Source organism: Podarcis melisellensis (genome assembly GCF_964234715.1).
Source record: "Podarcis melisellensis genome assembly, chromosome: 1".
Taxonomy (NCBI): Eukaryota; Metazoa; Chordata; class Lepidosauria; order Squamata; family Lacertidae; genus Podarcis; species Podarcis melisellensis.
Window position 1 is genome coordinate 81,626,391 of NC_138528.1, and position 71,894 is coordinate 81,698,284.

Here is a 71,894-nt window from a genome sequence, read left to right on the forward strand (position 1 = left end):
TGCTTTTAGGAAGTCCATCATAATTAACAGCAGGAACTGGGGCCTCTGATTTTCTTGTGACTATAGCATGTAGGGAGGTTTAACCATTTCCTTCCCATTGTGTGTCTAACAAAAATCCCTTATATGCCCCAGAAGAATGTCCCTATGGGAGCTGTTGGGGTGTTCCTTGGGCTAATAGCAACGCGGTCGGGAAAGTGAATTGCATTTTAAGCAGCAGTTAGAGACTACAGCTATACATATGTTTTTAAAAGAATCTTACATTTAGATTTTTTACCACCTTTCCTATGGAAATGGAAATGGAAAGAAGAAGAAGTCTCAGCAAAAGAAGAATGGGTACAAAAATTTATGGAATATGCAGAAATGGCAAAACTTGCCGGAAAAAGAAGAAATCAAGATAACAAACTTTTTATTAAAAAAATGGAAATGGATTTTGAATATTTACAAATAAACTGTAAACAGATAAGAACACTGGCAGGATTATTGTAATAACCTGCAGTTTTATAAGAGTATATATTTAAAGTAGCAAATGAGCGAATTAAGTCAATTTGGATATCCAGAAAATATTAAAAATAAATTTGACAAACTGCAGAAAGAGGTGGAAGGAAGTCAAATTTTGAAATGTTAAAATGACTGTAAAATTATTGAAATGTACAAAACTGAAAATCATAAATAAAATATATAAATAAATAAATTTAGATTTTAAAAAAATATTCCTTGTACTTGATGCATTTCTATTCTTACTATCCATACCAATATTCAACCTTAAAACATATCAATAAAATGTACACACAAAAACACATCTTGTTAATTAAGGTTGCAGTCCTACTCTTGCATGTATACTTTACTGAAATCTGTGATGATGTGAAATTTAAAAATGCAAAATTGAAAGATACATCAGTGCCCGGGAGTAAAGTTCATCTGAAATATTCTGTAACTTAAGCACATTAGATATAGAATCATAGGAACAAAGGCAGCTGCCTTATATCATCTCAGATTATCACTCTGTCTTGTTCACAGTAGCTCTCTGGGTTTCCAGAACGGACACCCCCAGGCTTACCTAGAAATGCCAGGGATTGAAATGGGACCATGCTCTACCACTGAGCTGTGATCATAATCTTTATCCAAATAAATTAAGGAACAAAAAGCAAGTACAGTGGTACCTAGGGTTACATACGCTTCAGGTTACATGCGCTTCAGGTTACAGACTCTGCTAACCCAGAAATAGTGCTTCAGGTTAAGAACGTTGCTTCAGGATAAGAACAGAAATTGTGCTCCGGCGGTGTGGCGGCAGCAGGAGGCCTCATTAGCTAAAGTGGTGTTTCAGGTTAAGAACTGTTTCAGGTTAAGAACGGACCTCCGGAACGAATTAAGTACTTAACCCGAGGTACCACTGTATTCCTGAAGATGCTAGACTTTAGCATCTTCTCTTCTAAAAGATCGCCCAGATAACAAAACACAGTGCTGTAATGAGTCTCTTTAAGATAAAATCTTAAAACATTGTGCTGTGTGGAAACAATATTCTCTGTGAAATCCAGAAAGGACCCATTCTTTTAGTTACTTGAGATTTATTATCCATCAAGGAAAGAAAGCCAACACAATGCATGCCTTTTTATTGCATAGGAAGGTTTTTCCCTCTGGCCAGTTGCCTCACTGCATCTTTCACTTCTTTGTTTCTGAAGCTGTAGATCAGAGGGTTCAGCATGGGGATCATAACTGTGTAGAACATAGAGACCATCTTATCCTCATCAGCTGAAGACATAGAGCTGGGACGCACATATATAAAGAAGAGTGTCCCATAAAAGATAGACACTACCGTGAGATGGGTTGAGCAGGTGGAGAAAGCTTTGCGCCTGCCCTTGTTGGTGCGTATTCTCAGGATGGCCGTGAGGATGTAGATATAGGAGACAATGATAATTGACGTACTCACAATGCCAAAGGTACACGATAGACTGAAAAGCACCCCCTTGTTGAGTCTGGTATCTGAACAGGAGAGGGATATGACTGCAGGGATGTCACAGAAGAAATGGTTGATCGTATTGGTGTGACAGAAGGTGAGTTGAAAAGTTAAGGTTGTGTGTGTTGTGGCATTCAGTACTCCTAAAAGGTAGGGGGCGATGATCAGCTGGGTGCAAACTCTGCGTGACATGATTACTGTATAAAGAAGTGGATTGGAAATGGCCATATATCGGTCGTATGCCATTGCTGCCAAGAGGAAACACTCGGTGGCTAAAAAGAGTCCAAAAAACCACATCTGTAGAGCACAGCCAGTCAATGAGATTGCTTTTCTTTTCATGACCAAATCCATCAGCATCTTGGGAGTGACGACAGTCGAGTAGCAGAGGTCTACAAAGGATAAGTTGCTAAGGAAGAAGTACATGGGGGTGTGGAGTTGCAAGCTAATCCTGATTAAAATGATCATTCCAAGGTTGCCAAGCAGGGTGATAAGGTATACTGCTAGGAAAAAAGTGAAAAGAGGGAACTGAAGTTTTGAAGAGTCTGTGAATCCCGAAAAAATGAATTCATGTATTGTGGTATGATTTTCCACAGCCACTTCCTCCTGCACTGTGGTGGAAAACAACAACACTGTATTATGTGGATCTCTCACCTCTTCCCATTGTATTATCAGGACTCCCCTTTTCATTTATTAATTACTACTACTACTACTACTACTACTATTAGAAACTGGAGGAGGAAAACCTATTGCTCCTTGGACTTCTATCAGCCCCAGCCAGTGTGCCAAGTGGTGAGGTGATTATGGTGACTGGAGATTTGGAGGGCCACAAGTTGTGCACATCCCTGTTGCAAACAATGCAAGCTGCATGATTTTAGAGCTGCATTTGCGGGGTGGTTTTAATACTAGTGTGTAAGAGAAGTATTTGTGCTTGTGTAAAAAGAAAGAAAGTGGCACCAGCAGCAGTTTTGGGGAAAACGTTGAAATGTTAAAGCTGAGGGGTTAGTTTCACCTCAAAGTACCTTTCTAGTACATGCAACAGACTCATTCTGCTTTCCATGCTAGGACAGCTATGTGCATTTGAACTGCTTAATAGGTATATGCAGTGTGATGTCCTCCCTGGTATTTGAACAACAGCACAGTCTTTTGTTTAAGGGCCCAACTAGATGTGATACTAAAGGTATCACTATGTTTCAGGCATTATTTTTAAAGGCAAAATTGCAGCTGCAGAGCTAAGAGAGGAGGAGAGGAAGGTGAAGACCACAGTGTGTGGAGTTACCCCTTTCTTCCAACAATGTAGTCTTTGACAAGCTTCCCACCCCTCCCAATGAAACTGCTATTAGCCCTGCTGGAGGATGACTAATATGTTGGAGAAAATTCCATTGCCCTTCTTCAAAGGATCTCTTTCTTATGCCTGTTTATGAAGAAAACATTTTCACTCATAAACCATTTGCTTGGTTAACTCAAAATTAGCCCTGGGCTACTTCTTTTTTTGGAGTTAGTTTTAGACAAGGGTTCAGCATCATGAATCATGCTTTCAGTATCAGTGGCTGCTACTAAACAAATATTTAAAAAATGGTTTGTTTCAATGACTCTTTGGGGAGAGTGTAAAAATGATCTGATAGATAGCTGCTGGATTCCTAGAGAGGGAAGCCATGACAGAGAAAGAAGTTTGCATTTGTATCCTCATGGAGAATTACCCTCCTGTGTTTATAATCTGGTTGACCTGGCACATCTTAGCCCAGGGGTCTGCAACCTTTAAGACAAAAAGAGCCACTTGGACCCGTTTCCGAAGAAAAAAAAACCTGGGAGCCGCAAAACTCGTCATTATAAAAATAATTTTTTTGTCACTGTTTTATTATTTCTTTGTTTGACCCCTCAGAATTACCCCTCCTCATAGAAATAAATGTTAAATTAACAAGTTACCTTTTTTGTGTGTGTGTGTTCTTCACTCCCCTTCAAAACAGTGACCAGAGTACATGCCCCCTTTCAATGCAGTGACCAGCGTACATGCCCCTTACAATGTAGCGGGCGGGCGGGAAGGTGACGTTGGGATGGTGCGTGACTAACGCACGCACCGCCCCCATGCGATGTCACAGCCAGTACAGCGCCCACCACAGTAGGGAGTGTCGGGGCGCACAATGCGCCTCCCCCCCTCGCTAGTATCCACCCCGGAGCCGTGGCAAAGGTGTAAAAGAGCCACATGCGGCTCCGGAGCCGTGGGTTGCAGACCCCTGTCTTAGCCGAATGGGAAGAGCAGAGAGGAAGGAGAGGCCAGAAGGGTGAAAAGATCTTTCCCTTTTCTTCTCATCTGACTTGGCAGGTCAGGGCGAAGAATGAAAGGATCCCTGGAACAGGCAATGGATGTATGTGGACACATTGCAAGCCTGTAGTTTAGGAAGTGCAATCTGGCCAAAGCCTAATTTGAAAACTAAAATCTAGAAATACTTTTTAACCTACCCATCCTCTTATGACCTTCAAACACTTTTTCTTCTTGCAATTCTTGCCTCTGGTTTGTCCTGTGCATCAAGTTGAACCTCCACTATTTACTCCACTCACTACCACAGGAGCAGCTTTCAGTGATGAGATGAAAAGATGGCTGAATATCATTATGATGCCTACAAATTCTTATGTATCGCAGAACTGCTTGTTGTGTGCAACTTAGTATTTCTGAAACTGCTGTTCAGAAGGAACTTCCTATTCTGAGAGTTTGAAACTGGGGATTTTGTCCTCCGGAAGGATCAGATATCAGGTGGGAATTGCAATTATCTTAATGGCTCTCTGTAGGAGAAGTCAATTCCACTGCAAATGTCCCTACAAAGCAAAAACAATACATTCTAAGCACACAGTGCCAGCACAAATAGTGTAAAAAGCAGATCTAGACTACAATCCAGTAGAGAGTATAGTACACTTAAGCCCACTGATATAATAAGAATGTAAGACATCTGTGCTGGATCAGACCAAAGGTCTACTCAGTCCAGCATCCTGTTCTCACAGTGGCCAACCAGAGGGCTATGGAAAGCCCACAAGCAAGACATGAGTCTATAGCCATTTCTCTACTTGTGTAAGGGTGACTTCTATTGCTGGATTATGGTGCTGCAACCTAGGCTTCCAGATACAGGTCCATTTCACTGTATGGGACAGAGTCATCCAGTGGCTGTAGCATCTGCCACTCTCCATAGCTGTTATCCCCTGAAGATGTTCTATACCCTGCAGGAGCAAAAACCCAGATTCCCTTTACCTCCTTGGAAAAATAGTTGGGGTAAATTTTTATCAGAAAAACTGTCAGAGGTGAAAGGGTTAGGCAAGTCCCACCCCCCAAAGTTGCCTTCCACTGCCCTCTGAATCCTCTGCATCTGTATTTGATTATCAAAGAAAATATGGGAAGAAACTTAAGTTAGATTAAAATTTAATGTATATGCCAACTTTTCCACAATAAAGGCACAAAACAGAAACCACAATACGTTACACATAATGTAAACATCAATGAGCATTTCGTCATAACATATCAGCAATTTCATTTCCCATATATAATGAGTTAAAGAAAATGTTTAAAAACACTTTTGTTAAAAGACCAGAAGGCTTTACTGGGTATAGTAGGCGAAGAGATACCAGAAAAAGATTAAAGACTGTTCATGTATGCAACAACAGCAGCAAGAATCCTTTTAGCCCCCAAATGTAAACAACAAGTACCAACGAAAGAAGAGTGGCAGATGAAAATGATGGACTTTGCGGAACTGATGAAGCTGATGGGAAAAATCCGAAACCAGCATGATCAAGTATTCCAAAAAGACTGGAGTAAATTTATAGAATATTTGAAAGCAATTAACAACACTAGTAGGGTTGCCTGAAGACTTGTACTGATTTTTTTTTTTTACCTTTCTGCATTTATTTAAACTTTGAGGTATTTTGTAATGAATTATGTTAGAATTGGAAAATATATAAAGTGCTGTGATATAAAGGTTACTTTTGAAAGCCAAGAGGTGGGAGGGAAGGAAGTCAACAGGCTCTAAAGAGCCAAAGAAGGAAAATGGATTGCAATGATGTGATTACATATGTTTAAATGGAAAATTAATTAAAAATATATTTTTAAAAAAACACATACCAGCAATTTCAATAGCAATTACTTTCAAAACATGGTGCATTTCAACAGCAATGTGTAGATAAAGCAATCAATCCCCAAACTCAGCAAACATTAAAATGTTCACATTCAAAAGTGCCCTCAACAAAATCAGCCCAATCATGGAAATTTCTTGGCCAATTGGTTTGTTAACCCCTCTCACAATTACATTGACTCTCCCCATCTCTCACCTGCATGAGACCCTGGAGAGACCCTTTCTGCTAAAGCAGATAGTCTTGGACCATTTGGAGAAATATTCTGGTCAGCTGCCTACATTCCTGTTGTGTAGAATATGGATGCTATCTTGAGTTCTACTGATGAGGTGGTATGAAAGAACAGGAACATGAAATTTAAAGTTGTTCACAAGCAGTTCCTTGAAACTACTAGACCAAGTTAGTCACAAGGAGCTCAAAACCCATTGCGATGGGACCAAGTTGTGACAAACTTTAGCAGAACTGGGGGTTTCATATAAACCATGGATGGGGAACTAGATCGAGTCAGCAGGTTGGATCCCTCACCCCCTTTACCCTGTGGACCCAGATGGCTGGATTGTTAGGTGACTGGCATCTGTTAATGTTCAAAGGAGGTTACTGTAACTGCCAATCTGCTCTAAACATTAGTGAAGTTTCCTCCTAGACCTCATTGTGCTATACATTTAAAGCAGTACCATACCACTTTTACAAGTCATGGCTTCCGCAAAAAAATCCTGGAAACTGCAGTTTGTTAAGGATGCTTAGAGTTCTTAGGAGACCCCCTATTCCTCTCTCAGAGCTATGATCAAAGTTCCATGGGAAGAAGGATAGATTGTTAAACTACTCTGCTATGGTTTGGGGCAGCAGACTGGGGCCTTTAGCCCAGAAACCAAAGGTAGACCTCTAATTCTTTCAGTCTGGCTCCTGAGACTCTTTCCAGGATGCACCTTTTCTCCCCTGGGCTTTACCCTGTTCTACATGTGCTCTTCTCAAATGCTTTTGTCTTGGTGGAATGCATCCTTGAAGTATGATAATGCCTCTTGCTTGCCTGGATAATGTCTAGAGAGATATGCACGGTGGTGTAGAAATCTCTGACTTTTGCATGGCTGGATATATGTTGTTGTTGTTGTTGTTTAGTCATTTAGTCGTGTCCGACTCTTCGTGACCCCATGGACCAGAGAACGCCAGGCACCTCTGTCCTCCACTGCCTCCCGCAGTTTGGTCAAACTCATGCTGGTAACCTCGAAAACACTATCCAACCATCTCGTCCTCTGTCGCCCCCTTCTCCTTGTGCCCTCCATCTTTCCCAACATCAGGGTCTTCTCCAGGGAGAAGAGGTGGCCAAAGTACTGGAGCCTCAGCTTCACAATCTGTCCTTCCAGTGAGCACTCAGGGTTGATTTCCTTCAGTATGGAGAGGTTTGATCTTCTTGCAGTCCATGGGACTCTCAAGAGTCTCCTCCAGCACCATAATTCAAAAGCATCAATTCTTCGGCGATCAGCCTTCTTTATGGTCCAGCTCTCACTTCCATACATCACTACTGGGAAAACCATAGCTTTAACTATACGAACCTTTGTTGGCAAGGTGATGTCTCTACTTCTCAAGATGCTGTCTAGGCCTGTCATTGCCCTTCTCCCAAGAAGCAGGCGTCTTTTAATTTCGTGGCTGCTGTCACCATCTGCAGTGATCATTGAGCCCAAGAAAGTAAAATCTCTCACTACCTCCATTTCTTCCCCTTCTATTTGCCAGGAGGTGATGGGACCAGTGGCCATGATCTTCGTTTTTTTGATGTTGAGCTTCAGACCATATTTTGCGCTCTCCTCTTTCACCCTCATTAAAAGGTTCTTTAATTCCTCCTCACTTTCTGCCATCAAGGTTGTGTCATCTGCATATCTGAGGTTGTTGATATTTCTTCCGGCAATCTTAATTCCGGCTAGGGATTCATCCAGCCCAGCCTTTCGCATGATAAATTCTGCATATAAGTTAAATAAGCAGGGAGACAAAATACAGCCTTGTCGTACTCCTTTCCCAATTTTGAACCAATCAGTTGTTCCATATCCAGTTCTAACTGTAGCTTCTTGTCCCACATAGAGATTTCTTAGGAGACAGATGAGGTGATCTGGCACTCCCATTTCTTTAAGAACTTGCCATAGTTTGCCGTGGTCGACACAGTCAAAGGCTTTTGCATAATCAATGAAGCAGAAGTAGATGTCTTTCTGGAACTCTCTAGCTTTCTCCATAATCCAGCGCATGTTTGCAATTTGGTCTCTGGTTCCTCTGCCTCTTCTAAATCCAGCTTGCACTTCTGGGAGTTCTCGGTCCACATACTGCTTGAGCCTTCCTTGTAGAATTTTAAGCATAACCTTGCTAGCGTGTGAAATGAGTGCAATTGTGCGGTAGTTGGAGCATTCTTTGGCACTGCCCTTCTTTGGGATTGGGATGTAGACTGATCTTCTCCAATCTTCTGGCCACTGCTGAGTTTTCCAAACTTGCTGGCATATTGAGTGTAGCACCTTAACAGCATCATCTTTTAAACTTTTAAATAGTTCAGCTGGAATACCATCACTTCCACTGGCCTTGTTATTTGCAGTGCTTTCTAAGGCCCATTTGACTTCACTTTCCAGGATGTCTGGCTCAAGGTCAGCAACCACACTACCTGGGGTATACGAGACATCCATTTCTTTCTGGTATAATTCCTCTGTGTATTCTTGCCACCTCTTCTTGATGTCTTCTGCTTCTGTTAGGTCCTTTCCACTTTTGTCCTTTATTATGGAAATCTTTGTACGAAATGTTCCTTTCATATCTCCAATTTTCTTGAACAGATCTCTGGTTCTTCCCATTCTATTGCTTTCCTCTATTTCTTTGCATTGCTCGTTTAAGAAGGTCTTCTTGTCTCTCCTTGCTATTCTTTGGAAATCTGCATTCAATTTCCTGTATCTTTCACCATCTCCCTCGCATTTTGCTTGCCTCATCTCCCCCGCTATTTGTAAGGCCTCATTGGACAGCCACTTGGCTTTCTTGCATTTCCTTTTCATTGGGATGGTTTTCGTTGCTGCCTCCTGTATAATGTTACGAGCCTCCATCCATAGTTCTTCAGGCATTCTGTCCACCAAATCTAAATCCTTAAACCTGTTCCTCACTTCCACTGTGTATTCATAAGGGATTTGACTTAGATTGTATCTTACCGGCCCAGTGGTTTTTCCTACTTTCTTCAGTTTAAGCTTGAATTTTGCTATAAGAAGCTGATGATCTGAGCCACAGTCAGCTCCAGGTCTTGTTTTTGCTGACTGTATAGAGCTTCTCCATCTTTGGCTGCAGAGAATATAATCAATCTGATTTCGATGCTGCCCATCTGGTGATGTCCATGTGTAGAGTCGTCTCTTGTGTTGTTGGAAAAGCGTGTTTGTGATGACCAACTTGTTCTCTTGGCAGAACTCTATTAGCCTTTGCCCTGCTTCGTTTTGATCTCCAAGGCCAAACTTGCCAGTTGTTCCTTTTATCTCTTGACTCCCTACTTTAGCATTCCAATCCCCTATAATGAGAAGAACATCCTTTTTTGGTGTCACTTCTATAAGGTCTTGTAAGTCTTCATAGAATTGGTCAATTTCAGTTTCTTCAGCACAAGTAGTTGGTGCATAAACTTGGATTACTGTGATGTTAAAAGGTCTGCCTTGGATTCGTATCGAGATCATTCTATCATTTTTGAGATTGCATCCCAGTATAGCTTTCGCCACTCTTTTGTTGACTATGAGGGCCACTCCATTTCTTTTACGGGTTTCTTGCCCACAGTAGTAGATATGATGGTCATCCGAACTGAATTCACCCATTCCCGTCCATTTTAGTTCACTGATGCCCAGGATGTCAATATTTATTCTTGCCATCTCATTTTTGACCACCTCCAACTTACCCAGGTTCATGGTTCTTACATTCCAGGTTCCTATGCAATATTTTTCTTTACAGCATTGGACTTTCCTTTCGCTTCCAGGCATATCCGCAACTGAGCGTCCTTTCGGCTTTGGCCCAGCCGCTTCATCAGCTCTGGATCTACTTGTACTTGCCCTCCGCTCTTCCCCAGTAGCATGTTGGACGCCTTCCGACCTGAGGGGCTCATCTTCCAGCGTCATATCTTTTATATGCCTGTTGTCTTTGTCCATGGAGTTTTCTTGGCAGGGATACTGGAGTGGCTTGCCGGTTCCTCCTCCAGGTGGATCACGTTTGGTCAAAACTCTCCACTATGACCTGTTCATCTTGGGTGCCCTGCTCGGCATAGTTCATAGCTTCTCTGAGTTCTTCAAGCCCCTTCGCCACGGCAAGGCAGTGATCCATGAAGGGGGGCTGGATATATACAGCTCACTATATAAAGGTCATCCTGTCGACTTTTCCTTTAAGCCCTGCCCACCATTGGCAGATGGACCCCAGAATGTTGCCCACAGGGAAATGTAGCTGTTGAGCTGAAAAATGTTCCCCACCCCTGATTTAGGAACACAAGCCAGCTTCCTAAACTGCCTTTTTCCTGAGGCGTCCTGGTTTCTAGCCAACAGTTTTTCATGAAGCTCTCAATGCCTTTCAAATTCTTTCAGTGCTACGTAAATCAATCGCCCCAAAGCTTGTTCTAATCTTAAATCACCACTTCTTGAATGTTTAAACCAGAGTTTAGCCCCATAACATTATAACAGACTCATTTCCTCACCCTGATCTAACTATTAAGCACATGTAACATGCTACCTTCCTGCTATAAATTCTGGTTTATCTCTTATCTAATTGCAAGCCCTAGATGAGGAACCTTGAAAATCATTGTTTTAGCACCTCAAAACCTCCTGGGCTTTGTTTATATTCCTAAAAACCTTCCACTCTTCCTTTTACCTTATAAATTTAATTGAAGAGAGTAACAGAATACATGTCATCAATTGAGTTATCTTAGCTCCAACTCTTGCCATATTCTGCCAGGCTGGCCTGGCCAATGGTCAGGGGTAATGGGAGCTGCAAACCAGCAACAATAGGAGGTCACAACGTTGGCTACCTCTGATTCATTCTTTCTTTTACATAACTGAATCTATGCTCCCCCCCCATTCTGTAGAAAGCCCTTCCCCTTGATCAGCCGCCTCACAGCATCTTTCACCTCTTTGTTCCTCAAGCTGTAGATCAAAGGGTTCAGCATGGGGATCACCATAGTGTAGAACACAAAGATCATCTTGTCCACATCAACTGATGAGCTGGAACCAGAACTGGGATGCACATATATGAAGAAGCATTTCCCATAAAAGATTGACACAACCGTGAGGTGTGTTGAGCAAGGAGAGAAAGCTTTGCGCCTGCCCTGTTTGAAGCCATGGTGACTCCCTAAGGGAACTGATAACCTGACCTTCCTGGCTGTTTTTGAGCTGATTCTTCTTGCAAACCAGGGTGCTGCATGTGACAGGTAGAAACTGTACTGATAGTCAGGGGTAGTATTACAAGGGACTGACTGGAAACCATGCAAGCAGGAAATGATCCCACACAGATGAACCAGGTGAAAAGTCTAGGCAAGTACATCTCATACTGGAAAGCTACAAGTGGCAGGATTGGGTAAGAATCTCTTCATAATCTGATGCCACAGGGTGCTAACCACTGTATCTTGTACTTTTCTTCCCACAAGAGGACGGCTAACCTAGCCTAGCATCTCTATAACACCCCATAGGCCCTTCTGCAGATTCCTCAAGAACATATCACAGAGTTCAAGGGAAGCAGGCACTTCATCATGTATGAAGAGGTGAGGCAGTGAGTTTATTTATTTAATTCATGAATTTATAGGCCACACATTCATAAAACAACATAACAAGGTGGAATACAACATGTAAAAGCAAGGTTAACAAAGATATCCATTTAAAAGCATTATTTAAAACATCAATAAATACTGATTGGATTATAAAGGAAATTAATGTTGCAAAGGGCAGGCCCAACAAGGAAGACTTCAAGAGACATCTGAATGAAGGGAGGGAGGATCTCCGTTGAATCTCTGCAGGCAAGTAATACCATGGGTCAGGGCCTTCCACACTAAAATCTCTATCCCTAGTGGTGACCAACCAGACCTCAGGGATATGGGGAACCAACAGAAGTTCTCAACTGGAGGATCTTAGCACGTGCTGTTTTGATGACAATGATGTCATGCTAGCCCTGCCAAAGACTTGCATGTAAGAGGAGCACCGATCTCACAATTATCACCCACCTGGAAGCACCCAAAGTGCATAATTTATGCCTCAACAGAAATACCTTTCTTCCTCACAATCCTTTTCAGAGCCGCCTTCACCTCCTTGTTCCTCAGGCTGTAGATCAAAGGGTTCACCATGGGGATCACCACTGTATAAAAGACAGCAGCAACTTGGTCTTGGGCATCAGCATCACTTGAGGTGGGCTTCAGGTAGATGAAAAGGATGGTGGTATAGAACAAGGTGACAGCCATCATATGGGAGCCACAGGTAGATAAGGTTTTCTTGCGTCCCTCAGATGAGCTGATCCGACGGATGGTGATGAGGATGTAGATGTAAGAGATGAGGATGGTGAGGAATGAACAGAGACCTATCAGGGAAGAGATCACGAATAGCAGGATGTGGTTGAGCATTGTGTTGGAGCAAGCAAGCTTCAGTATTAAGGGTACATCACAAAAGAAGTGGTTAATGACATTAGAGCCACAGAAAGGAAGACGGAAGGTGGTGTTTGTGTGTATCATGCCGTTGGCACACCCCGCCAGGTATGAAGCCAGTACAAGCCAAATGCAGACCTTCCTAGACATGACAACTGGGTAAAGCAACGGGTTGCAGATTGCTACATAGCGGTCATAGGCCATGGCTGCTAGCAAGAGACACTCTACAGTGGCAAAGACAGCATAGAAATAAAACTGGGCAGCACAGCCAGTGAACGAAATGGCTTTCTTCTCAGCCAAGAAATCTGCCAGCGTTTTGGGGACGATGACAGTGGAGTAACAGAGATCTGAGAAGGACAGGTTGCTGAGGAAGAAGTACATGGGTGTTTGAAGGTGGCGGTCAAGGTGAATCAGTGCTATCATCCCGAGATTTCCCAGAAGAGTGATCGCGTAGATGGTCAGAAACACTGCAAAGAGGGAAATACGGAGTACTGGGTTGTTTGTGAATCCCGCAAGAATGAATTCTGAAACTGTGGTTTGATTCCATTGGGCCATCATAACAGAACACAAAACCTGTAAAACAGTGGAGAGAAACAATGGTGATGTCTTAAACTTGGTTGAAAACTAACACTAACTTAACTATTGCTGCAACAGACCGTATCTGTCATCCTCCTAATCATCCCGTATGATGGAAAATGTGGGAAATGGATATGCAAATTTCGGGATTTTAAAAATGTATATATTCTTTATTGAAAAATAAAAAGTAATGTGTATATAATGTATTTCTTGAGCATTTTACATCAGTTTAGATGAACATTGGATAAGTGATGCATAAATGTTGGCAGGTGCCTGTCATTTCCCTAGGCAGGAAACAACATGCTAAGCTTGTGTGTGCATTCATTTATTTATTTTACATCATTTGCATACCAGCCACTTAGCAATGTCCTCTGGATGGTTAACAATAAAAGTTAACAATGACCAACAAGAAACTCTAAAAGAAAACAGAATAAAACTACAGTACAAAAAATAACACAACTAACTAGAACTAGCAAGAGCAAAATATACCTTAACACAAAATAACACAACTAACTAGAACTAGCAAGAGCAAAATATACCTTAACACAAAATAACACAACTAACTAGAACTAGCAAGAGCAAAATATACCTTAACACACACAATCATAAAGCACTAAGAAGTTTCAGGATCATAAAGATACACTTCCTAAGTGTAAAAGACCAAAGGACTCAATTCTAGCTTGATCAGGCATTTAAATCTTCAGCTAAGCTACTGGGGCCATAGATTTCCATAGGTCATCTGCTCTCTGATTAAAGTTGGATGCTACCTTTAATTTTTTAAAACATTGTTACAGCAATAATATTCAGTATCAGTATGCAAATTTAACGTGTTTACACCATTTGGTTTGCAAGGTAATTTTTGCCAACCCATGCTCACCTGCTCTTTATCTGATGTCATATGTGAAACTGAGTGTGGAGCTAGCAAAGAAGTGGCTGGACAAAAAATGGGGTTTGCAGGCATCTGCACAAAGCTCAGCCCTTGCCTAGAGCTGAGTGCGGTGCTTTGAAATCCCAACAACCACCTGGTCGTCGGGGCTTCAAAGCACCACACAGGGCTCTGTGTTGAGTTTTGGAGTCCTGGTTATCATCTGATCATGGGGTCTTCATGTTTGCACCTGAAAGGCTTACTTTCAAAGCATGTGGGTTGAATGTGGCTCATGCGGGTGGGGGAGATTCAGTTCTGGCTTTTTATTTATTTATTTTTCTAAAAAATTATATGCTGCTATATTATTTAATTCAAAGCAGTTTGCAATGATATCTATATATGATAAAAACACTGACACTAAAATTTGTTGGCCAGATCCAGTTCCACAACCCTGTTTTACAACTTATTTCCTCCCCTTCAGTTCTTACATTCCCTCTGTAAGAATCTGTTACTCAGAACCTAGGAAACAAACTTCTACTCTTAAGGGAACATTTGGGAACTCAATTCTCCCTGTTATACCATACAGTTTCTAGTCTGAACAAATGCATGCATATGACTTTGCAGTGGGCCAGTGAGGAAAGTCAACCATGGAGTCCATTTTAACTGCTGAATGAGATACAGTGGTACTTCGGGTTAAGAACTTAATTCATTCTGGAGGTCCGTTCTTAACCTGAAACTGTTCTTAACCTGAGATACCACTTTGGCTAATGGGGCTTCCTGCTGCCTCTGTGCCACTGTCACATGATTTCTGTTCTCATCCTGAAGCAAAGTTCTTAACCAAAGGTACTATTTCTGGGTTAGCGGAGTCTGTAACCTGAAGCATCTGTAACCCGGGGTAGCGCTGTAATAGGCTGAGGTGCTAACAGAAGCTATTCCCCCTATCCTTCCCACATGGGTGTCCTCTAATTTGCCTTGCAGGGTTGAGAGAACACTTAGAACAGTGTATGGGGGGAAAGGGGGAGAACATTCCTTTGGACAAGCAGAAGGGCTTGCACTGATCAGAAAATCATGTTAGTGCAATGTTCTACCCAAAATCTACAACTTTGCTTTCTAAGGAAGATACTTAGATATAACAAAACAGAGTCACTCACTAATCTGACTAGAATTGGTGCTCTAACTTTCCTCAGATTTCTGCCTCCATCACCTGGCCGATTGTGCAAGGGCAAATTGCTGTTTTCTTTGGTCTTGCTAAAGAAATATTTTCAAACTACATTACCGCTTTAGGTTGTTATTCTAGAGCCAGTATCAGAGATATTTAAACTTACCAGGTTGTGTTCTTGTCTGGTTCTGAGATCTTCACTTATGAGCTGAGTGTTTTAGTTATTCCCGCACTGATTTTGGGTTCTGGTTCTGGGCGTAGCATCTTTGCCTCTTCTATGGAAAGAAGTTCTCCCTTTGCTCCATGCCTTTCTACCTCTACCCAGTCATAAATTTCTGAAATCTCTGCATGCAAAGCAAGCTGCTTCCTACATATGGCATTGCATCCCACAGACAGGAATCTTTATATTGAGAATTTGCAGCGTGGGGACCTGTTCCCTGGGGATTTTCTGGTCTTAGAAGCACACAGGGGCAAAACTGTCGGAGTGCAAGTCAATGATTAGTCTGCTTATGTGGAGATGAAAACAAAACAAATTAAATGTCCAGGTTTGATTTTGGAAACTTCAGCTAGTTCAGACTGCAGCTGCCAGAACTCCAAGGGGACTGAGGTCCTTAGATTCTGTTAACACCATGACTGTACTGGTTGATGCTTTAATTCCAAGCCCAATTCAAAGTGCTGGTTCTTATCTTCACATTTTAAAATGGTTTGTGCCCAAGCTATTTCATGGTCTTCCTGCACCCATATCAGCCTGCTTGCATGCTGAGATCTACAACAGAGACCTTCCTTGTGTGCCCACTACCTAGATCAGTGAGGCTGATCTACAAAGAAAAGGGCCTTTTCTGTGGTGGCCTCATGACTTTCAAACTCCCTGTGGTTGGACAGGCTCCCATGCTTCAAGTCTTTCAGAAGACCATGACATGACATATTTATGATTGATGTTTAATGCTCTGGATTGTGGCTTGTTATTGTTCTACAAGGTGTTTTAATCGACTGACTGAAAATTTTTATTGGCTGTTCTCTTGTGGGCAGGGGTGGTTGATGGCTTTTTATTGTTGGTATTTTGAAAAAATTATTGTTCTAACCTATCTTGGATGGGCATTTATTATTTAAATCTGTATGCCGCTGCTTCATATAAATCTGCCCGGCGGGGGGGGGGGGTTCACAACAGAACAACAAAAATGCAAATCATTACATCACTACAATGCAAAGCAAATACAAAATCATTTCAAAGCATAACAGCAAGCTAACAAATAGCTCAGTTTAAGTACTAGGAACACTTTATTTTTTAAGTCATCATAAAAAACTATCAGTTAATAACAAATATGATAAACATTCCAGCATGCCAACAATAATATAACCAGCAACCACTGTGTGGCAGTACTATACCAAATGATACACCAAAACCTAACCAAGTGTATAAAAAGTTTCATTGACTGTTTTTAAAGAAGTGAACACATTTCCTAGCAATTTATAAGATACATAGCAATTAAAATTAATAAATACAAAGCAGTGAATAAAGGATGTTTAACAGCAAGTAGCCAATTCAAGAACCTAATTTAGAAAAGAGGTAGTGAACCTTTCGTCCTTTGGTTGTTGTTGGACCACAACTCTCATCAGCCCCAGCCAGCATTGCCATGGTTAGGGATGATGGGAGATGTAGTCCTGTTCTATCTGGAGGGTCACAGGTTTGCCTGCCTGTTTTAGAGGTACTGCTACTGTATTGGTGATATTATATTGAACTGCTGCCCTCAATGTGCTGTTAGGTACTAAAAACTATTTAGATAAGTGATCACTTGCAAAACCAGTGTGTGTGTTCCTAATGCATTGTGATGCTACTTATACATAGGAATTTGAGAACATTCCACCATTAAGAGAGAATGTACCACATAAATATAGACTTGGGATGGATCAATCAGTCTACTTTCAATCTCTTTCTGTTTTCCATCTAATTTCTACATTTTTTAAAAAAAAGCATAGGTAAAGGTAAAGGTACCCCTGCCCGTACGGGCCAGTCTTGCCAGACTCTAGGGTTGTCCGCTCATCTCACTCTATAGGCCAGGAGCCAGCGCTGTCCGCAGACACTTCTGGGTCACGTGGCCAGCGTGACAAGATGCATCTGGCGAGCCAGCGCAGCACACGGAAACGCCGTTTACCTTCCCGCTGGTAAGCGGTCCCTATTTATCTACTTGCACCCGGGGGTGCATTTGAACTGCTAGGTTGGCAGGCGCTGGGACCAAAAGACGGGAGCGCATCCCGCTGCGGGGATTCGAACTGCCGACCATGCGATCGGCAAGTCCTAGGCGCACAGCGCTACCCGCGTCCCACTAAAAAAGCATAAGTAAAGGTAAAGGACCCCTGGACGGTTAAGCCCAGTCAAAGGCGACTATAGGGTTGCGGCTCTCATCTTGCTTTCAGGCTGAGGGAGCCAGCATTTGCCCACAGACAGCTTTCCAGGTCATATGGCCAGCATGACTAAACCACTTCTGGCACAATGGGACACTGTGATGGAAGCCAGAGTGCACAGAAACACTGTTTACCTTCCTGCTGCAGTGGTACCTATTTATCTACTTGCACTGGCATGCTTTCGAACTGCTAGGTTTGCAGGAGCTGGGACAGAGCAATGGGTGCTCACCCCATTGCGCGGATTCAAACCGCCGACTGATGGGAGGGCATTCCACAGGGCAAGTGCCACTACTGAGAAGGCCCTCTGCCTGGTTCCCTGTAACCTCACTTCTCGCAGTGAGGGAACTGCCAGAAGGCCCTTGGAGGTGGACCTCAGTGTCTAGGCTGAACGATGGGGGTGGAAATTCTCCTTCAGGGATACTGGGCCCATTCCTGCTCATTATTTGTTGAACAATAAACAATGATGCAGCACCAAACTATATGATAAAAATCATGTCTCATTCAGTCCTAGGGCAGATTGGAAACTGTCCAGGATAATGCTTACACAAAGACGATTTCCAAGTGTTGGGACAGATGAGGGTAATTGCTGGCTTTAGATAAATCTCTGCTATCATTTCTACAAGCTGTGCTTCAGCAAACAACTTCCCCTTCCACACCAGTCACACTTCATGTATGGTACCCCGCTTTTATCCACCGAGCTGCAACAGCAGCAGCCTGGTGCTGGACCAACACATGCCCCTCCCATCTTCCATAGTTTAAAATGTGAACTAGGCCCCTGCCAAGAATCCTTGGCTTTGTGCAGTGCTATTTTTCTATATAAAAAAAGCTTGTTCTCTTATAATGGCAATGGTGCCCCCCTGAGAGGTGCCAGAACTGAGTTCCAGTGATTAATGGCTGAAAAAAAAGCCCTGTGTAGAATGCAATATTATCTTACCATACATTGTTTTTATTACATTTTCATTAGCTGCCCTGACAGTGTCAAACAGGTGGGAAGCATGATTGTGTTGAAGGTATAGGATCAACGTAACGGGTGGAACACTCTATTAGTGCAAGGATTTCTGATTGTGCAAGGAAACTTTATCCCCCCCTTCTCCCCCCGTGCTGTCCCAAATTGTTTTTGGGGTTCCCCCAACCCTCTAGAGCATGTTGGGGGAGGGCAAATGGCATATAAGAGACAGGAAGAAGAGCAAGGGAAGTCCAGCTGCATGAGCAGAAATCGTTGCACTGATGGGACAGGTTAGTTGTATACAGCCCAAAATAAATAAATAAAGATTTGGGGAGTGTCACAAAATCATCCCAGTTGTGCTTCACATTTCCCAGCGAAAAATCTTTCAGATAGTTGTAATTTGGCTTGCATTTGTCTTCACCATGTAATTGGTAGGAATCAATGTTCATATGGGTCTGAAGTCCTTTAGGGATAAGGTCCCAAAGCCAAGACTTTCCTCGATGGGATCATCTTCTCCTTTTTAGTTCCAAAGAGAGCAAAAGAAACAACATCATTTTTCTGTGATTATAGGAAGCTTCTATGTTATTTTGAGGGGTTTTTTTGGGGGGGATTTTAATTCCTTACTTTGGCAGAAGCATTTTGCTGTGTGCCCCACACAGAGAAACCCATCAAGCGATCAGCATTAAACTGGAAAGAAACAGAATGACGAAATGCTTGCATCGCTTAGACAGTGTGGTTACTAGCAGTCTAATTTTTAAGCGGCTCTGTGTTTTTGCTTGGTGGAATATGCTTTTGTTATCAATATCCCTCCAGAAGCAGCTGTGAGAGAAGCATTTTTTTAAAAAAATGAACTGAAATGAACTGATTGGATATTTAGAGAAGTACTGAACAAAAGTCTGCAGAAATAGCACGAATGATACTTCACAAGACCAGTTTAAATAAATAGCTGTTAAGGGGAAGATATAGGACCTACACAGTAGTTTTGAAATTTCCTGCACTGCTTATCTGATGATGAATCGTCATCCTATAGAGAGCTCATTTCCAGAGTGTGGATCGTTTGGTATCCAAAACAGAACCACATGAAACATGAGGGAGGTACTGGCAGACTTGAGGAAACCCCAAAGTTTTTTGAAGGACAAATAATATTTAGCAAACGTCCCTAACTAAGGGGGACAGAGCCCTTCCAAACAACCCAATGATATAGGCATGCATGGTGGACATGGAATGCTGACTGACTGTTGGGAGGGGGAGACAAAAAACCAGGTGGGTGAGGTGGGGAAGGAAATTGGGTGATGGAATGCTGATCAGGAATACTGCAGACTGCAACACTTTGTTGCTGACCCCATGTGTGCATTTGTAGCAAGGAAACATTGCAGAACAATCCACACAAAATTCATTCAGGGACCAGGTGAGTTGGGCTGTACTGCTTTTCCACATAAACTGAAAATGCAGCTTTGAAATGTACCCAAGGATACTTGGCTAGAGCTCACTGGGAAGGTGTGTAATGGTGGAAAAGCCGCCTTGGAAAGAAGCTTGTATGTCATTGCTTGTTGTTAACTGAGAAATGCCAGGATTCTATGGAATATAACTGAAAAACCACTCATTTACATGAAGATGCAGCTAGAACATTGAGATGAAAGGAAACAAATTATCTACTTAGGCAATTGTAATGGTTCTAGGGGTTGCTCGTGCGTAAACCGGTGCAACACCTGGCTGGGTTGCCTGAGTGAACCTTTTCTGTCCGGACAGCCACTCACCTGTGGCTGTCTCAATTGCTGGCAGAATCCGCTGCCTCTCCTCATCCCGGGACGCTCTCTGGGACCCCTCCGGAGCCCGCTCTTTCCCTCCGGCCCTGATGGCAGTTCCCTGACAGCAGTGTTAGGTAAGATGGCAAACTGATATGAAAATGCAAAAGATCACCAGGTAGAAAATAAACCATGTTTACTTGGAAGTAAGTCTTATTTACATCAGTGGAACCTCAGAAGAAATGGTCTCAAGATTTCAGTTTTAGGAATTAAACAATTTTTTTGGGGGGGGGTTTCTTTGCTGAAGAGGTATTTTAATTAGATACAAAAGAGTAAGGTATACAGCATTATTAAAATTAGTGAAATGAGAGTAAATGTGAGGTGTCCAACTCAGGATGAGTTTAAGTGGCTGAAGTATTGAGGAACTTAATTCTGTTCAGACCAGGATTTTTTTTTAATGTAGAACTTTTCAAACCCCAGGCTATTTTGACTTCCATATTATAGAATTGAAGGGACCCCAAGGGTCATCTATTTCAACCTCCTGCAATGCAGGAATCACAGCTAAAACAATCCCATCCAACCTCTGTTTAAAAACCTCAAATGAAGCAGAATCCACCACTTTCTGAGATAGTCCATTCCATTGTAAAACAGCTCTTACCGTCAGAAAGATATATACTAACACAGGCTGAGTCCTAGTGATGAGCACAGCTGGGCTTGAATTCTAGCAAAGAACAACACTTGCTCATCTGTTAAAAGTCTGTCTCTTGCTTTTGGTTGGCATGCACACATTATGTTCTGTAGCACAAACTGCCTTAAAAACCATAATGGTCATGAGTTTAAGCAGGACTACTGCTGGAGCCTCTGTCCATCAGAATTGCAAGGGTAAGCAATCATATTTTAAATGTAATTACTATATCCCTTGACAAAGAATGAATCATGAAATATTTCTGGACTAAAGGATATTGCTAAAAAAGAAGTCCTGAAACTGTCCTGGGAAAAGACAATTCTACAACACAGCTAATTTTGCCCTTATTAGATGTGTATTCAGGTTCAGAGCAAATCACCTGTCTATTCTGAGGCTTCGTGACCTACATGGTAGTGATCATAGTTCTCTCACCTCTGTTCAAGACTCTTAAGCAGTAAATTAGAGAAGCTTATTCATGAGCCAGTGTGAGCTGAGATCTGATGCCCAATGTGTCCTAGACAATGGATTGCCTTGGCATGACTCCATGGTTAGACCTTTGTCTAGAACCCCAGTCAAGTCTACAATTCATAACTCTGGGTTATTCACTGTAAACTATGTGATTCTCATACTTTACCAAAATATTTTTATCTAGGTATCATAGTGTTATAAGTGATGCTGAAGCAGCCTGAAAGTTTCTTACTGCAGACAGAGCATTATGCTACCACTTCAGCTAAATCTGAAGAAATCTGCTTCTTTAATTTCCTTTGACAGAAAGTTAGAAGGAGCCCCTAGCATTATCTGGATAAAAATATTTCAGTTTTGGAAAAGAGAAGTAAAACTGGTTGCTAATGTTTATCCAATATGCCTATCTTGAAATGTTAAAAAGAGAAATATTGACTTCTGTGTTCTTCCCACCTCCACAGCGTCATCATGATGCAAACGGTAAACATCACATTGGTGGACAGCTTCATACTCACAGGGCTAACAGACCTTCCTCAGGTGGAAATCGCCCTCTTTGTGATCTTCTGTGCTGTCTATGCCACCACTCTGGTGGGGAATTTGGGCATGATTCTTTTAATCAGGTCCAGCCCACAACTTCACACCCCAATGTACTTCTTACTTGGCAACCTGTCTATCTTGGACATCTGTTACTCCTCATCTGTCACCCCAAAGTTCCTAAGCAATCTCTTAAAGGAGAAGAAAGTAATTTCTTTTGCTGATTGTTTTACTCAGCTTTTCTTTTATGGTGTATTTGCCACCACTGAGTGTTACCTGCTGGCAGTGATGGCCTATGACCGCTACGTGGCTATCTGCAACCCATTGCTCTACTTAATCACCATGTCCCAAAGAAAGTGCATTGAGCTAGTTGCTCTTTCCTATGTGGCGGGGACAGTAAATGCTTTGGTGCACACTGTTGCTGCATCAAGGCTATCATTTTGTGGACCAAACATCATTAATAATTTTTACTGTGAAATTCCTCCCCTACTGGAGCTGGCCTGCTCAGACATCAGTCTCAATGAAATCTTGCTCTTTATCTTTGTTGGGTTCAATATAACAATAACCATAACAATTGTTCTCACCTCTTACACCTACATCCTGGTCACTATTTTAAAGATAAAGTCCACTAAGAGCCAACGGAAAGCCTTTTCCACCTGCACTTCTCACCTCATGGTCATCACCATCTTTTTTGGCAGTGCTAGCTTCATGTATGCACGGCCCAGTTCTAGGCAAAATCACCACCTTGACAAAATGGCTTCTGTCTTCTATATAGTGGTGACTCCCATGCTGAACCCCTTGATCTACAGCCTGAGGAACCAGGAAGTCAGGAGTGCCTTCCGCAAAATCCTGGGAAGAAAAGCTACTTCTCAGTCTAGGTTGATACCTTCCATACAAGTTAGACCTCCAGATTGCAGGAGATAGCACTACACGTAAAAGGATGGTCCACAACATTTTGTCTCATAACATGCATATAAAACTGCTCTGCTGTTCGTTTACTCCAACACTTATAGTTAAGTACATGTAGCTGCTGCTCCACCAGCATGCCAGCAAATCCTCCTCTTCTTCGACAATGCCTTTGGAATATTGCTACATCATGGTATAGCAACATTCAAAGCTGCAATATTTTCTTGGGGCAAGTGTCTCAATACACACTTGTAGATTACTTCCCCATGTTCCAGGAATAAGCTCATCCAGAACATGAACGACTATGAGAACTTTAATTATGCCAAGGTCAGGGTTTCCCATGGTTACCATTGCTCTATCCTTCCAGAGGACAGACTGCTGTCTGCCTGGGAGAGCTAGCCCCAAACTAGCATGCTGTTCACAATACTCAGGGACACAGCAATACTAACATCTGTTCATTTGGTCTCGCTAGCAGAGTGTCCTCGTAAGGTACACAGAGAGCAATGGAAATGAGACAGCACTTTGCCAGAAATGGAGCTTTAGTCATAAGCATAGCAAGTGGTATTTTAACATTAAACTGTGAAGGCAACCCCAGAGATGGGGTCTAGAGAGAGTGTAAATATTTTGGATGGCAGAGGGTGGGCGATTTCAGTGAGTGGCAACTGAAATGCTTGTGTGTGAGTGAGAGAGAGGATATATTTCCATCTTTATAGTCCTCACACATTTTCCTCCAAGTAATATACATTACACATATGTACTTTTTGAACAATTATCCACACATACCTACATGCCACCACTAGAGTGATCCTGTTCTGGGCAAAAGGAAGGAAACAGCCATACCTTCCTTACTCAGACTCTGCCTGCCTGCACTATGAAAGTTAGGTGCATTGAATAAAGATCCTGATGCTTCATTAAATGTAACTTGATATACAAAAAGTTATGTTTCTCAAATGTTCTTTCTGAGTATGGGGGCAACTGCAATTTGGCCTCCATTGACTTCACTGGGTAAATATTAGACAAATGTTTCATATTGTCTTGTAAGCATGTGTTTGGGATCTGAGGTACTTCAGGGAGCATCAAGATTTCCCCACTAGTCATAATGAAAGCCAAGTTAACATAATTGTTTGTCATTATGGTAAAAAAAAAAAAAGCCCTAGAGCCACGAAGCGTTGGAGTATATCTGGCTTCCTTCAAACCACTAGATGGATTTTGCTATTGGTTTCACAAGGATTCAGGTTCACTTGCATTCAGGTGAGAAATCGCCTTGAAAGAAACAGAATGCTTTGAACTATTGAAGGCACAATGAAGTTTCAAGAAAGAGAGTAAGTTCAGGAGCATTTTCTCAGTTTATGTGAAAAAAGAATTGTGGTTATTAGTGCAACTATCTGACTGCTGCTTTATGCTGCTATTGCCTGAATATGCTTTAGACACAAACACACACACATCATTCCAACCGCAGATCTTAACAAGTTTTCTCTCTCTTCATTTTGGCAAATAAGGAAAAAGGAGAACGGTAGGGAACTTGAAAGACGCATTCACTGGTGAAATCTCTGCAGATACAGCATAGCATCAGCAATTAATTCTCAAAACAGGAAAGATTTAGGGCAGCCTAACTCAAGGTGGTGCCCATCAGAATTTTAGATTGCAACTCTCACCATCCCTGATCATTGAACATGTAGGCTGGAAATGACGATAGTTCAAGAATATCTGGAGGGCCTCAGGTTTGGAAAGGCTGCTCTAAGCAATAATATTCAGTCTTCTTACTGGTCAAAACCCCTTTTCATTTTGATGGTCTGTGAGGAACTATGTACATCTGCATTGAAATGGAAGGCACACTTTGGTTATGAGGGCTCTATGTACATGGTCGAAGTCTGCATTCAACTGGCTTCTTGGCTGTTTCTTCCTCTTTGAGACTTTGCATATACAGTGCTTGTATTTTGGTTGTATAATAACACATGACTCTGCAATGTCTAACATTCCTACTAAAAGCATTCCTACAAAAACCTAGTAGACAACAATCTGTTATTATATTTCATTGCAGCTTATCTTGCTTATAAGCAAAGCCCATTCAAACACTGATCACCATCAATGTATGTCCAGTATATTTAGGAAATGATATTGATGTGTTAATGCTGTAAAATCATACAGGATGTTTTTCACCGTGTGGGCACATCTATCAGAACAAAAGCTATTTCTGAGGAATAGTCCCATCTCTCCGCTTTCTCCAACACTTTGATACAACATCAGAGAGGAATTTGGGCTTTTTCCAGTGTTTTAGTTCCTGGGAGTCTAAAAGAACAAGCAATGCTGACTTGTGTGTTCTTCCCTTTTCCACAGCGTCACCGTGATGCAAACAGGAAACATCACATTGGTGGACATCTTCATACTCACAGGTCTAACAGACCTTCCTCAGGTGGAAATTGCCCTCTTTGTGATCTTCTGTGCGGTCTATGCCACCACCCTGGTGGGGAATCTGGGCATGATTCTCTTAATCAGGTCCACCTCACAACTTCACACCCCAATGTACTTCTTACTCGGCAACCTGTCTTTCTTGGACATCTGTTACTCCTCATCTGTCACCCCAAAGTTCCTAAGCAATCTCTTAAAAGTTAAAAAAGAAATTTCTTTTGCTGGTTGTTTTACTCAGCTTTTCTTTTATGCTGCATTTGGCACCACTGAGGGTTACCTGCTGGCAGTGATGGCCTATGACCGCTATGTGGCTATCTGCAACCCATTGCTCTACTTAATCACCATGTCCCAAAGAAAGTGTATACAGCTAGTAGGTCTTTCCTATGCAGCTGGGACAGTAAATGCTTTGGTGCACACAGTTGCTACATCAAGGCTATCGTTTTGTGGACCAAACATCATTAATAATTTTTACTGTGAAATTCCTCCCATACTGGAGCTGGCGTGCTCAGACATCAGTATCAATGAAATTTTGCTCTTTGTCTTTGTTGGGTTCAATATAATAATAACCATTACAATTGTTCTCACCTCTTACACCTACATCCTGGTCACTATTTTAAAAGTCGATTCCACTAAGAGCCGAAGAAAAGCCTTTTCCACCTGCACATCTCACCTCATGGTTGTCACCATTTTCTATGGCTCTGTTAGCTTCATGTATACACGTCCCAGTTCTAGGCAGAATCACCACCTTGATAAAATAGCCTCTGTGTTCTATATAGTGGTGACTCCCATGCTGAACCCTTTAATCTACAGTCTGAGGAACCAGGAAGTCAGGAGTGCCTTCCGAAAAATCCTGGGAAGAAAAGCTGCTTTTCAGTCTAGGATGATACCTTCCATATAAGTTAGACCTTCTCCAGATCACAGGAGATAACACTTCAGGTAAAAGCAGCTCTGATAGAATATGGTCCATAATTTTTAGTCTCATAATATGCAAATAAAACTATTCTGCTGTGCAAAAATATCATTAGAAATCAAATCCAACTTTAAATCCTCAGATGAAATAGTTTCTCTGGCTAAAATCTGATATAGAATTTTATATGATATTCTAGCCACACTTGAGGGAGAAATCTAAGAATGAATAAGCATTACACCAAGACTTTCCAACACTATGTTGTCAGCAGTTGAAACATCTCCAGAAGCTGGAAAGATAAATGAATCAAAGGCTTCTGAGTGTGGAGAACAGGAAAAGGGGACTTTGTTGAACTGAGATTAGCAGAGCAATTGCAAACTGAAACCAAGAGTGTACTTGAATCCAGTTGCACCATGGGACAGCTAACATTTTCTGACTCTCCTTCTCTGAATGTTGATTCTTATATAAGCAAGACAGCAACATCCATGCACAAGAATGAGTCATCGAAAATCAACAAGGCACTGCAGCATCTGACCAAGTGTTGCGGGGGACGTGCCATTTCCCATGCTGATATAAAATGTGATAAGTTGGACTCTAACAGACCCAACAGCATCCACCTAACTCCTGCAGGGAATGAGTGCTGGATAGCAGATGTGTTTTAGGACATCTCCCATTGCTTGCAGTTGTAGGTGGTTTGGTGGTGAGGCATCTTAACCATCTGGTGGTTAATAAGAGAGTCTGTGTACTGGTCCAGTAAACGCTTCCGCTGCGCAACCAGCAACAGTTCCCTTTGCAGAGCATTAATTAAGTCCAGTGCAGAGATTCTTGTTGCAGTACAAGCTTCAAAGTCTCAGCAGCAAAGAAATAACGACACAGGGAAGCCTGTCTTTCCAAAGACAGGTTTATTGCAGAAAGATAACAGAAACACCTCCGGAGCTTTCAGACATTTTTGCTTCACGCCCCACAGGCAGAGAAAACAAACACTCTTTATATACTGAGCAACTTAACAACTTAACGAGCTTGACTACTTAAAGTCACACGACATTGCTAACTTGCCAGCGTCTTAGGTTTCACACCCTAACAGTTAAGGCATTGAGTTGAATCCTAGCCTTCAAGCGTGGGGTGATGTGGCGCATCACCCACTACGAACCAGTGGTGTTTTCAGGGTACCCTGTTGAAGATGTCTCGGTGGATGTCCCTGTCCTGAAGCCAAGTGTGTGGCAGATGGGCCATAGGGCTTACAGTGGCGGCCTTAGGATGGCTGACTCAGTAGATCGACATCTTCTGGAAGCTACAATCCTGGCACGACCCTGCAGCTGTTCCAGTCCTCCAGCAGGAGGTTGGAATGGATACACCCAATGCCTGAGTCAAAATTCCTCCTACATTCTGTAATCAATAAAGTTGTGGCCCTTATTAATCCAGATTGTTGTCTGCCTGAGTTATTGATCATATATTATAAATAGACACTGACACGGTGTGGGCGGCACTGTGCCTGGGGCCACAACTAAATATGCACACCACATGTTTTTGTGGACAGAATCTCTGTGCCTTTTAAAAGCTGCATAACAGGCCCAGAACAAGAGATGAGCCCCTTTCCATTATTGCATCTTTAAGTGGAGGCTCATATGGTCCGATTCACATGAGGAAATACCAGGTGAGAGAATTACAGGGATATATGGACAATCTATGGACATTTCTGGACAAGTTATGGACAATTCTATTTCTATGCAACTTTTGCCACAAAAGAGTGTTACCTCCTGGCTGCAATGGCATATACATGGTCATCTGCAATCCACTCATCTACACAGTCACCGGGTCTCAGAAGGTTTGTGTTTTTCTGGTGGCTGGTTCATACATTGCCGGCTCTGTCTGTTCCCTGATACACAAAGGTTGTTTGACTCATTTATCGTTCTGTGGTCCTAATGTCACTGATCATTTTTACTGTGAAAGTTCTCCACTCTTTCAACTTTCCTGTTCTGATACAAGTGTCAATGACTTTGTGATGTTTGCATATGTTAGCTTTAACCTGAAAAGCACCCATGTGACAGTCCTTTGACAGTGACACCCTTCTATCATTGTCACTATTTTGAGAATCCGCTCAGCTGAGGGCAGGCACAAAGCCTTCTCCACCTGCTCCTCTCACCTGCTGGCTGTCACTATCCTTTTACCCCCTTTGAGAATTAGATTGATCGGCTGTGGTACTTAGTACTATATGAGTTATTATTACCTTATATACCAAATGTACCACTTCTCAAGCGGTCTTTCAGAATGTATGAGGGATTTTAATTTGGCTGCAATAAGCTTCACTATATGACTATGAGGTCAATTTTAGATATTTTCTTGTATGTTCTTGGGATGTGAGGTACTTCAGGGAGCATTAAGATTTCCCCAGTGATCCCAAAGAAAGTGAAGGCAACATCATTGTTTGCTGAGACAATAAAAAGCCCTAGAGTCATGTAGAACAGAAATAGATCTGGAAGCATTTTGCTATTGGTTTCACAAGTCAATGGTTCACCTGCACCGAAGACTCAGCTTGAAAGAGTCAGAAAGCTTCAAGCTATTAAAGACACAACTGAACTTTGAGGAAGACAGTAAGTTCAGATATATTTTTTCAGTCATGTGAGAGGCCATTGTGATACTAGCACAACTGTTTTGCTGCCACTGCATATTAGTATTGCTGGAATATGCTTTAGCCATGTGTAATATTTCACTAGCAACAAGTTTTGTGTTTTGGGAAATAAGAAAAGGTGAACCATTTGGATCCTCAGAGAAGCATTAATTGATGTACCCTCTGCAGATACATCATGCATGATGGTGTACAAAAGCACCTGGAATTAATTCTCAGCAAAAGACAGTTATAGAGCAGTTTCCCCCAAGTTGCTACCCACACGCTGTCTTAGACTACAGCTCCCATCATCTCTGGTAATCAAAAACAATATTTGAAACTAATTGTAGCTGTAGCCCAACAATATATGGAGCGTCCCTGGTTGGGGAAGGTTGATTGAGGCAATAGTTCTCTCTCTTTCTACCTGTCAAGAACCCTTTTCATTTCGACAGTGTTTGGGGAACTATGTGTCTCACATGGAAATGGATTATGCTTGGGTATATGTCACCTTCAGGCATGTTGGCTGTTCTGGTATGCCTACATTCTGGCAGCCACTGATATGCTCTGAGACGCCTATGATATAGACATTGGGTCCTTCATTCTATATCACTGTGCATTGTTTAACATTCCTAAAGGTAAAGCTAAAGGTACCCCTGACCGTTAGGTCCAGTCGTGGATGACTCTGGGGTTGCGTGCTCATCTCACTCTATAGGCCGAGGGAGCCGGCGTTTGTCCGCAGACAGCTTCCAGCATAACTAAGCCGCTTCTGGCAAACCAGAGCAGTGCACAGAAACGCCGTTTACCTATCTACTTGCACTTTGACATGCTTTTGAACTGCTAGGTGGGCAGGAGCTGGGACCGAAAAATGGGAACTCACATCGTCACAGGGATTCAAACTGCCTACCTTCTGATCGGCAAGCCCTAGACTCTGTGGTTTAGACCACCCGCGTCCATGTATTCCTATTTGCCTATAAAAACCTTGCTGAAAATAGTCTTCAGTTATCTTTCATTTCAGTTTACTGTGCTGAAAACCATAACTCATTCAAAACATGGTTCAATATCAATGACATATTTAGGAAATGACCGAGGTTTGATGAAGCTGTAGCAGCACACTGAACATTTTTTATTGTGTGGAGAGCATCTACCAGAACGTAATGTTCTTCTGAGGGATCCTCTCATTTCATTTGCTTTTACAATACAGTGGTACCTCGGGTTAAGGAATTAATTGGTTCCGGAGGTCCGTTCTTAACCTGAAACTATTCTTAACCTGAGGTACCACTTTAGCTAATGGGGCCTCCCGCTGCTGCTGCGCCGCCGGAGCACGATTTCTGTTCTCATCTTGAAGCAAAGTTCTTAACCCAAGGTACTATTTCTGGGTTAGCGGAGTCTGTAACCTGAAGGTATGTAACCTAAAGCGTATGTAACACGAGCTACGACTGTAAAGCATTAACATAGGCAACTTCCCCACTATACTTGTGTCAGTCTTTTAGTTGCTAGGAGTCTAAAAGAACAAGCAATGCTGACTTCTGTGTTCTTCCCTTCTCCACAGCGTCACCGTGATGCAAACAGGAAACAACACGTTGGTAAACAGTTTCCTACTCACAGGTCTAACAGACCTTCCTCAGGTGGAAATTGCCCTCTTTGTGATCTTCTGTGCTGTCTATGCCACCACCCTGGTGGGGAATCTGGGCATGATTCTCTTAATCAGGTCCAGCCCACAACTGCAAACCCCCATGTACTTCTTACTCGGCAACCTGTCTTTCTTGGACATCTGTTACTCCTCATCTGTCACCCCAAAGTTCCTACGCAATCTCTTAAAGGAGAAGAAAGTAATTTCTTTTGCTGATTGTTTTACTCAGCTTTTCTTTTATGGTGTATTTGCCACCACTGAGTGTTACCTACTGGCAGTGATGGCCTACGATCGCTATGTGGCTATCTGCAACCCATTGCTCTACTTAATCACCATGTCCCAAAGAAAGTGCATTGAGTTGGTTGCTCTTTCCTATGCAGCTGGAACAATAAATGCTTTGGTGCACACTGTTGCTGCATCAAGACTATCCTTTTGTGGTCCAAACATCATTCAGAATTTTTACTGTGAAGTTCCTCCCATTCTGCAGCTGTCCTGCTCAGACATTAGTCCCAATGAAATTCTGATGTTCGTCTTTGTTGGGTTCAATATTATAGCAACCACTTCGACTATTCTCTCCTCTTACACTTATGTTCTGGTCACCATTTTAAAGACTCACTGTACTAGGAGCCGAAGAAAAGCCTTTTCCACCTGCACATCTCACCTCATGGTTGTCACCATTTTCTATGGATTTGGTGGCCTCATGTATGCAAGACCCAGTTCTAGGCAGAATCACCACCTGGACAAAATAGCCTCAGTGTTCTATGTAGTGGTGACCCCCATGCTGAACCCCTTGATCTACAGCCTGAGGAACCAGGAGGTCAGAAGTGCCTTCCGAAAAACCCTGGGAAGAAAAATTGTGTTTTACCAAAGGTTTTTTATAAAATAGATAGTGGCTCCTACTTCCAGGACATTTGCTTTCCTTACAACATCTCTACATGTTGTAATTTAAGAAAGGGATGGGCAAGAACTTTGGGCCAGGTTGTTTGACTCATTTATCTTTCTGTGGCCCTAATATTATTGGTAATTTTCACTTGGAAGGTACCTCACTCTTACAACTTTCCTGTTCTGATAAAAGTGTCAATAAGTGTGTTGGGTTTGCATTTGTTAGTTTTAACCTGATAAGCACCCATTTGACAGCCCTTACCTCTTATTCTTCTATCATTATCACTATTTTGAGAATCCGCTCAGCTGAGAAGAAAGGCAGAAAGTCTTCTCCACCTGCTCCTCTCACCTGCTGGCTGTCATCATCCTTTATGGCAGCTTGATCTTTATGTATCTCCAACCTAATAGATCAACAAAGGGAAACAGCTGTATGCTGTGGTAATCCCCATGCTAAACCCGCTCATCTACAGCCTGAGGAATAAGGAAGTGAAGATTGCTTTGAGACGTATATTTCCTAAAGATGTTAATGATTTGTATTTAGATAAAACTTTGTTTATGGGCTGCTGGGTGATTGCAACTGTGTAGCTGTCTGATGGTTGACTGGAACACTAACATGTGGGGGGAGCTCATGGTGGAAGCAGATCGCAGTAAGTCAGAAGCAAGGCCATGAACAGATATTTCCAGGACTACATTCCAATATAACATATTCCATAACCACCTCATCTGAAAGAACCAAGAGCAGACTTTAGCCTCTGCTCAGTGAAACCTACAAGGCTCAAGGGCCATCTTTGAGGAACAGAACAGCCAAGAAACTGTAGGGCTCGCTAAACCTCCTGCTGTGTAAATCTAAGTGGTGTGCAGATACTACTTTTTTGTGTTTTCATAATAGCCCCCAAAGATCTGATTTTCCCCCATGTGAGCTCAGTCCCTCTGTCGTGCTCCCAACCACAGGGTTTTAAGCAGCAGTTAAACATGCAGTCAAGGTAGAAGGAGACACATATAGGCAACTTGTGATAGCTCCCCTTTCTTCTCCTCTTCACCATCTTACACCCCCGGATTGTTTTGAGGTAGGCCTGTGCTGCCTCAGGATGATCTTACAATGCTGCAGCTATGGGATGATGATGATGATGATGATTGATTGTTATATATGCCCTGTTTGGTGTTTCATATTGTACATTGCAAGACTGAGGTGCCATTTGTGAAATCTAAGGTGGAATATGAACTTTAAAATGAAATAAATGTATATCACACTTTATTTATTAGAACCATATATATGAATTCCAATACATTTCAACTTCTATGATATAAATACAATTTCAGTGAATCCTGTGATTTAGAAATCTCACCCAAATGGCCTTCTGTGCATTATAATCAGATAATGGTGTTCCCACCCCTAGGATGTAAATGAATTTCCCATGTCACAGAGGGTAGAAGTGAGGTTTCTGGTGCTATCAACTGGTCCTTGGAGACTTTCTTTCTTTCTTTCTTTCTTTCTTTCTTTCTTTCTTTCTTTCTTTCTTTCTTTCTTTCTTTCTTTCTTTTGCCTACCCAACCATGCCTTGATTTGAAATTGACTCTAGCTGGATTTCTCAGGCTATTTAGTTTGGCACCTACCACGGGCAGTCAGGTGGATTTTAGCAATCGCAACGGAAAACACCCTGAGGTATCCTTGGGTGAAGGGCTGTTTCCAACCAAGTTCCCTTGCTGACTAGCTTGGTGGGTTCTTTTGTTACTCCTTGGTTCTGGGCTGTGCATTCTGCTGTAGTGGTTGGAGTGCAAAGGATGGGTATTCCTACCTCCTCTTCCTCTAGCAGGTGATGGATAATTTTGTCTCTCATCCCCTGTTTTGGAACATGGAGGCCAGCTGGAGTGACCTTGCCTAGGATGAAAGGAAGGAGCCATTCAGACCATTCTTACACAGATTTCCCCCCGCCTTTGAGAATTAGATTGGGTGAGGGACCTAATGCTATATGAGTTATTATAACCTTATATATCAAAATGTACAATTTCTCAAGCAGTCTTTAAAATGTGTGAGAGATTTTATATTGGCTCTCATTAGTTTCACTACATGACTATGAGGTCAATTTTAGATATTTTCTTGTATGTTCTTGGGATGTGAGGTACTTCAGGGAGCATTAAGATTTCCCCAATGATCCCAAAGAAAGCGAAGGCAACATCATTGTTTGCTGAGACAATAAAAAGCCCAGAGTCATGTAGAACAGAAATAGATCTGGCTTTCTTCACATCACTAGAAGCATTTTGCTATTGGTTTCACAAGTCAGTGGTTCACCTGCACCGAAGAGTCAGCTTGAAAGAGTCAGAAAGCTTCAAGCTATTGATGACAAAACTGAACTTTGAGGAAGACAGTAAGTTCAGATGTATTTTTTCAGTCATGCGAGAGGCCATTGTGACACTAGCACAACTGTTTTGCTGCCACTGCATATTAGTATTGCTGGAATATGCTTTAGCCATGTGTAATATTTCACTAGCAACAAGTTGTTTTTTTTTTTTGGAAATAAGAAAGGGCGAACCATTTGGATCCTTAGAGAAGGATTAATTGATGTACCTTCTGCAGTTACATCATGCATGATGGTGTACAAAAGCACCTGGAATTAATTCTCAGCAAGAGACAGTTATAGAGCAGTTTCCCCCAAGTTGCTACCCACACGCTGTCTTAGACTACAGCTCCCATCATCCCTGATAATGAAACACAATGGCTAAAACTAACTGTAGCTGTACCCCAAGAATATTTGGAGGCATGTGGTGATGAAGACTCTGTATTACATGGTCAGAGTCAGCAGAATACAGGTGTCATAATCCTGGAGTTTCTTCTTTAAGGCTTTGTGTAGATTATGCTTCAGTACATGTTTCCTTCGGGCAAATTGGCTGCTCTGCTACGCCTCCATTCTGGTAGCCACTGATATGCTCTGAGACACCTATGATATAGACATTGGGTCCTTCATTGTATATCACTGTGCTTTGTATAACACTCCTATCTGCTTATAAAAACCTTGCTGAAAATTATCTTATTTTTCACTTCAGTTTACTTTGCTGAAAACCATAACCCATTCAAAACATTGTTCTCATATCTTTAGCTTTTCCAAGAAATCACCAGCAGAGGCACCTTCCCCACTATACTTGTGTCAGTCTTTTAGTCCCTGGGAGTCTAAAAGAACAAGCAATGCTGACTTCTTTGTTCTTCCCATCTCCACAGCGTCACCGTGATGCAAACAGGAAACAACACGTTGGTGAACAGTTTCCTACTCACAGGTCTAACAGACCTTCCTCAGGTGGAATTTGCCCTCTTTGTGATCTTCTGTGCTGTCTATGCCACCACCCTGGTGGGGAATCTGGGCATGTTTCTCTTAATCAGGTCCAGCCCACAACTGCAAACCCCCATGTACTTCTTACTTGGCAACCTGTCTATCTTGGACATCTGTTACTCCTCATCTGTCACCCCAAAGTTCCTAAGCAATCTCTTAAAAGAGAAGAAAGTAATTTCTTTTGCCGATTGTTTTACTCAGCTTTTCTTTTATGCTGTATTTGCCACCACTGAGTGTTACCTACTGGCAGTGATGGCCTACGATCGCTATGTGGCTATCTGCAACCCACTGCTCTACTTAATCACAATGTCCCAAAGAAAGTGCATTGAGTTGGTTGCTCTTTCCTATGCAGCTGGAACAATAAATGCTTTGGTGCACACTGTTGCTGCATCAAGACTATCCTTTTGTGGTCCAAACATCATTCAGAATTTTTACTGTGAAATTCCTCCCATTCTGCAGCTGTCCTGCTCAGACATTAGTCTCAATGAAATTTTGATGTTCGTCTTTGTTGGGTTCAATATTATAGCAACCACTTCGACTATTCTCTCCTCTTACACTTATGTTCTGGTCACCATTTTAAAGACTCACTGTACTAGGAGCCGAAGAAAAGCCTTTTCCACCTGCACATCTCACCTCATGGTTGTCACCATTTTCTATGGATTTGGTGGCCTCATGTATATAAGACCCAGTTCTAGGCAAACCCACCACCTTGACAAAATAGCCTCTGTGTTCTATGTAGTGGTGACTCCCATGCTGAACCCCTTGATCTACAGTCTGAGGAACCAGGAAGTCAGGAGTGCCTTCCGAAAAGTCCTGGGACGAAATCTTACATTTTACAAAAACTTTTTTATAAAATATATTCTGCTACCTGTTTCCAGGACTTTTGCTTTCCTTACAACACCTGTAACTTAAGAGTGGGATGGGGAGCCACTTTCGGCCGGAATATGCTATCTCCCATCGAAGCAATTATAATTAAGAGAGTTAATATGGACAGACAGTAAGGGAACTCATGGATTCCACAGGTGCGGGGGGACGGGGGACAGACCCAAGCTGAAACCAATGGAAAACCTCAGGAGCCAATTTGTGGATTGGTTGCAATATCATCAGTTAAACACTATGTTTAAATTAGATAGAAATAATGGGTTTTTGGATTAAAGCACACCTTTTTAAAAAGAACTATTGCAAAATAGGGACAAACCTTTGTCTAATATGTATAATCTTCTATTAGAATGGGAAACAAAAGATGACCTTCTTAAAACTTCAATGACACACTGGGCAATATATATAGCACACAATATAGATCTTAACCTCTGGGAGAAACTCTGGAAAAGCGACCTGAAATTTACAGCATGCTATTCATTGAAAGAGAACTATTTGAAAATGATTCATAGATAGTACTTAACTCTGAGTATGTTGGATAAGATTTATAAAACAGATTCAAGTTGAGTGTTGGAAGTGTAAAGAAGTGGAGGGAACGTTCTTCTACATGTGGTGGAGATGTAAAAAGGTAAAAGAGTATTGGGGAATGATTTATAATGAATTGAAAAAAAAATGTTCAAAATTACTTTTCCAAAAAAAGCAGTTCCTTTCTGTTGGGGATAACCCAGACTGAAATTCCCAGGTGTCAGAAAAGGTTATTTATGTATGCAACAACTGCGGTCCGTGTTTCGTTAGCCTCAAAATGGAAAGTGAGCGAGGTCCCAGCTAAAGAGGATTGGCAACTGAAGTTGACAGAATATGCACAACTTGCAGATTTAACTTGCAGATTTTACCCTTTACCTTTAACATATAGAATAAGAGAGCAAGAAGAACATATTTTTTAAAGAAGATTGGAAAAAAACTGTATACAACTGAAAATGCTGGCAGCATTAAGATAAATTCAACAGAGTAAATAATTTTTGATGTATGTAAAAGTGGAAATTTGATTAGAATTGTTTATAGTAAAATATGCAGAGATGTATGATATGCAAAATGAACCATGGAAAGAGAAGAACGGAAGTCATTGGATATTCTAAAGTTTGTAAAATGTTTATTTGAAATTGTAAAACAGAAAATGTAATTAAAATTATTACAAAAATTAAAAAAAATAAAGTATTTGCATTTATCTTGATACGGCTTCTTGCAATAAGCTTTGGCTGAATATCTGGCATTTAGCTGCTAGATCATACATTGCTGAGTAACCTGTGAGCTTGGGGTTCAAAAGACAGTGAGTGGACTGCTTGACTATAGTCTCTGTGAATCTCAAGGATGTTCAAAAGCAGCCTGTGTTTCTCCTGGCTCAGTATTAGGGGACCACAGGTATGGTAGGAGTGCTACTGGCAGGGTTCATATTCCCTGGGTTATTTTGGGACAGTTCTAAAGAATTCCACAACTTCTTTATGTTGCTTCAAGGAAAGATACCAATATCAAGGTTGGGGGCAGGTATGCTTTGGTGAGAGAACCCTAGCAGAGAATTAAAACAAAACATGTGGCAAAGTAAAGAATAGAAATATAGGTTGTTAGACCTTTAAAATATGCCCTCGTGAGTTCCAAAATGTACATCTTTCCCTAGCATAGAAGAAGACCACATGTTTTGTAAGTTAAAAATGGTTTACTTACAATCTTCCCAAAGGTCAGATTCATGTGCTTTTTCATACAGTACTCACAAAAAGTTGTGCAGGCAGTAAAATTTGGCTTAGTTAGAGTGACGAACATTTCTAAATTAATGGTATAGGAACTCAAGAGAGACTTGTTAGAGCTATGGAGGCTAAGCTGTAGCAACCAACTGAGTCACTTCACATGTCAAGCTTCTGAGGTAGGCTGGAGGGAAATAAAGGCTTGAATACCTAGTCCTTCCCAATGTCAGCTAAGTCTTGCAGACAGCATACTCTATGGTGTCCATTAAACTTTAATTAGTTTAATGTTAAGTAAATGTCCAGTGTGCTTCCAACGCCATAAATCTTATCTCAGCAGAGAATTTTGTGCAGCGGTTGAAGAAGGCAGGAGAGTCAGTACCTTTCGATGAAGAATCCTGGAGCAAGCACTTTGGAACTCAGGGAAAAACTTTATTTACAAAAGAAAAAACCTGGTGATAAAGCACACATGCTTTTATCTCCGGCATAAAGAAAACTATACTCTAAACTTAACTCATATCAGCAAACACGCCCATGGCCACAAACTGAGTCTGCGAGTCAGGTCAAGGGGGAAAAAACACGGGTGAACTGACTATTTATACAAACTAACTCACATTCCTGGATGCTTAATGACTTCCAGCTGCTCAGTGATTAGAGCGACTTGTTACCTCTTAACCCTTTAGTACCAACATATGGTCTTATCCCCATTCACACATTAAGCATGTTGGTTATATGGGCTAGTGATCCCACACTTTATAGGCTGGAAGCTGTGGGACACAGTCTGTGAAATGCTGTAGGCTAGAGGGTAATTTTTCATCCCTCTACGTTACAGTGGCATCCAGAAGAGGTGGCAAGCACAATTTGCATTCCAGCTTATTCTACTAAACGAACACATTTTCAATCAGACAGTAAAGCCACCTAAATAGAAAGGTGGATGGATCCATGTAGATAAGAATTGTGAGCAGTTGTTTCCCTCAAAACAACAACAAGAACAACAACAATAACAATAATTTATTATTTATACCCCGCCCTTCTGGCTGGGTTTCCCCAGCCACTCTGGGCGGCTTCCAACACAATATTAAAATACAGTAATGCATCAAAAGCCTCTGCAGTCCATGGACTCCTCTGGGACAAGGATCCTCTGGGACAAGGCTGCTACTGTTGTTTTGAGCAAAAGGAACCCTTTTCATAGAAAGCTTTGCAGTTACTGCAGAGTAATTAATCAACAAGTATAATTGTTTATACTCTGCTGGCGCTCTCTGGAGATGTTAGCAGAGAATTATCAGAAATATAAGGCACCAAAAATAAGCAAGAGACCATTTCTTATTGGATAATGTAGAGCTCTATGCACTATGTCATGCTGTACAAGCTGAACTAATTCCATTGATGAAACAACTGCAGACCTTTCACTACGTCTGTAGCTATTCAAGCTAATGGTATGTTTGCTTATCAAACTGTGTAAGATGCATTGTAGAGGACCTTGAATAAATACAGATTCCACTCTTGAACCTAAGAAAGAGCAGATGCCTCAGAGGACACACTGGCTGGAGGGCACAAGTAAAGAAGAGAATGATATTCCAGGTAACTTCTTGATTGTGGAGTAGAATGTGCTAGACTGGCCACATGTTCACAAGTAGCCTGACCATTAATCAGTCAGGAGTGGATGCAGGTAGGTAAGGAGGGCTTGGGTTGATAAGAGTCTCCAAGACTTCAGATTCCTCCTGATGGCTTATGAGCCCAAAGAAAGTCATGGCAAATTAGTGGCTGGAAGAAGGCAGAGGTCATTTCTTGGGGGAAGAGAAAGGAACTGCTGGTGGTGGGATGGGTTGTCTACCTTCTAACACTATCATCAGGGCTTGTTTGGTCTAACAGGAAGATGGAGAAGATAGCAAGGAGCAGCTTACCCTAAGCTCTGAAGGTTCTCAGGTCCCAGGACTGTGAGGCTGATACAGGGCTTTAAATATGGGCTAATTTGAGAATTCTCAGCCTAGGAGTTATCACAGAACAGAATAGCCCAAAGGTCACAATATGTGCAACATACTCATACCTACAGTACATTAAATAGAAGTTGAAATTTCACCTCACATTAGAGAGATGATGCTCAGAATAACCTTCCATTTCTCTCCTGTTAAAACCAATCAAAAGAGAAATTGCAACTGGTGGGGCAGTTTCTACCATATATGATGGGACTGCCCTGTCATGTAGGTGCGCTTGAAAAAGAAGAGGATGCCCACACTTAACCTTCAATTATGAATAGCAATAAATTGTCATAATATTTCCTGTATGGACACTTTAAACCTAATGACAAGTAATATTTTTTAAATAAATGCAACTAAGTACAACACATATATACATTTTAAGAAGATGTTATGCTCAGAACTGCAGGTCAGGGTACCATATTTCAGTAAGAGTCAGGAATTTTTTTATTGTTTGTGAATGTATATGTGTGGTAATGCCTGTATTGAAATATTCTCAAAATTGAACTGAAAATAATTAGTGTAATATATGAGCATATGTTGTCCAGGTGTTTCCCCCTATTCTTTTGTATATCATAACATCCCTAGTCATACTATCACTATATGTCAAGTGGAACCCACTTTAATGGAATGAGATATGCACCTATGGTGAACAGACCTTGGAGACAAATGTAGTTTATTGTTGATAATCACCAAGTGATGAATACAAACAAGTAGGTCATGGATGTAAGTGTTTCTGGGGAATCTTCTTGTGTGGTCTGAATGGGGGTCCAATCCCACTCTGCTCCCACTACATGATGTTGCAGAAGGCTATTTATCACAATATGATGGCAAGTGACAGTGATTTGAATTCTGAAGCTGAAGAGATGAAAATTCAACACCATCCTCTTAAAAATCCTTTAAAACTCACTGGCCTGCCATATTCAAGAGGTTAAAATCTATTGTTTTTTAAAAGATATAGCTGTGAAGACTGATTACCAAATTTCTATGGTTTCTTTTAGCAAACTATTAAGAACCTACCTATTCCTCACCCATCTCCATATTGTTTCTCTTTGATTCCATCAGGGAGAGAAAAGATGGCTGACAGGAACAGCAGTAGAGTGAAGGAGTTTGTGCTCTTGGGATTCACTGACCGTCCAGAGTTGGCCGCCCCCTTGTTTGCATGGTTTCTAGTGAACTATCTCATCACTATTGTAGGGAATCTCGGGATTCTTATGCTAATCAGGTTTGATGCTCGACTTCACACTCCCATGTATTTCTTCCTTAGTAATTTGTCTTTCTTGGACATTTGCTACTCAACTACCATCAGTCCTAGGCTGCTGATAGACCTCTTAAGGGAAAGGAAAGTGATTTCTTTTACTGAATGTCTAGTTCAATTCTATTTCTATGCAACTTTTGCCACCACTGAGTGTTTCCTCCTGGCTGCTATGGCATATGATCGGTACATGGCCATCTGCAACCCGCTCATCTACACAATCACCATGTCTCAGAAGGTTTGTATTTGTCTGGTGGCTGGTTCATACATTGCCGGATCACTGAATGCTATGATACACACAGGTTGTATGACTCGTTTATCATTCTGTGGTCCTAATGTCATTGATCATTTTTACTGTGATGGTCCACCAATCTTTCAACTTTCCTGTTCTGATACCAGCCTCAATATCTTTGTGATGTTTGTAGTTGTTAGCTTTAACCTGATAAGCACCCATTTGACAGTTCTTATCTCTTACTCTTATATTGTTGCCACTATTTTGAGAATCCGTTCAGCTGAGGGCCGGCATAGAACCTTCTCCACCTGCTCCTCTCACCTGCTGGCTGTCATCATCCTTTATGGCAGCTTGATCTTTATGTATCTCCAACCTAATACATCAACAAATGGAGGCAAAGTGGCCTCTTTGTTGTATGCGGTGGTAATCCCCATGCTAAATCCTCTCATCTACAGCTTGAGGAATAAAGAAGTGAAGAGTGCCTTGGGACGGGTGATAGACAAATATATTTTGTAACAATTTTACACTTGATATTTATATAAAACTCCCTGTTTTATATAAAACTGCTAGAAGGTTGGAGCTGTGTATCTGGTATCTGACTGATGTTTGACTGAAACACAAGAAAGAAAGAAAGAAAGAAAGAAAGAAAGAAAGAAAGAAAGAAAGAAAGAAGGGAGGAAGGGAGGAAGGGAGGGAGGAAGGAAGGAAGGAAGGAAGGAAGGAAGGAAGGAAGGAAGGAAAAAGATTGCACTGGGCTGGGTGGAGACATATAGCATTTCCCATGAAAGAGTCAAAGGCATCTACCCAGAGAAGCCTACAAGACTCAAGGAAAGGAACATCCTAGCGGAGAAAGGGAACAGAATATAGTAGAGAAGAATGCTTTAAGATGTTTAAAATATTTGTTCAATTTTACTGTGTAAATTACTTTGAGTACATTTGTAATGGAAAAGAAACATATACATATTCTAAATAAATGCTCATAGTATTACACATACATTCTCTCTGGTATCATACAACAACCATGTAAGGTAAGCTAGTAATGCTGGAGAAATCCGTGGTGAAAAATTTGATTGGGCACATTTATCTTGGACAGATCCACCAGTGACTTTTTACCAGGATAACTACAGTATTTTTCCGTCTATAAGACTCCCCCATATATAAGATGCCCCCTATTTTGCGGGACTCAGATTTAAGAAAATGAGGGAGATGTATCTGTGTATAAGATGCCCCTTAATTTTTGACATTATTTTTAAGGAAAGAAACATAGTCTTATACATGGGAAAATACCATAAATGAAACCCCTTTGTTGAAAAGCAGTCGATATCTTGGAGAAGAAGTTTCCTGGGGCCATGAGTGGGGAGTAGAGTGTGTCAACTCAAGAACTAAAGGAAGCAACAAAGACTTGAGCTTCATGAGCTTTCTAGTTCATGCCTTCTCTCACACATGAAAAAGGTGACAACTCCACACTTTCAGGTTAGCAAACATTAAGAAAAAAAACTATGGAAGATGAAGTAAGCTGTGTGAGAGGCAGCATAGAAAGGATCTCTCTGCGTGGGAGGCTGGGGGAAGAGGAGGAAACTGCTAGGTGAGAGCAAGGAGGGTTCACTTTCCTCTGTGTGGAATAAGGCTTAATAGATAACTGTGATAAAACTACTCTCCTAATGCCAATGCAGAATTTATTAACCTTCTTTAGCTGTGGGGTGAGAGAGCCAGCCGCCACTACATAACTCAGTGTCCACCCTTTCCTATGTTTACATCCAGTTGTTCTGGCCAGAGTTCACAGCAGATATCAGTGCAACTTAGCTTAACTCCTTAGTCTTGTGAAATTACAAATGCCACTGGAGAGAATTGGAGGAGGCTGCAGAATCCTTATTCTCTTGGTATGGAAACTGAGTTACTTTGGGATAGGCTTTCGATGCTTTTGACAGCAGAGTCTGCACAACACTGGCAATATGTCATGGAAATTGCATTGTTATGGTGATTTCCAATAAAAGATACTGTTTCGTGCCACCCCAATCTCTGATTCCAGGGGCTCCAGGCACTCACTCAGTGTTTGGTTTCCTTCGGAATGATCGACATTGGGGACTGTAGTGTCTTTATGATATATGGTGTGTGTGTATATATATATGTGTGTGTGTGTGTGTGTGTGTATACACACACAATCTGAGCCTATGATGGAGGGATACACAGCATTAACACCCCAAGATGGTCTTGCTTCTTCCATAGCCAGAGCCTTGAATTCCAGCAGAAATCAGGCATGGTTCTGTCTTCCAGCTGCCCAGCCTGCCAGCTTCTACCTTCTAAATCACACACCCAACCATTGAGGGAGGGGGCCCCACCCATTTTCTGTCTGACACAAAACCACTTCCTTTGTTACCTTAATGGTCCATACCTAGTGGACAATTACCTCTCCAGAAAGCTAACCTGGAGAAATTGAATCCATCCAGGAATTAGAAGCCGAGTCAGGCAACACATCCCCCCAACTCATAACAATAGAAAAACATAATCATAGTTGTTGTGTTTATGACCCACCCTTCAATGCAAAGGAACCCAGGGCAATACACAAAAATCATGAAAATATAACTAAGAAAATGACATAAAAACCAGGGGCTGTGTCCCATGTCAGGCCAACTCAAAGCAAACCCATTGAAATCAATGGACATGACTAACTTGTTGTTGTTTAGTCGTTTAGTCATGTCCGACTCTTCGCAACCCCATGGACCAGAGCACACCAGGCACTTCTGTCTTCCACTGCCTCCTGCAGTTTGGTCAGACTCATGTTTGTAGCTTCGAAGATACTATCCAACCATCTCGTCCTCTGTCGTCCCCTTCTCCTTGTGTCCTCCATCTTTCCCAACATCAGGGTCTTTTCCAGGGAGTCTTCTCTTCTCATGAGGTGGCCAAAGTATTGGAGCCTCAGCTTCAGGATCTGTCCTTCCAGTGAGCACCCAGGGCAGATTTCCTTCAGAATGGATAGGTTTGATCTTCTTGCAGTCCATGGGACTCTCAAGAGTCTCCTCCAGCACCATAATTCAAAAGCATCAATTCTTCGGCGATCAGCCTTCTTTATGGTCCAGCTCTCACTTCCATACATGACTAACTTAGGCCCATACATTTCAGTGGATCTACTCTGGGTATAGGATAGTTGGAAACAACCCCATAATAGCAATTAACATTATAAAACAGCAATCTAGCTGTTTTTATTCGGACACATTTTAGGATAACATGGTGGCATCCAAAAAATTGTCACAAGAAATCAGTGGCTTTGGCCTCCTATGCCTCAGGTGAGCATTTGTATATGCATGCATGTATGAAGCCTCACACATTCAGAAAGCTACAAACTCCAGTGTGGAGCTAGTAAGTTGCGTCAGTTGAAGAACTTGCTTCACTTTTATAGGCCTGAAGAATCAGGAGGTCAAAAGTGCCTTCTGGGAATAAATAAATATTGTGTTTTACAAAAGCTGTTTTTGAAACAGATAAAGGCACCTGCTTCCAAAACACTTGCTGTTCATACAACTTCTCCAAATGTTGTACTTTAAGGAAGGGATGGGGAACCACTTTGGTCCAGTGGTCCAGATCCAAGGGTGACCATCTCTCTGTCCAAAGACATACCATGGCCTCACATGTTGTGTAAACAATTCCACAACTTCTTTACCGGCTGGAAACTATGGGACAGAGTCTGTAAAAGACTAGACTACAGGCTAGAGGGTAAATAAATTCTCATGTTCTCCTCCGTCATAATGGCATCCAGAGGAGGTGGAAGCACAATGTGCATTCCAAGTCTATTTCTCAACAAACATGTTTATGATCTGATAGTGTAACCAACCAAAGGGTATGCTAGATTGTTGCATGTAGATAAGAAGTGTGGGCAGATATTTGCCTGGATAAGCTCCTGCTAAATATGGATTGTTCCTCTGGGACTAGGTTGTTACTTCTGTTTTAAGGAAAACATGTTTATCATAGAAAACTGTGTAGTTATTGCCACCCATGTAATTGTTTATATTTTTTTTTTAATATAATTTTTATTAAGTTTATAATATACAAAATCCAACTTCCAAATACATATTTCCATAGATCTAATAGACTCCCCCCGTCTTCCGAGCACTGCATTCTCTATCGATTCAAAACCTCAGCAATTTGTTAACTTATTTTAAACATAATAATATGTCTTCCATTTTATCGTGATATCTGGTCTCTAAACATTACAGTCCAAATCCATTAATTTTTAGTTTCAACACAATAAAATTATTTCATTACACCACTTCTGTCTTGTTATACCTTATTTTCCAATTCAAAAATTTTCCGATGCTGAAGCTGTAATTTCCTAAAAAGGAGCATTTTTTAACATTCATACAACTTATAATGCTTTTTCAAATAATCCTTGAACTTTTCCCAAACTTCCTCCGTTTCTTCTTCTCCCGAGTCTCGAATTCTGCCAGTCATTTCAGCCAGTTCCATATAGTCCATCAGCTGCGTCTGCCATTCTTCCAATGTGGGTAGATTTTGTGTCTTCCAGTGCTTTGCCATCAAGATCCTTGCTGCTGTAGTAGCATACATAAAGAAAATTCTATCTTTCTTTGCCACCCTCTGGTCCACCATGCCCAGGAGGAAGGCCTCCGGTTTCTTGGGTAAGGTAAATCTAAGCACCTTTTTTAGTTCATTATGTATCATCTCCCAGAAGGCCTTCACCTTCGGGCAGGTCCACCAGAGGTGTAAGAATGTCCCTTCCTCCTCTTTACATTTCCAACATTTGTTGTCAGACAGGTGATATATCTTTGCAAGCTTGACTGGGGTCATGTACCACCGGTATATCATTTTCATAATATTTTCCTTCAGGGCACTACATGCCGTAAATTTCATTCCGGTGTTCCATAACCTTTCCCAGTCTTCGAACATAATGTTATGCCCCAAATCCTGTGCCCACTTTATCATGGAGGATTTAACAATCTCATCCTGTGTATTCCATTTAAGCAGCAAGTTGTACATTCTCGAAATTAACTTAGATTTTGGCTCTAGCAACTCTGTCTCTAATTTCGATTTTTCCTCCTGGAAGCCCACTTTTTTGTCCGCTTTAAAAACTTCCTGGATTTGAGCATAATGCAACCAATCTCGCACCTTGTTTTTTAACTTTTCCATACTCTGCAACCTCCAATTATCTCCAATTTTTTCAATTATTTCCCAATATTTAGGCCAGTGGGCCTCCATATTGAGTCTTTTACGTGCTTTGGCCTCCATCGGTGAGAGCCACCTCGGAGTTTTACTCTCCAATAAGTCTTTATATTTTGACCAGACCATAAAAATTGCCCTTCTGACAATATGGTTTTTGAACAATCTATGAACTTTAACCTTGTCGTACCACAAATATGCATGCCACCCAAAAGCATTATCAAATCCTTCCAGGTCGAGGACATCGGTGTTCTCCAATAAAATCCAATCCTTCAACCAGCAGAGGGCTGCAGATTCATAATATAACCTCAAGTCCGGCAGGGCAAACCCCCCTCTTTCTTTCGCATCAGTTAGTATTTTAAACTTTATTCGGGGCTTTTTGCCCTGCCAGACAAATTTAGAAATATCCCTCTGCCATCTTCCATAACATTCCACCTTGTCCACGATCTGGAGGGCCTGAAATAAAAATAACATTTTCGGCAATACATTCATCTTTATAGCAGCTATTCTACCCAACAAGGAAAGTTTCAGTCTTGACCATGTTTCCAAGTCTCTTTTAATCTCTGACCAACATTTCTCATAATTGTCCTTAAACAAATTCAAGTTTTTGGAGGTCAAGTACACCCCTAAGTACTTTACTTTTTTAACCACATTTAGTTCCGTTTCTTTTCTGAACTCCTCTATTTCAGTAGTTGTCAAATTTTTTGCTAGAACTTTAGTTTTTTGTTTATTCAGCTTAAATCCCGCCACCCGACCAAAGTCAGAAATTAATTCTAACGCTCTTTTAGTACTAGAGGCTGGCTCCTGTAATGTTAATACCAAGTCATCTGCGAATGCTTTCAGTTTATATTGTTTCTCTCCGACCACAATTCCCTGTGCCAACCGGTCATTTCTGATCATGTTCAATAGCACCTCCAGGACTGAAATAAACAGCAGAGGAGATAGAGGGCACCCCTGTCGTGTCCCTTTTTCAATTTTGAACTCCTCTGTCACCACGTCGTTTACTATCAATTTAGCTTTTTGTTCTGAATAAATTGCTTCTATTCCATTTTCAAACCCCCGCCCTACTCCCATCCTTTCCAAATTTTTCTTCATAAACATCCAAGAAATGTTGTCAAAGGCTTTCTCCGCATCAATAAAAATCAACACCGCTCTTGTATTTGAGTTTGTCTGTAGGAATTCCAAAATGTCAATGATGTTTCTTGTGTTATCAAATAAATGCCTGCCAGGGAGAAAGCCTGCTTGGTCCTTATGAATCACTTCATTTAATACTTTCTTAAACCTGCTTGCCAAAATGTCTGCAAAAATTTTATAATCCACATTTAGGAGTGAAATAGGACGGTAGTTTTTAAGTTGGGTTTTTTCAGTTTCTAATTTTGGTATCAACGTGATGAAAGCTTCTTTCCACGTTTTCGGTGCCTTCTTCCCCTCCATAATCTGGTTACTAACTTCCAACAGTGGTTGTATCAACGAATCCTTCAGTACCTTATAGTATTTGGAAGTAAGTCCATCTGGTCCTGGAGACTTGCCCAGTTGGAGGTTCTGAATGGCGCATTCAATTTCTTGGAACGTAATATTACAGTTCAAGGTTGCTCTCATTTCCTGAGGTATTTTTTGTAATCCATTAGTTATGAAAAATTGGTCCACCTCCGAATCTTTTTGTGGCCTTTGTGAATAAAGTTCTTTGAAGTATCTCTGGAAACACTTTCTAATTTCCTCGGGTTTCTGAACCATTCTCCCTTCGATCTCTAGATTTGTAACTGTATTAAGCTTTTGTCTCTTTTTCAACTGCCAAGCCAGCAGCTTCCCACACTTGTTAGCAGATTCAAAGGATCTTTGTTTCATTTGTTTAATTTTCCATTCCACCTCCTGATTTATCAGTTTCGAGTATTGTGCCTGGAAAAACTTCACTTCTCTCAATACTTCCTTTGATTTAGGCCTGGATCTCAATTTTTTCTCTCCTTCTCTTATTTTCTCCAAAATCTTCTCCTTCTTTTCATTCCAGAGCCTTTTTTTGATCGTATTCTGCTGTATTAGAAACCCTCTCATAACTGCTTTACTTGCGTCCCAGATTGTTCTTTTTTCCACATTTGTCTTTAGATTTATTTCAAAATAATCCTTTAAAGCTTTTTGGGCCTTCCTAACAATCTCCTGATCTCTTAACAAAGCGTCATTCATTTTCCATCTGAAAGATCCGGTTGTGTTTAATCTCAGTTCCATTCTCAAAGCATTGTGGTCGGAGCAGGTTTTTGGGCAGATTTCCACTTTTCTAGTCTTAGGTGCCAGTCCTCTAGTTATCCATATTTGGTCGATTCGCGTCCATGTCATATGGGCCTCAGAAAAGAACGTTCCTTCTTTCCCTAGAGGGTTCTTGATCCTCCATATATCAGTCAAGTCCAAATTGTCAGTCATTTCGAAAAAAGTTTTTGGTAGTCTGCCGTCTTTCGTTATGTTAGCACTTTGCGACTTATCCATATTCACTGAGACGACTCCGTTCATATCTCCCAACATGATAATGTTGTTGTAATCCAAATAGTCCAGCATAGTCTCATGCAGCCTCTTGAAAAATTCCGATTTCCCTTCATTTGGGGCGTATATTCCTAAAATTAAAAACTTTTCTCCTTGTGTCTGAATTTCAACCGCCAAAATTCTGCCCTGTTCATCTTTAAATACAAATTTTGGTGACAAGTTCTCCTTTGCATATATCACCACTCCTCTTTTCTTAACTTTGTCCGATGAAATAAATTCTTGGCCTAACCTTTTATTAATTAACACTTTTCTGTGGAGTCTTGTCACATGTGTTTCTTGCAAGCAGATAATGTCCAATTGTTCTTTTTTCAAAATATGAAATACTTTTCTCCTTTTTTCTGGAGAGTTCCCGCCATTTATGTTCCAACTAAGAAGCTGTAGGGACATCCTGGTCTAGTACTTAAGTATCACAGTTGGGTATCTATGTTATCCTCCGTTCCCGAAGGATGTGGTGCCGGTCCGCCTCCAGATGGTCCTGGTGGTAATCCCGGTGGTGGAGGCCAAGAATCTACGGCTCTCTTTTGGAGGTCCTCCTCGTTGTCGTGCAGGAACTTCTGCTGGCCCTCTAGTGTTTTAATTCTTACCTTCTTTCCTTTATAGGTAAATGATAAACCTTGAGGGAATTCCCACCTGTAAGGAATTGCGTTGTACCTTAACAGTTTGGCCAAGTCTGTATATGAGGCTCTAAGGTCCAACAGATATTTAGGAATGTCTCTATAAATTTCTGCTCTTTTGCCTTCAACTTCCAGAGATTTTTTAAAATGTTGGCCTAATATCTTGTCTCTTTCCTCTCTTGTTCTCAAGCAAACCAAACAGTCTCTGGACTTGTCTTTCTTAGCCGATCTTCCCAATCTGAAGGCCGTCACAATTTTAAAGTCTTTGTCTTCCTCAACCCCCCAAAATTTAGAAAATAACTGCGTCAAAAATTCCTCTAGGTTGCCCTGTTCCAGTTCTGGGACGGCCCTCAGCCTAAGATTGCACTCCTTACTTTTCAATTCCACCATTGACAGGTAGGCTTGCTGTTCTCCTACCTGTCTTTTCAGAGGTCTTACTTCCCCTTTGATCTCCTCGACCTTTTTGCACGCTTGCTCAGCTTTTTGGTTGGCTTCCGCAGCTAGTTTATAGTTCTCTACCGTAGCTCCTTGCAATTTCTCAATGGCCTGGGTATGCTGGGAAACCTGATCTGATAACTTACTGATAGTAGATGTAGCTCTGTCAATTTTAGATGACTGATCATCCACCTTTTTATTCAGAAGTGCCAATTGTTCCAAAATTTGTTTCAAGACTGGATCAGTTCCTCCAGTTGCCATATCTTCTGTGGCAAGCGTTTCAACTTCTTCCTCCTGCGCCGTCAGCACAGTTGGTACAGAGGATCTACGTTGATGGATGAACGTTGTTTGAACAAGCTGCCCAGCTCTCTTATCTTTTTCTTTAGTTTCCTTAGCTTTAGCTGCTCTTGTTTTCCCTGAGCCACTCATTCCCCAGCTGCCTCTGTTCAAGGTCAAATAGTCTTTCAATCCATGAGAAAGGCAAGTCCAGAATGTAAACAATTAAACCACAAAAAATCTCAATATGGTACAGTTCCCAGACCTCTATACCTCCGCAAATCCACTAGGGGGGGTGTTTCATAGGAAGGAAAGTTTCTTTTCCACCATCAAAGTTCCTATTTCAACTTTTATAATCCCCAAGTTCAAAAAGGAGGCTTCCAGATAAATCTGTTTCAAAGTAGTGCCACAAGGTGACAGAAAGGTTCCAGTATCAGTATTAAAGCGATAATGTATCCATCAATGCGACAATTTGTACTTCAGAGAAAGTTTCAACAGCCTGACAGTTCTCCTTTGCAACACTGGCAGCCCGACAGCTCGGTTATCCCCTTTAACTCCACGTCACTCCACAGTAGGGGGAAGGTTCCGTAGCAAAATAAACCAAAAGATTTAATCCTTCAATCCTTTTACTTTCTAAAAACACAGTCTATTGATGCCCCTTCGTGCTACTTTCAGAGTCTCTTTTTAAGCACTTCAGCCCACACCGAGTTCTTTGCTTTGCTCTGATTAGCAGGATCGGGAGACGGACTTCCTGTTACTCGCCTCCAGTTTTCAGCCGAATTAAATGAATTTAAGTCAATCTTTAAGTCAATCTTTAGTACTCCTTACTCACGGGTAAATTGCAGCCAATTCCGATGTTTTTCAAGAAGAAAGGTCGACGCTCATCAGCAGCAGCAGCGCGGCTTCACTTCCGCGAAAAGAGCGATGAACTCACAGCGCCGCTCCCCCTTTCACGCTCCGGAGCCTCTTACGAGGTCCCTTCTCCGTTTCTGGGGGGGCTTCTGGCACCCGCCGAGTCCCACGGCCGCAGGCTCGCTCTGCCTGCGGTTTGTCTTAATGGGTCTCCGCTTTGCCGCAGCGGACGACCCTTTTTCGCGGAGCCCCTCTTCACAGTGTAAAGAGGACCGCCATTGCCGTTTTGCGCCACCTCCGGAAGTCCCCATGTAATTGTTTATAGCCTACCTGGTGGTCTCTCGAGATGTCAGCAGACAGATCTCAGAGATATAAGGCACCAGAAGTACACAAGCGACCATTTCTTATTGGATGATGTAGAGCTCTATGCACTATGCCATGCTGTGCCTGTGGAACTAATTCCACTGATGCAACAACTGCAGATGTTTCACTATGTGTGCAGCTATTTGAGCTAACAGTGTGCTTGGATATAAAACAGTGTAAGGTGCATTTTAGAGGACCTTGGAGGAAGACTCTTGAACCCCCCAAACAGCAGATTCACCAGTAGGCACTTCCACTGGATGCTACAAGTAAAGGAAAAATGATATGACAGGTAACTTAATTGCTGAGTAGAAGATGCTAGACTGGCAACTTGTACACGAGTAGCTTGACTAGTAATCAGTCAATAAGGGCTGCAGTTGGGTAAGGTGAGTCTGGTGCTAAGAGTCTCTAAACTTTCAGTCTCCTCCCAATGGCTTTGAAGCCTGAATGGAAGTCAGGGAAAAAGAGAGTGTGGAAGAAGACTGTGGCCATTTCTTGATAGAGGAGAAAGGGGCCAGTGGGGTTTGGGCTTGAAGCTGAGGTGGTGGGCTGGGTTATCTACTTTTCCTCATGATGAGCAGGGCTGGTCCCGTCTGATAGAAGGACAAAGAATGGAGTGCGGTCTAAAGGTTGCATGGGCAGCTACCCTAAGGTCTGTAGGTTCTGGGATCCCAGGTCTCTAAAGCTCACCAAAAGGCTATTCAGGGCTTTCCATATTGGCTAATTGGAGGGCTCTCCATCTAGGAGTTCTCACAGAACAGTACAGTCATACCTCATGTTGCATTCCACTCTTGTTACGGACTGGCAAACCCAGAAGTGTTTACTTCTAGGTTCGCCGCCCATGCATGCACAGAAGCGCTCAATCGCGCCATGCACATGCGCAGAAGAGGCTCTCTAGTTGCAGACTTTTCGGGGTGCGAGCGGCACCCCAAAATGGATTAAGTCCGCAACTAGAGGTACCACTGTATACCCCAAAGGTCACAATACACACAACATACTCACGCCTACAGTGTGCTAAAAAGAAGCTGATAATTTATTCTCCTTCTTGAGTAAGGGCAGAAAGCTCAAACTTAACTTACAATTGGCAATTAATAGTGGTAATATTTTCTATCTGGACACTATAACCAAAACAATCAGAATGTTTGACTCGTTTATTGTTCTGTGGCCCTAATGTCATCATTAGGAGAAGTAGTGGAGAAGTATGTTCGCTAACAATATTAACTATTTGTACAGTAAGCTTTATATAAATATTGACTGCTGGATGGTTGCAGTTATGTATCTGGCATCTGGTTGAAGTTTGACTGAAACCTGGAAAGCAAAAGGGAAAGGAAGGAAGGATTACAGTGGGCCAGAAACTGAGCTAGGTGGAGACAATTCCTGGGCTCCTTTCCAATCTGCCATCTGGTCTGAAACAGCAAAAACATCTATCCAGTGGAGCCTACAAGACTCAAGGAATATCCTCTTTGAGTAAGGGAACAGATAATAGTAGAGAAATATGCTTTAGGATGTTTTAAATTGTTGTCCAGTTTTACTGTGTAAATTCTGTTAAGTACATTTGTTATTGAAATGTAGTATATACTGATTCTAAATTAATGGAAATAAATAACTAGATGTTCACAGTCCTTCACATACATTCTCTCTGGTATCATGGAACAATCGTGTAAAGTAATGTGGTGTTATTCTCCTAACCGGGTTAAAGTCATGGAGGGTAATTTTATCAGGCCATGAATAGAGGATAGAAACCTCAATTACTTTTAACCAGGATAGTGAAATCAATCCTCTTTGTTCGGAATCGGTATGCATCAAGGACAAGAAACAGGAAGATGAGCAGCACTATCATTCCCTGTATACAGAAGCAGCTGGCTGGCTCATGTGGGAGGGCATCTCCTTGGGGCCAAGCCATTTTGCCCTCCCGAAATATCTTTGGGGAAGAGGCCAGGTTCCCAATGTTCCAAGGATGTACAGATTGGGCAAGAGACGTTGGACACAATATAATGTTTGAAGATTGGGAAAGGTTGTGGAAGAAAGGGCTTAAGTTTACTGCATGTACGATGTTAAAGGAAAATATAATGAAAATGATGTATAGATGGTACTTAACCCCAGTGAAACTAGCAAAGATCTACCATATGAGTGATAATTTATGTTGGAAATGTAAAGAAAAACAAGGTATCTTTTACCATATGTAGTGGATGTGTCCAAAGGTGAAAGACTTCTGGGAAAAGAAGATGTTAGATTATTTTTGTATGCCACAACTGCAGCAAGAATTTTGTTAGCCAAAAACTGGAAGTCACAAGAGATACCAACAGTGGAGGAATGGCAGATGAAGATGATGGACTGTTTGGAGCTGGCCGACCTGACTGGAAGAATCTGCGAACAGAAAGAAGAGGAGCATCAAGAAGAATGGAAGAAATTTAAGGACTATTTGGCTAGATACTCTAATGTAATTTAAGTAGCACTACTTGTAAGTACCAAATTGGCCTAGGAATAAGATAGGTAGAACTGAATAGCATTATGGAGTGGGAACATTATGAAAAGAAAGAAAGATATCAATGGAATAAGTTAATTGTATTTGAATGTGGATATCGGAAAACTGCTAAAATGATTATTATGGAAACACAGGGGGGATCTGAGGAAGTCACCCAACAATGTTATTTAAATTGGGATTTTAACAGTTAAGTTATATGTTTTGTCTGTCTGTTTTTCTTTTGTGTTTATTATAAAATTGGAAAACTAATAATTTTTTTGAAAAAAAACAACAAAGGCGGTACAGGAGGCCAAGTGCAGAGCCGAGCATGGCATGACTTCAGTGGCTGGCTCCTTTACCTTCTACTGCTGTGGAGGAGAAGGAGCAGGGAAGCAGCTCCCAGGCAGTTGTGGTGGCAAGAGGAGGAGGAATGGCCACTGACCATTGAAGGTCTGTTGCTGCTATGTTCAGCTTCACCTCCTGATTCCTCCCAATGACCTGATGTTCTGCCCCCATTCTCCCTTGGAAGTTGGCACCTCTATGTGGGAGACAGAATGCTGGGGTGAATGAGCCTTCATCTAATTCCACCCAAAAGTATGAATGACAGCAAACAAACAATTCATGAAAATATGATCAAGAGTATGATATGAAAGGCATGGATTGCATCCAGTGTCTCTCCTACTTGGAGTAAGCCCATGGATATCAATGGACATTAAGAATCTAGGCCTATATATTTCAGTGGGTCTACTCTTGGTATATGTTGGATGGATACCAACCCCATATTACCAATGCTTGAAAGTTTTCATCTCCTTACAGAGTCCTAATTAGTCCTTAAGGAGTTGTTTGTTTTTTTACAAGAGGAGGGGGAAACAGTTTTTGGCATGTTGTTCTCATGGCACCAGTGCATTTAACAAGGCCCAGGACGGATTATTAAATTGGGAGTCAAAAACATTGATAATACCAGAAATCTTTTTTATCCTATGACACAATAAACCCTATGTTGTTATCTGTTGTTACAGTTATTTTCAGCATTGAAGGTTTTATGAAGGGGACCTTGCTGCCCATACTGTAAGCTGCTGGATTTTGATAAACAGGTTTTTCATGATTTCAACCCCCCAAAACCTGTTTGACCTCATGCAATGGTAGGGGAAAAGAAAACTGTGCTGCTGAACTAGCACATCTGCTTAGCTCACTTTGACATTTTGTCACCTGGGTGGGGTCAAGATGCTTCATCAGCTGAAGCTCCCTCTAGCTCATGAAGTAGGTTCTCTTTGCTAACAGGCTCTAGATGGATATTTGTGGTTAGTTCCTCTTAGTTACAGCACTAGCCACTGAAATAGGGATGTGAGGCTTATATTCAGATAGCCCCCTGGGAATGGGGAGTGAAGAATGGCTATTGATTGAATAGGTAGTGGCAATAATAATAATAATAATAATAATAATAATAATAATAATAATAATAATAATAATATATTTGTACTCCGCCCATCTGGCTGGGTTTCCCCAGCCACTCTGGGCGGCTTCCACAAACACCAAAAATACACTAAAATGTCACATATTAAAAACTTCCTTGAACAGGGCTGCCTTAAGATGTCTTCTGAATGTCAGGTAGTTGTTTATCTCTTTGACATCTGATGGGAGGGCGTTCCACAGGGTGGGTGCCACTACCGAGAAGGCCCTCTGCCTGGTTCCCTGTAGCTTTGCTTCTCGCAATGAGGGAACCGCCAGAAGGCCCTCAGTGCTGGACCTCAGTGTCCAGGCAGAACGATGGGGGTGGAGACGCTCCTTCAGGTATACTGGGCAGAGGCTATTTAGCTGCTAAATCAACTGCCTTCAGTGATAGGCCATTCTTCCTTCCTTCCTGTGAGGGAGTTTTACACAATCTTAGTAATGCTACTGAAAAAAGATAAATGGATTTTACTTGCTTTATTTTATTTACTTGCAACGACACACTTTTAAAATTGCCTGCTACCATGTAGATTTAAATGGTAACTTTTACTCTAGTTTTGATAAAGTAGACAACATTTTAGTGGGCTTTAATTTGCACCAGATTGGGGCCACAGCCGAAAAAGCCCTGGCTCTGGTTGAGGCCAGCCTAACCTCCCTGTGGCCTGGGACCTCCAAGATGTTTTTGTTTGAAGACCGTAAGGACATACCAGGGACATACCAGGAGAGGCAGTCCAAACTGGAAGCTGGATTGGAATGGATCCAGAGCCGATGTTTCATCCAGAAACCTACCAAGCTGTTCAGCAACCATACTCTCAATCCCCTTACCCAGGAACAAAAGATTTGAAACCGGGAGGTAATTGGATAGATCTAAAGGATCTAATGATGTTTTCTTTAAGAGCGGGTGCATCACTGCCTCCTTCAATTCCCCTGGGAATGTCCCAGTGCCAAGGGACAAATTGATGATATCCCCTAGGGGGGCCCCGCACCTCGTCTGGACACGCTCTAATCAGCCAGGACGGGCATGGGTCAAGAGGACAAGTTGTGGGCTTTACAGCTCAGAGGAGTCTGTCTACATCGACTGGGGATATCCGGCCAAAGTGGCCCCATACTGGACCCGAGGACAGTCGAGGGGCCTCCAGTTCCGTTATTGTATCCAAATTGGCAGGGAGGTCAGGGTCCTCACTTGAGTGCCTTGATCCAACTTGACAGGCCTGATATCTTTTACCAGGTGCAAGACCTTGAGAGTTTTCCTCTTCTTGCCTAATCCTAATTAGCCCTTAAGGGGGTTGTTTACCTGAAGGGGAAACAGTTGTTGTTGGCATCTTGGTCTCATGGCACCACTGTATATAACCAGACCCAATGCAAATTATTACACTGAAAGTCAACCATTTTAGACCATTTTGTATTGGATGATGTTGAGCTGTATGGACTATGCCATGCTGTACATGCTGAACTTTTTCTGTCAGTACAGCAACTTCAGGTCTTCCACTTTGTAACAATTCAAACTCCTTATCAAACAGTGTAAGATGCATTTTATAGGTTCTGGGAGGAATACAGAGTCCACTCTTGAACCTAAGTGGAGCAGTTGCACCAGTAGAAACTCCCACTGGAGAAAGAAAATAATGATATCCCAGGTAATTTGTAAATGGCGGGGTAGAAGCTGCTAGAGCAACCTTTTGCTCAGAAGCAGGTTGATCAGTCATCAGCCAAGTTGGCTACATGTGGGTTAGGGTCTGGTTGTGGCTGAGTCCCACTTTGCCCTTCCTAAAGTTACATGCTTTTATGTTGTGCAAGGCTATTTATTGCAACACTATGTCAAGTATTGTAGTGACTCTGTTTTATTTCTGAAGCTGGAGAAATGGAAATTCTACACTACTCATCTACATGAAGTTCTGTTCTCCACCAATGACCATCCTTTAATGACAATACTGCCGTCTTCTAGGGATTAAAACCTCTCTCTTTTTAAAAACCCATATAACTGTGAAGGTTGCTCAGCTCTTTTCAGATAGAAAACTACTAAGCAGTTTTCCTGTTTTGTTTCTCTTTGATTCCATCAGGGGGAAAAAGATGGCCAACAGGAGCAGCAGCAGAGGGAAGGCGTTTGTGCTCTTGGGATTCAATGATAATCCAGAGTTGGCTGCAATCTTGTTTGCATTGTTTGCATTAAATCTCATAGTCCTGACATCTTTCAGAGGTTAAAATCTCTCTGTCTGTCTTTTATTTATTTGTAAGAAAATACATATAGTTGAAAAGACTGATTCCCTTATTTCTGATAGCAAACTAATAAGAATTGCCCCATTCCTCACTCATCCTCATTTGTTTTCCTTGATTCTGTCGGGGGGGGGTGGGGGTGGGAGATGGCTGACAGGAACAGCAGTAGAGTGAAGGTGTTTGTGTTCATGGGATTCACTGATCGTCCAGAGTTGGCTGCTACCTTGTTTGCATTGTTTCTCATGAACTATGGCATTACAATTGTAGGGAATCTTGGGATGATTTTGTTAATTAGGGCCGATGCTTGCCTTCACACCCCCATGTATTTCTTCCTTAGTAGTTTGTCCTTCTTAGACCTTTGCTATTCAACCACCATCAGTCCCAGGCTGCTGACAGACCTCTTAAGGGAAAAGAAAGTGATTACTTATACTGAGTGTCTAGTTCAATTCTATTTCTATGTAACTTTTGCCACCACTGAGTGTTACCTCCTGGCTGCTATGGCATATGATCGCTACATGGCCATCTGCAACCCACTCACCTACACAATCACCATGTCTCAGAAAGTCTGTGTTTGCCTGGTGGCTGGTTCATACATTGCTGGATCTGTCAATGCTATGATACACACAGGTTGTATAACTCGTTTATCCTTCTGTGGCCCTAATGTCATCAATCATTTTTTTTGTGAAGGTCCCCCAGTTTTTGAACTTTCCTGTTCTGATACAAGTGTAAATTTGTATGCGATGTTTGCATTTGTGGGCTTTAACCTGGTGGTCACTCATTTGACAGTCCTTATCTCTTACTCTTATATTGTTGTCACTATTCTGAGAATCCGTTCAGCTGAGAGTCGGCACAAAGCCTTCTCCACCTGCTCCTCTCACCTGATGGCTGTCATCATCCTTTATGGAAGCTTTTTCTTTATGTATCTCCAACCTAGTTCATCAACCAAAGGAAAGAAAGTAGCCTCTTTGTTGTATGCGGTGGTAATACCCATGCTAAACCCCCTCATCTACAGCTTGAGGAACAAGGAGGTGAAGAGTGCTTTGGGACGGGTAGTGGAGAAGTATGTTCGCTAACAATATGAACTATTTGTACAGTAAGCTTTATATAAATATTGACTGCTGCATCATTGCAGTTATGTATCTGGCATCTGGTTGAAGTTTGACTGAAACCTGGAAAGCAAAAGGGAAAGGGAAGGAAGGATTACAGTGGGTCAGAAACTGGGCCCCTTTGCAGAAAAATTGCCTGGGCTTCTTTCCAATATGCCATATAGTCTGATTAAACAGCCAAAAGCATCTATCCAGTAGAGCCTACAAGTCTCAAGGAATATCCTCTCTGAGTAAGGGAAAAGATAATAGTGGAGTAATATGTTTTAGGATGTGTTAATTTGTTGTCCACTTTTAAAGCATAAATTCCGTTAAGTACTGTACATTTGTCATTGAAAAGCAGTATATACTGATTCTAAATAAATGGAAATAAATAACTAGATATTCACAGTCCTTCACATGCATTCTCTCTGGTATTGTGGAACAATCATGTAAAGTAATGTGGTGTTATTCTCCTAACAGTGGGTAAAGTCATGGAGGGTATGTAAACACTGGGTAAAGTCAGGTCATGAATAGAGGATAGAAACCTTAATTACTTTTAGCCAGGATAGCTAAATCAATCCTCTTTGTTCAGAAGCAGTATACATCAAGGACAAGAAACAGGAAGATGTGCAACACTATCATTCCCTGTTAACAGAAGCAGCAGGCTGGCTCATGTGGGAGGGCATCTCCCAGAGGCTGACCCCCCCCCCAATATTTTTAGGGAGGCGGACAGGTCCCCAATATTCAAAGGGGGTTCAGGAGGCTAAGTGCAGAGCTGAATGGGACATGATATCAGTGGTTGGCACCTTTTCCTTCTACTGCTGTGGAGGAGAAGGACCAGGGAAGCAGCTCCCAGGCAGTTGTGGTGGCAAGAGGAGGAGGAATGGCCACTGGCCATTGAAGGTCTGCTGCTGCTATGTTCAGCTTCACCTCCTGATTCCTCCCAATGACCTGATTTTCTGCCCCCATTCTCCCTTGGAAGTTGACACCTCTAAGCGGGAGACAGAATGCTGGGGTGAATGAGTCTTCATCTAATTAAACCGAAAAGTATGTATGGAGTACATAAACCATTCATGAAAATATGATCAAGAGTACAATAGAAAAGGTGTAGATTGCATCCAGTGTATGTCCTACTTGGAGTAAACCCATGGATATCAATGGGCATTAAGAATCTAGGCCTATATATTTCAGTGGGTCTGCTCTTGGTAAATGTTAGATGAATACAACACTGTATACCAGTGCTTGAAAGTTTTCATATCCTTACAGAGTCCTTATTAGCCCTTAAGGAGTTTATTTACAAGAAGAGGGGGAAACAGTTTTTGGCATGTTGTTCTCATGGCACCAGTGCTTTTAACAAAGCCCAGGACAGATTATTAAATTGGGAGTCAAAAACATTGTTAATACCAGAAATCATGTGTTTTTTTTCTACGACACAATAAACCTTATGTAGTTTTCTGTTGCAGTTATCCCTGTGAGGGAGTTCTGTTTACACAATCTTAGCAATGCTACTGAAAAAAGATAAATAGATTTTACTTGCTTATTTTATTTACTGGCAACAACACCCTTTTAAAATTGCCTGCTACCATGTAGATTTACATTGTACGTTGGACGAGTTTTGATAAACTAGCCAGCATTTTAGTTGGTTTTAATTTGCACCAAATTGCTCACTGAATGTCATACAAAAACTCCGTGAGTGAACTCTCTTGTTTTCTTATTCAGTTACAAGTGAAAGGAAATCATTTGGAAAACTGTATAATTAGTCTCATTGTAATAACTGAGCTCACAAAAAGAGAATCAGTAGTAACACTGGATCTCAGTTTAAGTTGGAATTCTGCTCCTTGTTCATGAGTTTTCTGAAAGCTTTTGTAATGCCTTTGTTCCTAAGGCTGCAGATCAGAGGACTGCATGAAGAGCATGAAGAGCGTTAGAGTGTAGAACGCAGACACCTATTTGTCTTGCTCAAAGGCATACACAGAAGAAGGCTTCATGTCAGGGTCTGTGCTGAGGAGGGCTGCACAGATGAGGAATGGTGGGAGCCCTTTCCCCCCGCTCCTGATCAGGATCCTGAATCAGGAGCAGTGGGACAGTATAGATTTGGAACAGTGGTTTGCAGAGGGACATAGTTCAGAAGACAAAGGTTGGGAGGAACTGTGGGTGACAGCTAGAAGAAGAAGAACACACACACACACACACACAGAGAGAGAGAGAGAGAGAGAGAGAGAGAGAGAGAGAGAGTTAACAGACTCTAGTTTGCTGGAAAGTGTCCAGTTGTCCAGGAGATTAAATAAGGTAGCTGCACAAAAGGCACGGTGGTTGCAAGCAGCGGAAGTGACTATGGGGGAAGTGGGTAGAAACCTTAACTGGGAGCACCTTTCCTCTGAGATGGACACATTGTTCTTGAGCTGGGTTCCTTAAAATCTCTTTGAATGATAAGAGACTATTTTTGCTTTGTTCGGCTTATCCACAGAAAAAGGGAGAAGGAAGCTGCTCTCCCGAAGCCTGACATTCCATGGATTCACTCTAAGGACAGATAAGATGTAAGAGACGAGAATGATGGAGAGGGCAGCAAAGTACTGGGCTGTGCCCCAAGGGAAGGAGATGGTCCTGTTCTCAGATAATAAGACACATGGCATTCTGGGAGTAATAGTAGATGAGCAACAGGTATCACAGAAGGACAGGTGCCATGGGAAGAAGCACCACTCATTCAGAAAGCTATAAACTCCATAGTATCTATAGCATGTATGGAGCTACTCAGGCACCTCACCTGAGTGCCTTGCTCCATTTTGCCAGGCCTGATATTTTTACCAGGTGCAAGACCTTGAAAGTTTTCCTCTTCTTACTGAGTCCTAATTAGCCCTTAAGGGGGTTGTTTACAAAAAGACGAAACAGTTTTTGTTGGCATCTTGGTCTCATGGCACCTTCGTATATAACTAGACCCAATGCAAATTATTACACTGGAAGTCAATGTTCCTAGACCATTTTGTATCGGATGATGTTGAGCTTTATGGACTATGTCATGCTGTACATGCTGAACTTTTTCTGTCAATGCAGCAACTTCAGGTCTTCCACTTTGTCTGTAGCAATTCAAGCTAAAAGGATACTTCCATATCAAACAGTGTAAGATGCATTCTATAGGTTCTTGGAGGAATACAGTCCACTCTTGAACATAAATTGGAGCAGTTGCACCAGTAGAAACTTCCACTGGAGAAAGAAAATAATGATATCCCAGGTAATTTCTTGATGGCAGGGTAGAAGCTGCTAGAGCAACCTTTTGCTCAGAAGCAGGTTGATCAGTCATCAGCTAAGTTGGCTACATGTGGGTTAGGGTGTGGGTGTGGCTGAGTCCCACGTTGCCCTTCCTAAAGTTACAAGCTTTTATGTTGTGTAAGGCTATTTATTGCAACACTACGTCAAGTAATGTAGTGACTCTGTTTTATTTCTGAAGCTGGAGAGATGGAAATTCTACAGTACTCATCTACATGATGTTCTGTTCTCCACCAATGACCATCCTTTAATGACAACACGGTCGTCTTCTAGGGATTAAAACACATATAACTGTGGAGATTTCTTACCTTATTTCAGACAGAAAACTACTAAGCAGTTTTCCCATTTTGTTTCTCTTTGATTCCATCGGGGGGGAAAATGCCTGACAGGAACAGCAGTAGAGTGAAGGAGTTTGTCTTCTTGGGATTCACTGACAGTCCAGAGTTGGCTGCTATCTTGTTTGCATTGTTTCTAGTCAATTATCTCATCACAATTCTGGGGAATTTTGGGATTCTTATGTTAATCAGGGCTGATGCTCGACTTCACACCCCCATGTATTTCTTCCTTAGTAATTTGTCCTTCTTAGACATTTGCTATTCAACCACCATCAGTCCAAGGCTGCTGATGGACCTTTTAAGGGAAAAGAAAGTGATTACTTTCAATGAGTGTCTAGTTCAATTCTATTTCTATGTAACTTTTGCCACCACTGAGTGTTACCTCCTGGCTGCTATGGCATACGATCGGTACATGGCCATCTGCAACCCACTCACCTACACAATCACCATGTCTCAGAAAGTTTGTGTTTCTTTGGTGGCTGGTTCATACATTGCTGGAACAGTCAATTCTATGATACACACAGGATGTTTGACTCATTTATCCTTTTGTGGTCCTAATGTCATTGATCATTTTTTTTGTGAAGGTCCTCCACTCTTTCAACTTTCATGTTCTGATACCAGCATCAATTTGTATGTGATGTTTGCTTTTGCTGGCTTTAACCTGGTAAGCACCCATTTCACCGTCCTTATCTCTTACTCTTACATTGTTGCCACTATTTTGAGAATTCGCTCAGCTGAGGGCAGGTACAAAGCGTTCTCCACCTGCTCCTCTCACTTGCTGGCTGTCATCATCCTTTATGGAAGCTTGATCTTTATCTACCTCCAACCTAATTCAACAAATGGAGGCAAAGTGACCTCTTTGTTGTATGCAGTGGTAATACCCATGCTAAACCCTCTCATCTACAGCTTGAGGAACAAGGAAGTCAAGAGTGCTTTGACACGGGTGATGGAGAAGCGTATTGCCTGACAATGTTAAGGTTTAGTGTTGATATGGAATGCTCTGTGAAGACTGCTGGAGGATAGCAGCTGTTTATTTGGGATTTGGCTGATGTTTGACTGGAATATTAAAAAAGAATAAGTAATTTTGTGGCAGAAACTGGGCCATGTGGAACTATTTCAAGGACTATTTTCCAATAGGACTTCTCCAATAGCTGCCTCTCTTAGAGAACCAAAAGGAGTTGATAGCAACTTCCCAGTGAAGCCTTGAAGACTCAATGAATATCCTTTTTGATTAAGTGAGCAGAAGATAGAAGTGAAATATACTTCATGGTGTTTCAAGTTGTTGCTCAGCTTTACTGTATGAACTACTTTGAGTCCAGATGTTGTTGAAAAGCTATGTATATAGATATATATTCTGATCAAATAAAAGCAAATAACTAAATGTTTGAAGCACTTTCCATACATTCTCTCTGGCATCTTACCAAACCCCTGTAAGGTAAGCTCATATTATAGTCCTTACTTTGGACCAATTTCATGGAGAATTATCTTATTAGGCATATTTATATTGGATAGATAACTCAATGGCTTCTAGTCAGAATTGCTAATAGAAACCTCTTTGGATAAAAGAAGCATATATCTGGGAAAAACAAAAGGAAGATGGTCAGCACCAAAATTCCCAGCATGCAGAAGCTTCTGACTGGCTCATGTTGGTGACAAGATGGTGAGCTAGATGAGCCTTCAACTGATTCAAAAAGGCACTTAAATGTTTTAAATAGTCGTATTGAGGCTGATTGAGCATGGATTGATGAAGGGCACACAGTCTGAACCAGGTTATTAGTATTACATCAGTCCATACTGCTGAGGGTATTGTAATGTTGTGATTACAGAGTCAGGGTGTTCTAGTGGACGCTGTATAAAAGACATGGGATTCCATGGGGAAGGGCTGCAAAAGCAGCAGTTGCTCCTCCCCTGGATGAGCATTAGTCCTCAATGTCCCAGTTTCTAGCATCTGCAACATCCCAGTTTCTAGACACTACTCTCATTTCATTTGTCTTGCTGCCACCTTTCAGTGTTTTTAGCCAAGGAATGAGGTTATAGCATTGCTTCACCTTTTAAGCACCCATTGCCTAGACTCTAGAGAAGGAACTTCTTGTTTTGTTTTTATTAAGCCTTTCTTCTGGTCTTCTTTGTTGGAGAAGTAGTTGATTCTCCGCAGAAAACAAACAAACAAACAAACAAACAAACAAACTGGTTTTTATAATTTTATTGTAGCTGGGATTAGAGGTGGTATACTGTGTGCCAACTCAAGAACAACAGGTAGCTACAATGACTGGAGTTCATGAGCTTTCTAATTTAGGTCTTCTTTCATACATTAAAAAGGTGATTCCTGCCCTACTGGGTATGTAAACATAAAAAATGCACTTTCCTAATACCAATCAAATAAAGTCAATCATTATACCCATTGTTGTTAAAACCATTTTGCTGGAGAAAGGGAAAGTTAGAGTAGAGCAGCTTTTGCCAATATGGTGACCTCCATATACTTGTGTTTACTTCCGGTTGGGCTGCCCAGAGTACAGAGCAGAAGTCAGTGGTAGCCTAGTTGGTGCCTCATACTTGTGAAACTGTTGAAGCTGTAGGGAAGTTTTGGAGGAGGCCACAGAACCCTGGTTCTCTTGGGTTACTTAGTATAATATTTTGTTTTTTTGCGAGCAGAGTCCTAACAACACTGACAATGTACCATGCAAATTTCTTTCTAGTGGAGATTTCCATTAAAAAGATCTGATAACATCATCATGCTTCTCCTTAGTGTTGTTGTTGTTGTTGTTGTTGTTGTATTTATAATCCACCCTTCAACCCAAAGGTACCCAGGCAGCACACAAACAATTCATTAAACTACAACACAACAATAAAAACCATGGAGCACTAATTCTACTCAGAATATCAACGGATATGACTAACATAGCTGAGAAATTTCAGTGGGTCTACTCTGTATATAAATTGGATAAAACCTGATAATGGCAAATAGTGTTATAAAACAGCAAACCAGCTGTTTTCATGATGACACATTTTTAATAAGTTGGTGGAATCTTATTTTAAAAATTGTCACATGAAAGCAGTGACTTTGGCTGCATGTATCTCAGGTGTGCATTTGTATATACATGCATGTAACAAGCAGCACACATTCAGAAGCCTACAAACTCCAGGATGTTCATTGTGTGTATGGAATTGCACAATTGCCTGAGAATTCAAGTTAAGTTATTAACAGATGCAAAAGAAAGAGGAGGTTTTGCCCTGCCAGACTTGAAACTATATTATGAAGCATCATGTCTCTGTTGGTTAAAAGAATGGATAAAATTAAAGAATAGAAAATTATTGGATTTAGAAGGATTTGATAACAGATTTGGGTGGCACGCGTATTTATGGTTAGAGAAGAAGAAGAGTCATAAAGCTTTTGAAAACCACATCTTCCAAAAATCGCTAATTGAAGTTTGGGAGAGATATAAAAATTTATTGGAACCAGGAGTTCCACACTGGTTGTCTCCATTAGAGGACATGTGTGTTAAGAAAATTAATATGAGGGGGAATTGGATTACTTATGGAGAATTAAATTCTTTAATTGGTGATTAAAGAAGGAGAGAAATGGAAAATGAAGCCATATGAACAAGTAAAAGAATATGTATTTGATTGGTTGCATTACTATCAGATAAATGATATGTTTAAAAAAGACTCGAAAGAGAAGGGTTATAAAGAAAAAGATTCAAAATTTCAAACAGAAATAATAAATAATGATTGTAAGACAATATCGAAAATGTATAAAATGTTGTTGGAATGGTATATGATGGATGAGGAAGTCAAGTCGGTAATGATTCATTGGGCCAGAGATTTTGGGTACAATATACATTTTGAAGACTGGGTTAAAGTATGGAATGATAATTTGAAGTTTACAGCATGCACCACATTAAAGGAAAATGTTATGAAAATGGTATATAGATGGTATATCACACCGGTTAAATTAGCAAAAATGTTTAAAACTTGTAACAAGTGCTGGAAATGTAAAGAAAAAGAAGGAACTTTTTATCATATGTGGTGGGAATGTAAGAAAGTGAAGGGGTTCTGGGAGATGATATATAATGAGTTAAAGAAGATGCTGAAATATACTTTTGTAAAGAAACCAGAAGCCTTTCTCCTAGGAATAACAAGAAATGATATAAATAGAAAGGATTGTAAACTTTTCTGGTATGCAATAACAGCAGCGAAAATACTAATGGCCCAAAAATGGAAGCAGGAAGAAATACCGACTCTGGAGGAATGGAGAATGAAACTAACGGACTATGCAGAACTGGATAAACTAACTGGAAAAATAAGATTTCAACGAGATCACAAGTACATTGAGGACTGGGGAAAATTTACAGATTATTTGAAGAGTGTTATGTGATGAAACAACAACACTAGTGGGTTTTAAAGAAGCTTTGTGAAAATATAAGGAATATTGCAAGAATGTAAATATGTTTGAAAAGGTATTTTAAAAGTACTGAATTTGGGGGATGATTAGATAAAAATTTAAATACGGATGATTGTCAGAAAAGCTGAGGGAAGTCCAAAAGATGAAAATATGTTATTTGTGAAATTGTTTGATTGGAGATATTTGTGCAAAACCTAATAAAAAATTATTTAAAAAAACACAAAACAATTGCCTGAGTTGAGGGCCTTCCTCCATTTTGAAAGGTCTGCTATTTTTACAGGAACAGTGGCTTGAAAGCTTTCCTCTTCTTACTGAGCAGTAATTAACCCATAAGGAGTTGGTACACAAGGGGGGTGGGGATATTGTTGGCATGTTGGTCTCATGGTACCACTGCATTTAACTTTGATACAAGGCAGATTATTAAACTGGAAGTCAACAACCTTAGAACAGTAAACAAGAGACCATTAACTATTTGTAGAGCAGGAGTTGTCAACCTGGTTCCAACCACCCACTAGCGGGCGTTTCAGGATTCTAGGTGGGTGGTAGGGGATTGTACGGCACAAGCTGAATCCTTCTTCCATCGAGCACTGGTGAGTGGTAAGGAAATATTACCATCAAGAAAGATGCATTAGTGGGCGGTAGGTATAAAAAGGTTGACTACCCCTACTGTAGAGTTTTATGGTCTATGTTCTGTTGCACATGCTGAACTTTTTCAATCAATGCAGCAACTGCAGGTCTTTCACTAATATCTGTAGCAATCTTAGTCAATAGTATGCTTGCCTATCAAACAGTTGTTTGCATCTTAGAGGACCTTGGAGGAATACAGATTCCATTCTTGGATCTAAGAAAGATCAAATGATCCAGTAGATGCTTCCACTGGAGGACACAAGGAAAGGAAAGAATGATATCCCAGGTAACTTCCTGATGGTAGGATAGAAGCTGCTAAACCAGCCCATTGCTCCTAACCATGCTGACCAGGATAGGTTACAGGTGGGTAAAGGTGAGGATAAGAATTTCCAAGCCTCCAGACTCCTCCTGATGGCTTTTAAGCACTATAGTAAGTTATGGAAAAAGAGAAGGTCAAAGATGGCAGACACCCGTTATTGAGGGAGATGAAAGGAGCTGCTGGGCAGAGCCTGTCTGATCTGATAGGAGGACAGCCAAAGATCTGAGGAGTTTTGGAGCCCAACATTGTGAAGTTCATCAAAAGGCTATTGACTACTTTAAATATGGCCTGATTCAGGAATTTCAACCTGGAGATTACAGTTCTAAAGGTCAAAACATGTGAGATAGGCTCATATCTACAGTGGGTTAAAAAGAAGTTCTAATTGAATTCCTTCTCTTGAAAAAAATGAAACTGAATCTTCTGCAGCAAATAACACCCTCCAAGTGTTCCCATTTTCCAGGGACATCCCTGATTTAGAGAAGTCATCCCAGTTTCTGGTTTGATCCCAGAATGCCCCACTTTCCCTAAGGATGTCCCTATTTTCATTGGATAAATGTTGGAGGGCATGGAGTTATTCAATCCCCAAGCCGCCTGAAGACAATCCTGTACAGGGAAGTTTTTTTAAAAAAATGTTTAATGTTTTATTATGTTTTTATATATGTTGGAAGCTGCCCAGAGTGGCTAGGGTGACCCAGTAAGATGTGTGGAGTATAAATAGTAAAACCATCATTATGGAATGGAACGTCCCTATTTTCATCATAGAAATGTTGGAGGATATGAAATAATAGCACCAATATTTTGTGTTTCAACACTTTAATAGAATCAATTAACTATTTTTCTCTTAAGTGCATGTAACTATTACAAAGCACACACACATACACAAACATTACAGGAAGATGGTGTCGTAAGTACTGCAAGCAAGGAGATTTCAATGTTTCTGCATGCATGTTTGTGAAAGGGCTCCGCTGAAATATTCTCAGAATTAAACTGCAAAATGCAGTGTAATTTAAGAGCATATGTTTTCCATGTGTTTTCTTTAACAGAATGAGATGTGCACATATAGTGGTCACCCTTTGTAGACAGGCCTAGTTCGCTACTGATAATAATCACTTAGTGTTCAATAACAGCAAGTTGGCCGCAGACAGAGGTGTTTCTGGGGAATCTTCACATGTCGGAATGTGGGCTCAGTCCCCCTCTGCCCTCCCTATATCATATGGTTGCTGTATTTCAAAAGGTGAAAATCTGGACACAAAAGCTTTTTGGGTTTTTTGCCAAAGTCGTTTAGCTTTTTTAGTTTTGCCTAAAGCTGTTTAGCTTTTTTGGTGAAATCACCCCAAAATGACACTGCCAACATGGATTGCCATGTGTCTGGATTGTCCCATAAATTTTGGTCAATTTACAGCTGGACACTGCTTACGACTGCAGTATTCCATATATGTCCGGGAAGTTCCGGACATATGGCCACCCTACTACATCACCCTCTCTTTGTGCTGTGTAAAGCTATGTATACTGCCCTTTCAAGGTAATAGAGTGCCACTGCTTTAAATTGTGAAGGAGGAGATATGGAAACACCATCCTCATATGTTAAAGGTCTTCTCCACCAATGGTGATCCTTTAAATTTTATATTCCAGCCATAATTCAGGGGTTTAAACCTCAATTTCTCTATTTAAAAAAGCACATATAGTGGTGAAGATTGATTACCTCATTTCTGATGGTGAATGATTTCCAAATCTTCCCACTCCTCACCCACCACCATTTTGTTTCTCTTTGATTCCATCAGGGGGGAAAAATGCCTGACAGGAACAGCAGTAGAGTGAAGGAGTTTGTGTTCACGGGATTCACTGACAGTCCAGAGTTGGCTGCCATCTTATTTGCATTGTTTCTAGTCAATTATCTCATTACAATTGTGGGAAATCTTGGGATGCTTATGTTAATCAGGGCTGATGCTCGATTTCACACCCCCATGTATTTCTTCCTTAGTAATTTGTCCTTCTTAGACATTTGCTACTCAACTACCATCAGTCCCAGGCTGCTAAAAGACCTCCTAAGGGAAAAGAAAGTGATTACTTTCAATGAGTGTATAGTTCAGTTCTATTTTTATGTAACTTTTGCCACCACTGAGTGTTACCTCCTGGCTGCTATGGCATATGACCGCTACATGGCCATCTGCAACCCACTCACCTACACAATCACCATGTCTCAGAAGGTTTGTGCTTTTCTGGTGGCAGGTTCATACATTGCTGGAACTGTCAATGCTGTGATACACACAGGTTGCATGACTCGTTTATCATTTTGTGGTCCTAATGTCATTGATCATTTTTACTGTGAAGGTCCCCCACTCTTTCAACTTTCCTGTTCTGATACCAGCCTCAATATCTTTGTCATGTTTTCATTTGCTAGCTTTAACCTGATAAGCACCCATTTGACAGTCCTTATCTCTTACTCTTACATTGTTGCCACTATTTTGAGAATCCGCTCAGTTGAGGGCAGGCATAAAGCCTTCTCCACCTGCTCTTCCCACCTGATGGCTGTTATTATCCTTTATGGAAGCTTTATCTTTATGTATCTCCAACCTAATACATCAAGAAATGGAGGCAAAGTGGCCTCTTTATTGTATGCGGTTATAATACCCATGCTAAATCCCCTCATCTACAGCTTGAGGAATAAGGAAGTGAAGAGTGCTCTGAGACGGGTGATGGAGAAGTATGTTGCCTGACAATGTTAAAGCTTATAATTGATATAGGACTTTTGGTACAGACTGCTGGATGGTTGCAGCTGTGTCTCTGACATTTGGCTGATGCTTAACTGGAAGATAAAGAAGTAAGAGAGGGAGGGAGTAAGAAAAGAAAGAAAGAAAGAAAGAAAGAAGGAAAGAAAGAAAGAAAATATTGCAATGGGTCAGAAGCTGGACTACTGTGGAAATATATCCAGGATTTCTCTCTTGCATGATATCTTCAATAGCCATTTCCTCTGAAAGAGCCAAGAGTAATTGATAGCATCTGCCCAGTGAAGTATACAAGTCTCAAGGAATATCCTCTTTGAAGAAGAGAAGAAAAGATATATGAACTTCTTGATTATACACTTGTTGAAAAGCAGTACAGTGGTACCTCAGGTTAAGAACTTAATTCATTCTCGTTCTCCGTTCTTAACCTGAAACTGTTCTTAACCTGAGGTACCACTTTAGCTAATAGGGCCTCCTGATGCCGCCACTGGAGCACAATTTCTGTTCTCATCCAGAAGCAAAGTTCTTAACCCGAGGTACTATTTCTGGGTTTCTGTAACCTGAAGCGTTTGTACCCTGAAGTGTCTGTAACTGAGGTACCACTGTACCACTAAAAAGTTTTGCAACTGTAATTTAAAATATGCAGAATGTTACAACAGCAGTAAAATAGACTAAAATAATTAACACTCCTACAAAATTTCTAAACATCTGGGTAGGTTTATCTGAATAAGAATGCCTTTAACAGGTACGGCAGTGCTGGCACACCAAATGATATGTTCTTACAGATGTGGTGCAGGTATTTTGTTGATTTATAAACATGCCAATTCTGTTGATTGTGTACACACATAGGGTAAGGCAATATCGTAGGTAGACTGGTTGTTAAGGGGTTTAAATACTAACAGTAACACCTTGAACCTGGCCCTGTCACAGACTGGCAACAAGTGCAGATCTCTGAACACAGGCGTTATATGCTTGAGGAAGGACTTCTAGCAGGAGATGGGTTGCACTTCACACAGTGGTTGGCAACAATATGTTTGCTAAGAGTCTTCTGAACCTGATCAGGAGTGCTTTAAACTAAACCCTAAGTAGAAGGGAGACAGTATTACAGATGACAGGGGAACACCTGGTACTGAGGATAATAGCTTCATTTGCTGCACAGAAAACTGAAGTGGTGCTACAGAAACTTGGTAAAGGGCAAGCAACTACAAGAAGGAAGCAGCTGGAGGGAATGACTCATGGTTTTTGTTGTCTCCATACTATTGCACAGAGTATGGGAAACAAGGAAGATGAATTGAAACCTTATGGGTATTACTGAAACTTGTGGGAATGGGACTCATTACTGGAATGTAGAAACTGAGGTATAACCTGTTTAAAAGAAATTGTACAAACATTTGTAGATCCAAAAATATGAGGCAAAATGTTCAGGCTCTATTCTCATTTGTTTTTTTAAAGAAGCTAGCCTTTCCCCACCTTTCAGTGTTTTTAGCCAATGAATGAAGTTATAGCATTGATTGACCTTTAAATTACCCACAGTATAGCCTGTGTTGTTGTTGTTGTTGTCATCCATACCCTGCTCTTCAGCCAAAATGGTTACCAGAGTGGCTTACATACAATAATTTAAACAAGACACTTCCTGCCTGCAAGTGAGCCCTGCTTCCTGCTATGTAAGCCTGGGGGTGCTGTATGAATGTAATGCTTTTTGGACCCTTGAGCTCCTGTAGTTTCTATGGTGCAGTACTCCAGGGTGAGTTTCTTCTTTTAGTCGTGTCTTGTAGTAATAAAGGACATTTGTTCTTTGAGAGGCCTGCTTCCTTCTGACATGCTTTCCTGATGCCCCAACACAACACTTCCCATTTCTCCCAATGAAGCGGTCTGATGGAATGGCTGCTTTCAGGTAACTCCTCACACTTGTGAAATTGCAAAAGCCACAACAACGCTTTGGAGAAGATCCATTAGTGATGAGAAATAGCTCAGGTATTGTGCACAGTTCTTTTCTACTGTAAATGACT

At 41.4% G+C, this 71,894-nt stretch overlaps 8 protein-coding genes across 8 annotated transcripts; 7 read left to right on the forward strand and 1 right to left on the reverse strand.

The window, feature by feature from the left end:
- Positions 1–1,609: 1,609 nt before the first annotated feature.
- LOC309356706 (uncharacterized protein) lies at positions 1,610–13,217 on the reverse strand (the record flags this gene model as incomplete). Its single annotated transcript, XM_081888308.1, has 4 exons — positions 1,610–2,562; positions 10,972–11,023; positions 11,151–11,268; positions 12,274–13,217. The coding sequence occupies 4 exons, from the start codon at positions 13,215–13,217 to the stop codon at positions 1,610–1,612; spliced, it is 2,067 nt and encodes a 688-aa protein (XP_081744434.1).
- Positions 13,218–19,889: 6,672 nt separating this feature from the next.
- Positions 19,890–31,380, forward strand: LOC309356714 (uncharacterized protein; the record flags this gene model as incomplete). Its single annotated transcript, XM_081888324.1, has 4 exons — positions 19,890–20,019; positions 21,965–22,934; positions 29,317–29,378; positions 30,414–31,380. Exons 2-4 carry the CDS (start codon positions 21,972–21,974, stop codon positions 31,378–31,380), a joined length of 1,992 nt encoding a protein of 663 aa, XP_081744450.1. The 5' UTR covers positions 19,890–20,019; positions 21,965–21,971.
- LOC309366528 (olfactory receptor 5J3-like) lies at positions 24,221–26,250 on the forward strand (the record flags this gene model as incomplete). Its single annotated transcript, XM_081905229.1, has 2 exons — positions 24,221–24,265; positions 25,281–26,250. The coding sequence occupies exons 1-2, from the start codon at positions 24,246–24,248 to the stop codon at positions 26,248–26,250; spliced, it is 990 nt and encodes a 329-aa protein (XP_081761355.1). The 5' UTR covers positions 24,221–24,245.
- Positions 31,381–34,600: 3,220 nt separating the features above from the next.
- Positions 34,601–35,611, forward strand: LOC309356717 (olfactory receptor 5J3-like; the record flags this gene model as incomplete). The annotated part of the gene is made up of 1 exon (XM_081888333.1): positions 34,601–35,611. One exon carries the CDS (start codon positions 34,601–34,603, stop codon positions 35,609–35,611), a length of 1,011 nt encoding a protein of 336 aa, XP_081744459.1.
- A 4,752-nt stretch (positions 35,612–40,363) lies between these two features.
- LOC309356721 (olfactory receptor 5AP2-like) lies at positions 40,364–41,290 on the forward strand (the record flags this gene model as incomplete). The annotated part of the gene is made up of 1 exon (XM_081888347.1): positions 40,364–41,290. One exon carries the CDS (start codon positions 40,364–40,366, stop codon positions 41,288–41,290), a length of 927 nt encoding a protein of 308 aa, XP_081744473.1.
- A 15,986-nt stretch (positions 41,291–57,276) lies between these two features.
- Positions 57,277–58,203, forward strand: LOC309366895 (olfactory receptor 5G9-like; the record flags this gene model as incomplete). The annotated part of the gene is made up of 1 exon (XM_081905842.1): positions 57,277–58,203. The coding sequence occupies one exon, from the start codon at positions 57,277–57,279 to the stop codon at positions 58,201–58,203; it is 927 nt and encodes a 308-aa protein (XP_081761968.1).
- Positions 58,204–61,857: 3,654 nt separating this feature from the next.
- Positions 61,858–62,781, forward strand: LOC309366918 (olfactory receptor 5G9-like; the record flags this gene model as incomplete). Its single annotated transcript, XM_081905880.1, has 1 exon — positions 61,858–62,781. One exon carries the CDS (start codon positions 61,858–61,860, stop codon positions 62,779–62,781), a length of 924 nt encoding a protein of 307 aa, XP_081762006.1.
- Positions 62,782–68,952: 6,171 nt separating this feature from the next.
- On the forward strand, positions 68,953–69,879 carry LOC309366891 (olfactory receptor 5AP2-like; the record flags this gene model as incomplete). The annotated part of the gene is made up of 1 exon (XM_081905832.1): positions 68,953–69,879. The coding sequence occupies one exon, from the start codon at positions 68,953–68,955 to the stop codon at positions 69,877–69,879; it is 927 nt and encodes a 308-aa protein (XP_081761958.1).
- Positions 69,880–71,894: the final 2,015 nt, after the last annotated feature.